Here is a 72,089-nt window from a genome sequence, read left to right as displayed (position 1 = left end):
ATAGTTTATCTAACCAGCTAGCTTTCACGGGCATTACTGTGATGAATAAAACAAGTTTTTGTTATATATCCAGCAAAACTATTTTACATAGATCTTGGACTCTCGTCGTAGTTTTATCAACAGCGCTTTGAGCAGTATATCTTGGGGTTTTGGCTGCCTTGGAGTCACACATGTCACAAAGCCTCCCCCTAGTGGACAAGAAAGACAATTACTCAGCAATTTACTCAGGTTGGAACTATTGGCAGCAGTGTTGATTTTCATCCCTGTGCAGCAGATGACGAGGTCTGCAGTGCTCTCTGTATCTTTGTTGGTCACGATCACCATGTTCTTGTGGGTTATATTGAGCTCCAGGTCAGAAACGTTCTGCCCTAGAGTCAGCTGGAAGGGTGAAGCCATAAGGTGACATTGTGAAATACACAAGTGAAATTACATTGCAGCAGGTGAAAAACACCGCAATTCTAATAAATATGTTTAGCATGTAACAGATGATCAAAAACTCAAAGCTTTACACTATTAGTGCAAGTCACAACAGACATCCTAATTCTATAGGATATCCAATAATGAGGAAGGATATCAAAAAGTTTATTGGTTGCGTAAACAGTTTAGGTGATGTTATAGCGGGTGCAACGAAATATGTGTTATTAGCGCCTAACAATGCTGTAAAAATGTCAAACAAGTACACAAATAATAATGAAAAACTAAAAAACAAGAACTCACGAATGCCAGTTAACAACCCAAATAACACAATCAGTAATCCAAATGCAATATATGTGTATATACACCGAAAATATATACTAAGAATGCTATATACAGCAGTAGATACAGTGGGGAGAACAAGTATTTGATACACTGCCGATTTTGCAGGTTTTCCTACTTACAAAGCATGTAGAGGTCTGTCATTTTAAATCATAGGTACACTTCAACTGTGAGAGGCGGAATCTAAAACAAAAATCCAGAAAATCACATTGTATGATTGTTAAGTAATTCATTTGCATTTTATTGCATGACATAAGTATTTGATCACCTACCAACCAGTAAGAATTCCGGCTCTCACAGACCTGTTAGTTTTTCTTTAAGAAGCCCTCCTGTTCTCCACTCATTACCTGTATTAACTGCACCTGTTTGAACTCGTTACCTGTATAAAAGACACCTGTCCACACACTCAATCAAACAGACTCCAACCTCTCCACAATGGCCAAGACCAGAGAGCTGTGTAAGGACATCAGGGAAAAATTGTAGACCTGCACAAGGCTGGGATGGGCTACAGGGCAATAGGCAAGCAGCTTGGTGAGAAGGCAACAACTGTTGGCGCAATTATTAGAAAATGGAAGAAGTTCAAGATGACGGTCAATCACCCTCGGTCTGGGGCTCCATGCAAGATCTCACCTCGTGGGGCATCAATGATCATGAGGAAGGTGAGGGATCAGCCCAGAACTACACGGCAGGACCTGGTCAATGACCTGAAGAGAGCTGGGACCACAGTCTCAAAGAAAACCATTAGTAACACACTACGCCGTCACGGATTAAAATCCTGCAGCGCACGCAAGGTCCCCCTGCTCAAGCCAGCGCATGTCCAGGCCCGTCTGAAGTTTGCCAATGACCATCTGGATGATCCAGAGGAGGAATGGGAGAAGGTCATGTGGTCTGAGGAGACAAAATAGAGCTTTTTGGTCTAAACTCCACTCGCCGTGTTTGGAAGAAGAAGAAGGATGAGTACAACCCCAAGAACACCATCCCAACCGTGAAGCATGGAGGTGGAAACATCATTCTTTGGGGATGCTTTTCTGCAAAGGGGACAGGACGACTGCACCGTATTGAGGGGAGGATGGATGGGGCCATGTATCGCGAGATCTTGGCCAACAACCTCCTTCCCTCAGTAAGAGCATTGAAGATGGGTCGTGGCTGGATCTTCCAGCATGACAACGACCCGAAACACACAGCCAGGGCAACTAAGGAGTGGCTCCGTAAGAAGCATCTCAAGGTCCTGGAGTGGCCTAGCCAGTCTCCAGACCTGAACCCAATAGAAAATCTTTGGAGGGAGCTGAAAGTCCGTATTGCCCAGCGACAGCCCTGAAACCTGAAGGATCTGGAGAAGGTCTGTATGGAGGAGTGGGCCAAAATCCCTGCTGCAGTGTGTGCAAACCTGGTCAAGAACTACAGGAAACGTATGATCTCTGTAATTGCAAACAAAGGTTTCTGTTACAAATATTAAGTTCTGCTTTTCTGATGTATCAAATACTTATGTCATGCAATAAAATGCTAATTAATTACTTAAAAATCATACAATGTGATTTTCTGGATTTTTGTTTTAGATTCCGTCTCTCACAGTTATAGTGTAACTATGATAAAAATTACAGACCTCTACATGCTTTGTAAGTAGGAAAACCTGCAAAATCGTCAGTGTATCAAATACTTGTTCTCCCCACTGTATAGTACAGTGAGTTATGTCAATAATCCAGTATATAAATACCGGAGAGGTATATAAACAGTAACAAAAATTGGTAACAATCCAGTGTATAATCCAGTATATTGGCAATCACCCTCTGTACACACATGGGCTCTCATGGACATTCTCTGGACTGCTGAGCAAGATATAATCATAAAACATTTACTCCGACTTGTGCTGTTTTGTCACTGACACAAGCTAGGTTTCCATCCAATTGGCTACAGATTTTCATGCGAATATTCTAAAATCCCCATAAACAGTATGTGCATTTTCCAACCAGTACTATCAGCACACTGTTGGCTGTTGGCATATAGCCTACAGTGTATTCGGAAAGTATTCAGACTCCTTGACGTTTTCCACATTTTGTTACGTTACAGCCTTATTCTAAAATTGATTCAACAGGTTTCTAGAAATGTTTGCAAATGTATTAAAAAAAACATGTATAAGTATTGAGACCCTTTACTGAGTACTTTGTTGAAGCACCATTGGCAGCGATTACAGCCTCGAGTCTTCTTGGGTATGACGCTACAAGCTTGGCACACCTGTATTTGGGGTGTTTCTCCCATTCTTCTCTGCAGATCCTCTCAAACTCTGTCCGGTTGGATGGAGAGCGTCACTGCACATGTATTTTCAAGTCTCTCCAGAGATGTTCGATCTGGTTTAAGTCCGGGCTCTGGCTGGGCCACTCAAGGACATTCAGAGACTTGTCCCGAAGCCACTCCTGCGCTGTCTTGGCTGTGTACTTACAGTAGGGTTGTTGTCCTGTTGGAAGGTGAACCCTCGCCCCAGTCTGAGGTCCTGAGCGCTCTGGAGCAGGTTTTCATTAAAGATCTCTGCACTTTGCTCCTTTCATCTTTCCCTCAATCCTGACTAGTCTCCCAGTCCCTGCCGCTGAAAAACATCCCCACAGCATGATGCTGCCACCACCATGCTTCACCGTAGGGATGGTGCCAGGTTTCCTCCAGACGTGATGCTTGGCGTTCATGCCAAAAAGTTCAATCTTGGTTTCATCAGACCAGAGAATCTTGTTTCTAATGGTCTGCAAGTCCTTTAGGTGCCTTTTGGCAAACTACAAGTGGGCTGTCGTGCCTTTTACTGACGAATGTCTTCCGAGGAGGAGTGGCTTCCACTCTACCATAAAGGCCTGATTGGTGGAGTTCTGCAGAGTTGGTTGTCCTTCTGCAAGGTTCTCCCATCTCCACAGAAGAACTCTGGAGCTCTGTCAGAGTGATGATCGGGTTCTTGGTCACCTCCCTGACCAAAGCCCTCCTCCCCCCGATTGCTCAGTTTCGGTGAACGGACAGCTCTAGGAAGAGTCTTGGTGGTTCCAAACTTCTTCCATTTAAGAATGATGGAGGCCACTGTGCTCTTGGGGATCTTCAAAATCTCGGAGCTCTACGGACAATTCCTTCAACCTCCAGGCTTGGTTTTTGCTCTGACATGCACTGTCAACAGTGGGACCTTATTTGGACAGGTGTGTGCCTTTCCAAATCATGTCCAGTCAATTGAATTTACCACAGGTGGACTCCAAGTTGTAGAAACATCTCAAAGATGATCAATGGAAACTCAATTTCGAGAAATTTCAGTGATCTTCAGGTCAGAAAGTCAGAAAGAGTTCCCGAGTTGGAATTCCGAGTTGCATGACTGTTCGAAACGATTTCAATGCTTTTTTTTTTTTTTTTTTTTTACTTGTTGTGGAAATGGTTTCATAAAAATGACAGTTGTACAGGAAAGTCCACACAGCCAGCTACAGTGCAAAAAGGTTCATAATAATCAACAAAAACATGAACTGTGGAAAACGAGCTCACATCTTCATTGAAAGATATAAATTACAATAAATTCAGAACAAAAATTAGCAGTTGAGGTGGAAAATAGCATATAACTCTAACCAATAATGATTAATTGTAACCAATTACTTTGACACATTTACATGTCCCATTTACCTATTCATGTTTATCTGATTGATCATAGCAATACAATAATTGTGTAAGTCTTTACAGGACAGCGTGTTACATCTAGTCTGAATACCAGTCTCTTTAGCTAACATTCCACTCCTTGCCACTCCTTGTCATTGCCAAAGAGACTGCTCATTGGTTGTTGGAAATAACATTAATATTTTCCATGTGGAGCCTCGAAAAAAGAATGAGAATTTATAACAAAGACAAAAACAAACATTTAGCTGTTGGCTAGGCAAGTTGTTTTAAAGCTATGGCGTTTTGTAGTTGGAATTGCAGTATAGTGTGGGTGTGGGCAAGCAACTTAACACTGGTTTGTCTGGACAAACAAAAACGGTTGCTTAGCAACCGGATACCAACGTGTTCTGTGGAGAAAATTGAGAGTTCCAATATTTGCATAATTGTTGTGATTGGAGGATAGCTGTGAGGGTGATCAAATCCTCTGTTCTCTGATAGAATGTTAATTTAATGATGGAAGAAAAGCCAGTCTCTTTGGTACATGACATGGAGCTCTGGATAAGAGCGTCTGCTAAATGACTTAAATGAGTACAGGGAGTGGATTAGCTAAATAGACTTGCATTAATACTGGTGTGTGGGTAAAATCACTGGGGAAGGCCTCCCGAGTAGTGCAGTGGTCTAAGGCACTGCATCGTAGTGTCAATGTAAATCTTATGGCTTGGGGGTAGAAGCTGTTAAGGAGCCTCTTGGACCTTTCTTACACCGTTTCATCTCCCATACACTCCAGACACAAACCATTCACATACTTGCCAACCAGATGTAATGATGAGAATAATGTACAATGTCCTAAATGCAATCACGCAAACACCACCTCTTCCTTCCTAATCTGACTTTTGAATCTTGGTCCACCAACATTTCTTTGGAGAGATTATAAATGCCGGCCCTTAGGCTCAGAGTCCCATCTCTTCTGCCACACATCTATCAAAATGGCTCTGATCTTACATTTGATCTGACCTCTACCCAGTGGAAAATGAATATCAATCATCTTGTTTCAATTTCATTCCCTTCCACACACAAATGTACTGGGACCCAGCAGAATCTCACTACTACACCCAGTCTCTCAATTCTCCATAATAATATGAATACCTCCAATAGTAGGTCACTCCTATTAGATTTACCAGATGATAAACTATTCAATACAGACAGAGAATCTGAGCATACTATAATTCTAACAGGTTGTAATTCCTCCACCCACTGGAAGCAACTACTATTGCCAACAGTTCAACGGAGTATACTGACAGTTCACCTGTAAGTCTTCTACATATCTCCATATCAAATTCAGGAATGTAAATGCCTGCTCCTGTGCGCCCACTATCTGGGTCCTTGGATCCATGTGTGAAAAGCGGTAAAAAAAAGCATCAAACTTCTACCAATGTAATTGTCAACCAGTTTCCCTATATCGCTGACTTCTGATCAATCTTTCCTTTTCTCTACCAAGGTTAAATCAACAACAGGATCTGGGAGTAACCATCGAGGAACATCCCTTATCACCACAGAAGAGCCAACCTCCAACTCCCTCATACCACTCTCATCAGCAAACTGTCCAACCAAAACCACTGCCTTGTCTACTAGTATATTCCCAACAATAATCTAGAAAAGTAGCAGTGAGATGCTCAAGAGCATCGCATCTTTTTCTTCTTTGGGTTTTATGGCTAACTACACTCAAAAGGAGAATTGTTGCCACCAACTGGACTGGGGTAAAACATGTACACAAGAATATTAAATTCCATTAGCGGAAGGCAAAATGTTCATTAATTAACATACACTGCCCAAAAAAATTACAAATATATATATATATATATATATATATATATACTGAACAAAATATAAACGCAACATGCAACAATTTCAAAGATTTTACTCAGTTACAGTTCACATAAGGAAATCATTCAAATTAAATAAATTCATTAGGCCCTAAACTATGGATTTCACATGACTGGGCAGGGGTGCAGCCATGGGTGGGCCTGGGAGGGCATAGGCTCACCCACTTGGGAGTCAGGCCCACCCACTTGTCAGCCAGGCCCCACAAAAGGGTTTTATTACAGACAAAAGACAAAAATACTGCTCAGTTTCATCAATTGTCTGGGTGGCTGGTCTCATGATCCCACAGGTGAAGAAGCTAGATGTGGAGGTCCTGGGCTGGTGTGGTTACACGTGGTCTGCGGTTGGACACACCAAGACAGTTGTGAAGAGGGCACGACAAAGCCTATTCCCCCTATGGAGACTGAAAAGATTTGGAATTGGTCCTCAGATCCTCAAAAAAGTTATACAGCTGCACCATCGAGAGCATCCTGACTGGTTGCATCACCGCCTGGTATTGCAACTGCTTGGCCTCCGACCACAAGGCACTACAGAGGGTAGTGCGTACAGCCCAGTACATCACTGGGGCCAAGCTTCCTGCCATCCAGGACATCTATACCAGGCAGTGTCAGAGGAAGGCCCTAAAAATTGTCAGACTCCAGCCACCCTAGTCATAGACTGTTCTCTCTGCTTTTGCACGGCAAGCAGTACCGGAGCGCCAAGTCTAAGTCCAAAAAACTTCTTAACAGCTTCTACCCCAAAGCCATAAGACTCCTGAACAGCTAATCAAATGGCTACCCAGACTATTTGCATTTTTGTGGTCATGAGACTACTTATGTGCTGTAATATATTATTATAGTTAAGCTACTGTTTGCAGGTATTTAAGCTACTGTTTGCAGGTATTTGTATACTGTTGTTTAGGGTAGCTCTCATTGTTTTGTTTTACTGCGGAGCCCCTAGTCCCGCTCTGCATGCCTCGGTTAGCTCCCTTGTCCCACCCCCCACACATGCGGAGACCGCACCTAGTTTAACTGGCGCTTCCAGAGATGCAGCCTCTCTCATAGTCACACAATGCCTAGGTTTACCTCCACTGTACTCGCACCCTACCATGCCCTTGTCTGTGCATTATGCCCTGAATCTAACCTACCACGCCCACGAGTCTGCTCCTTTTACGCTCTGTTCCGAACGCAGTAGACGACCAGTTCTTATAGCCTTTAGCCGTACCCTTATCCTACTCCTCTGTTCCTCTGGTGATGTAGAGGTTAACCCAGGCCCTGTGTGTCCCCAGGCGCTCTCATTTGTTGACTTCTGTAACCGGAAAAACCTTGGGTTCATGCATGTTAACATCAGAAGCCTCCTCCCTAAGTTTGCTTTATTCACTGCTTTAGCATACTCCGCCAACCCTGATGTCCTAGCTGCGTCTGAATCCTGGCTTAAGAAGGCCACCAAAAATTCCAAAATTAATTACAACATTTACCTTCAAGATAGAACTGCTAAAGGGGGCGGAGTTGCAATCTACTGTAGAGAGAGCCTGCAGAGTTCTGTCTTACTATCCAGGTCTATGCCCAAACAGTTCGAGCTACTACTTTTAAAAATCCATCTCTCCAGAAATAAGTCTCTCACTGTTGCCGCTTGTTATAGACCCCCCTCAGCTCCCAGCTGTGCCCTGGACACCATATGTGAATTGATTGCCCCCCCCCCCCCCCCATTTATCTTCAGAGTTCGTACTGTTAGGTGACCTAAACTGGGATATGCTTAACACCCCGGCCGTCCTACAATCTAAGCTAGATGCCCTCAATCTCACACAAATTATCAAGGAACCTACCAGGTACAACCACAAATCCGTAAACATGGGCACCCTCATAGATATCATCCTGACCAACTTGCCCTCTAAATACACCTCTGCTGTTTTCAACCAGGATCTCAGCGATCACTGCCTCATTGCCTGCGTCCGTTATGGGTCCGCGGCCAAACGACCACCCCTTATCACTGTCAAATGCTCCCTAAAACACTTCTGCAAGCAGGCCTTTCTAATCGACCTAGCCCAGGTATCCTGGAAGGATATTGACCTCATCCCGTCAGTAGAGGATGCCTGGTTGTTCTTCAAAAGTGCCTTCCTCACCATCTTAAATAAGCATGCCCCTTTCCAAAAATGTAGTTCTAAGAACAGATATAGCCCTTGGTTCACTCCAGACTTGACTGCCTTTGACCAGCACAAAAACATCCTGTGGCGCACTGCCCAAGCTTTGAATAGTCCCTGCGATATGCAACTTTTCAGGGAAGTCAGACACCAATATACACAGTCAGTTAGGAAAGCTAAGGCTAACTTTTTCAAATAGAAATGTGCATCCTGCAGCACTAACTCCAAAAAGTTTTGGGAGACTGTAAAGTCCATGGAGAATAAGAACACCTCCTCGCAGCTGCCCACTGCACTGAGGCTAGGAAACACTGTCACAACCGATAAATCCACGAAAATCGAGAATTTCAATAAGCATTTTTCTACGGCTGGCCACGCTTTCCACCTGGCTACCCCAACCTGGCTACCCCAACAGCTCTGCACCCCCCGCAGCTACTGGCCCAAGCCCCCCGCTTCTCCTTCACCCAAATCCAGACAGCTGATGTACTGAAAGAGCTACAGAATCTGGATCCCTACAAATCAGCTGGGCTAGACGATCTGGACCCTCTTTTCATAAAATTATCTGCCGCCATTGTCGCAACCCCTATTACTAGTCTGTTCAACCTCTCTTTCGTATCGTCTGAGATTCCTAAAGATTGGAAAGCGGCCGCGGTCATCCCCCTCTTCAAAGGGGGAGGCAATCTAGATGCAAACTGTTACAGACCTACAGTTGAAGTCGTAAGTTTACAATACACTTAGGTTGGAGTCATTAAAACTCATTTTTCAACCACTCCACAAATGTCTTGTTAACAAACTATAGATTTGGCAAGTCGGTTAGGTATCTGTATCACAATTCCAGTGGGTCAGAAGTTTACATACACCAAGATAACTGTGCCTATAAACAGCTTGGAAAATTCCAGAAATGATGTTTTCATGGCTTTGAAGCTTCTGCTAGGCTAATTGACATCATTTGAGTCAATTGGAGGTGTACCTGTTTCAAGGCCTACCTTCAAACTCAGTGCCTCTTTGCTTGACATCATGGGAAAATCAAAAGAAATCAGCCAATACCTCATAAAAAAATGTAGAACTCCACAAGTCTGGTTCATCCTTGGGACCAATTTCCAAACGCCTGAAGGTACCACGTTCATCTGTACAAACAATAGTATGCAAGTATAAACACCATGGGACCATGCAGCCGTCATACCGCTCAGGAAGGAGATGCGTTCAGTCTCCTAGAAATGAACATACTTTGGTGCAAAAAGTGCAAATCAAGCCTAGAACAACAGTAAAGGACCTTGTGAAGATGCTGGAGGAAACAGGTACAAAAGTATCTATATCCACAGTAAAACAAGTCCTATATCGACATAACCTGAAAGTCCGTTCAGCAAGGAAGAAGCCACTGCTCCAAAACCGCCATTAAAAATCAGACTATGGTTTGCAACTGCATTTGGGGACAAAGATCGTACTTTGTGGAGAAATGTCTTCTGGTCTGATGAAACAAAAATAGAACTGTTTGGTCATAATGACCATCGTTATGTTTGGAGGAAAAAGGGGGAGACTTGCAAGCCGAAGAACAGCATCGCAGCCGTGAAGCACGGGGGTAGCAGCATCATGTTGTCAGGGTGCTGTGCTGCAGGAGGGACTGGTGCACTTCACAAAATAGATGGTATCCTGAGGAAGTAAAATTATGTGGATATATTGAAGCAACATCTCAAGACATCAGTCAGGAAGTTAAAGCTTGGTGGCAAATGGGTCTTCCAAATGGACAATGACCCAAGCATACTTCCAAAGTTGTGGCAAAATGGCTTAAGGACAACAAAGTCAAGGTATTGGAGTGGCCATCACAAAGCCCTGACCTCAATCCAATAGAAAATTTGTGGGCAGAACTGAAAAAGCGTGTGCGAGCAAGGAGGCCCACAAACCTGACTCAGTTACACCAGCTCTGTCAGGAGGAATGGGACAAAATTCACCCAACTTATTGTGGGAAGCTTTTGGAAGGCTCCCTGAAACATTTGACCCAAGTTAAACAATTAAAAGGCAATGCTACCAAATACTATTTGAGTGTATGTAAACTTCTGACCCATTGGGAATTTGATGAAAGAAATCAAATCTGAAATAAATCATTCTCTCTACTATTATTCTGACATTTCACATTCTTAAAATAAAGTGGTGATCCTAACTGACCTAAGACAGGGAATTTTTACTAGGATTAAAAGTCAGAAATTGTGAAAAACTGGGTTCAAATGTATTTGGCTAAGGTGTATGTAAACTTCTGACTTCAACTGTATATCCATCCTGCCCTGCCTTTCTAAAGTCTTCGAAAGCCAAGTGAACAAACAGATCATCGACCATCTCGAATCCCACTGTACTTCCTCTGCTATGCAATCCGGTTTCCGAGCTGGTCAGGGGTTCACCTCAGCCACGCTCAAGGTCCTAAACGATATAACTACCATCGATAATAAACAGTACTGTGCAGCCGTCTTCATCGACCTGGCCAAGGCTTTCGATTCTGTCAATCACCGTATTCTTATCGGCAGACTCAAGAGCCTTGGTTTCTCTGACTGCCTCGTCTGGTTCACTAACTACTTATCAGACAGAGTTCAGTGTGTCAAATCGGAGGGCCTGTTGTCCGGACCTCTGGCAGTCTCTATGGGGGTGCCACAGGGTTCAATTCTCGGGCCGACCCTTTTCTCTGTATATATCAATAATGTCGCTCTTTACATTTACATTTACATTTAAGTCATTTAGCAGACGCTCTTATCCAGAGCGACTTACAAATTGGTGCATTCACCTTATGATATCCAGTGGAACAGCCACTTTACAATAGTGCATCTAAACTTTTAAGGGGGGAGGGGGGGGTTAGAAGGATTACTTTATCCTATCCTAGGTATTCCTTAAAGAGGTGGGGTTTCAGGTGTCTCCGGAAGGTGGTGATTGACTCCGCTGTCCTGGCGTCGTGAGGGAGTTTGTTCCACCATTGGGGTGCAAGAGCAGCGAACAGTTTTGACTGGGCTGAGCGGGAACTGTACTTCCTCAGAGGTAGGGAGGCGAGCAGGCCAGAGGTGGATGAACGCAGTGCCCTTGTTTGGGTGTAGGGCCTGATCAGAGCCTGAAGGTACGGAGGTGCCGTTCCCCTCACAGCTCCGTAGGCAAGCACCATGGTCTTGTAGCGGATGCGAGCTTCAACTGGAAGCCAGTGGAGAGAGCGGAGGAGCGGGGTGACGTGCGAGAACTTGGGAAGGTTGAACACCAGACGGGCTGCGGCGTTCTGGATGAGTTGTAGGGGTTTAATGGCACAGGCAGGGAGCCCAGCCAACAGCGAGTTGCAGTAATCCAGACGGGAGATGACACGTGCCTGGATTAGGACCTGCGCCGCTTCCTGTGTGAGGCAGGGTCGTACTCTGTGGATGTTGTAGAGCATGAACCTACAGGAACGGGTCACCGCCTTGATGTTAGTTGAGAACGACAGGGTGTTGTCCAGGATCACGCCAAGGTTCTTAGCGCTCTGGGAGGAGGACACAATGGAGTTGTCAACCGTGATGGCGAGATCATGGAACGGGCAGTCCTTCCCCGGGAGGAAGAGCAGCTCCGTCTTGCCGAGGTTCAGCTTGAGGTGGTGATCCGTCATCCACACTGATATGTCTGCCAGACATGCAGAGATGCGATTCGCCACCTGGTTATCAGAAGGGGGAAAGGAGAAGATTAATTGTGTGTCGTCTGCATAGCAATGATAGGAGAGACCATGTGAGGTTATGACAGAGCCAAGTGACTTGGTGTATAGCGAGAATAGGAGAGGGCCTAGAACAGAGCCCTGGGGGACACCAGTGGTGAGAGCACGTGGTGAGGAGACAGATTCTCGCCACGCCACCTGGTAGGAGCGACCTGTCAGGTAGGACGCAATCCAAGCGTGGGCCGCGCCGGAGATGCCCAACTCGGAGAGGGTGGAGAGGAGGATCTGATGGTTCACAGTATCAAAGGCAGCCGATAGGTCTAGAAGGATGAGAGCAGAGGAGAGAGAGTTAGCTTTAGCAGTGCGGAGCGCCTCCGTGACACAGAGAAGAGCAGTCTCAGTTGAATGACTAGTCTTGAAACCTGACTGATTTGGATCAAGAAGGTCATTCTGAGAGAGATAGCAGGAGAGCTGGCCAAGGACGGCACGTTCAAGAGTTTTGGAGAGAAAAGAAAGAAGGGATACTGGTCTGTAGTTGTTGACATCGGAGGGATCGAGTGTAGGTTTTTTCAGAAGGGGTGCAACTCTCGCTCTCTTGAAGACGGAAGGGACGTAGCCAGCGGTCAAGGATGAGTTGATGAGCGAGGTGAGGTAAGGGAGAAGGTCTCCGGAAATGGTCTGGAGAAGAGAGGAGGGGATAGGGTCAAGCGGGCAGGTTGTTGGGCGGCCGGCCGTCACAAGACGCGAGATTTCATCTGGGGAGAGAGGGGAGAAAGAGGTCAAAGCACAGGGTAGGGCAGTGTGAGCAGAACCAGCGGTGTCGTTTGACTTAGCAAACGAGGATCGGATGTCGTCAACCTTCTTTTCAAAATGGTTGACGAAGTCATCCGCAGAGAGGGAGGAGGGGGGGGGGGGGGGGGGATTCAGGAGGGAGGAGAAGGTGGCAAAGAGCTTCCTAGGGTTAGAGGCAGATGCTTGGAATTTAGAGCGGTAGAAAGTGGCTTTAGCAGCAGAGACAGAAGAGGAAAATGTAGAGAGGAGGGAGTGAAAGGATGCCAGGTCCGCAGGGAGGCGAGTTCTCCTCCATTTCCGCTCGGCTGCCCGGAGCCCTGTTCTGTGAGCTCGCAATGAGTCGTCGAGCCACGGAGCAGGAGGGGAGGACCGAGCCGGCCTGGAGGATAGGGGACATAGAGAGTCAAAGGATGCAGAAAGGGAGGAGAGGAGGGTTGAGGAGGCAGAATCAGGAGATAGGTTGGAGAAGGTTTGAGCAGAGGGAAGAGATGATAGGATGGAAGAGGAGAGAGTAGCGGGGGAGAGAGAGCGAAGGTTTGGACGGCGCAATACCATCCGAGTAGGGTCAGAGTGGGAAGTGTTGGATGAGAGCGAGAGGGAAAAGGATACAAGGTAGTGGTCGGAGACTTGGAGGGGAGTTGCAATGAGGTTAGTGGAAGAACAGCATCTAGTAAAGATGAGGTCAAGCGTATTGCCTGCCTTGTGAGTAGGGGGGGAAGGTGAGAGGGTGAGGTCAAAAGAGGAGAGGAGTGGAAAGAGGGAGGCAGAGAGGAATGAGTCAAAGGTAGACGTGGGGAGGTTAAATTCACCCAGAACTGTGAGAGGTGAGCCATCCTCAGGGAAGGAACTTATCAAGGCGTCAAGCTCATTGATGAACTCTCCAAGGGAACCTGGAGGGCGATAAATGATAAGGATGTTAAGCTTGAAAGGGCTGGTAACTCTTTCTGCAGGTGATTCTTTGATCCACCTCTACGCAGACGACACCATTCTGTATACATCTGGCCCTTCTTTGGACACTGTTAACAAACCTCCAAACAAGCTTCAATGCCATATAACACTCCTTCGTGGCCTCCAACTGCTCTTAAACGCTAGGAAAGCTAAATGCATGCTCTTTAACCGGTCGCTGCCTGCACCCGCCCGCCCGCCCAGCATCACTACTCTGGACGGTTCTGACTTAGAATATGTGGACAACTATAAATACCTAGGTGTCTGGCTAGACTGTAAACTCTCCTTCCAGACTCGCATTAAGCATCTCCAATCCAAAATTAAATCTAGAATCGGCTTCCTATTTCGCAACAAATCCTCCTTCACTCATGCTGCCAAACATACCCGATTATCCTGCCGATCCTTGACTTCGGCGATGTCATTTACAAAATAGCCTCCAACACTCTACTCAGCAAATTTGATGCAGTCTATCACAGTGCCATCTGTTTTGTCACCAAAGCCCCATATACTACCCACCATTGCGACCTGTATGTTTCGTTGGCTGGTCCTCGCTACATATTCGTCGCCAAACTCACTGGCTCCAGGTCATCTATAAGTCTTTGCTAGGTAAAGCTCCGCTTTATCTCAGCTCACTGGTTACCATAGCAACACCCACCCGTAGTACACACTCCAGCAGGTATATTTCACTGGTCATCCCCAAAGCCAATACCTACTTTGGCCGCCTTTCCTTCCAGTTCTCTGCTGCCAATGACTGGAACGAATAGCAAAAATCACTGAAGTTGGAGACATATCTCCCTCACTAACTTCAAGCATCGGCTGTCAGAGCAGCTTACCCATCGCTGCAGCTGTAAATGGCCCATCCAACCAACTACTTACCGCATCCCCATATTTTTATTTTCTGCTCTTTTGCACACCATGTATACTTGCACTTCCTCATCTGCACTTCTATCACACCAGTGTTTGTTGCTAAATTGTAATTACTTCGCCATTATGGCCTATGTATTGCCTTACCTCCTTCTTTTGCACACACTGTATACAGATTTTCTATTGTGTTATTGGCTGTACGTTCGTTTATCCCATGTGTAACTGTGTTGTTTTTGTCACACTGCTTTGCTTTGTCTTGGCCAGGTCACAGTTGTAAATGAGAACTTGTTCTCAACTGGCCTACCTGATTAAATAAAGGTGAAATAAAATAAATAAATAAACATATATTTAGCACAGAATGCTTTAGTATACCTAAGTGGGAAAGGTGTCTTTTGTAGCCAATTGTGCTGGCATACAGCTAATAGACTACTAATTTGGCACTACAGTCTGGAGCAGTCAGTCATGTAAACTAGGGCAGTGTTCGAGAGGATCAAAACCATGATGTATGATGGGTAAATTGTGAATGATTGACTGATCTGCAAATAATGAGTCGTTATTTATGATGCAAGCCAAGTTGATTTGTAGATCAGTCAGTCGGCAGTTGCCTGCACTCGTACAAGCCCCAGCTCTCTGATTCTAAATACAAATAGACAACTGTCTGACCAGCAGGGGGTGCGAGCTTGAGCCTCCAGCATGAAATGGTTGCGTTCCCCTGCTCAGACGTTGCATGCATCAACCAATGGTTTGCGTGCCACGTCATCGACCGCGCCATTGACCGACAGGTTGCTATAAGATATGATATGGTTAGCTGATACATAAAATACCTATCCATGTCTTGTAAGATCTGGCATGCGTCAGCCACGCCTGTGCAAAATAACGCGCACGTTTTATTCAAACGCCTCAAAGCTCGCGCTGAGCATCATAGCAAAGCACAGCCTAGCTTTCGGTACTTCTGAGTGCCAGTCTCCAGTGGACGCTAGGAGGATATTGAGATAGATCTTCCCTCTGTAGCCCACGTAAGAAGTGAGATTTCCACCCGCCACGCATATATCTACTTGTGGTCACTTCATAGACAAGAGCTATGCAAACATGGCCCATTTTCCATAAAATAACACCGAAACAGACGGAACCATCTTCATAAAGAAAAACATAATCCGATGCTCATGTTGGACCAGCTGTGACTATTCTTAGAGGCTTCGGTGTAGGCTACTGTTAAAACGGTAAGAACAATTTAATTATTATTAGGCTAGCCTACTCTGTCAGAAAATTGCAATAATTATTGTTTACAAATGGATAGGATAATGCTAACGTTACATAGTAACGGTTTTAGTTCATAGAGTGCGCGAAAAGTGGATAGTTTGGATAGGCCTTTTTTCCTTCTATTTTACCTTATCTTTGTTTCGTCATGGCTGGTTTTCCGTTCCCATGGTGAAGCATAGCCGACTCACGCTTGCTACTTCAAGCCAAGAAGCCTGCTGCCTAGTATTGATCAATCTATGATAGAATGAATTTAGCCCTTCATCACGCCTCTGTTCTATTACTCATTACACAAGTCATTGGATGGCGTCTTCTGGGGGAGTTTTGTTAATAAGAGCCGTGTGTTCTGCCTGAAAATTAAACATTACGGTTTTAGAAGCATAAGTAGGTTATTTTATATTGGCAAGAAATAATCTTGGTAAAAATGTGTTAAATTGATACACACCTAAGGGTTAAGGTTCCCACACGGTCTTATTTCCATGTTACAGCGCTTGTTTACGGAAAACGGATGGAAGACCGAGTGGACTACCTGTGTTAATGGGCTTTATGCATCTCTGAACACGTGTGTAAAGGGAAGACTGATGCCACAAATGTGTTGTCACTAAAAAAACACTGTAGGCCACAACTGTGTTAACCGATTAAAACAGCGTACGAGGCTACATATGGGAGTACTGCTCATAATAATGTCTGGAATGGAGTGTATGGAATGGTATCAAACACATGGAAAACATGTGTTCTTTACCATTCCATTTATATTGTTCCAGCCTTAAGGCCTACTATGAGCTCTTCCTCCCCAGTTAAGGTGCCATTGGCAACCTGTGGTGTAGTGTAAATGTGTTTTGCATTTGTGAAATTAGTTTTGTGTGATATGAAAGTAGAGGGATTTATGTTTCTAGGACCATACAGCATGATTCGTGTTTAGATGGAGTATTTGGCTGTTTTGTCTTCCAGAGCCAATTAGCCCTTTAAACAGAACATGTATCTTTTTTTATTTGATCTTTATTTAACTAGGCAAGTCAGCTAAGAACAAATTGTTATTTACAACCCGGACGACGCTGGGCCAATTTTGCACAGCCCTATGGGACTTCCAATCACGGCCGGTTGTGATACAGCCTGGAATCGAACCAGGGTCTGTAGTGACACCTCTAGCACTGAGATGCAGTGCCTTAGACCGCTGCGCAACCCGGGAGCCCATGTAAGGTCCTTGGACTAAGGTGTAACGTTAGGATCCTTTAGTCCAATGCTGGGTTAGAACAAACTATGACTAGTCTGTTAATGCATGACATTAGACAGGCTATATATTTCTTTGCACTGTGGGCAACTGCCTTATTCATTCAACGGGGTGATTGGAAAAAGACGCATCCATCAATAATGATTGATATTAATTTGTTTATTCCTACTTATAAAGCAAATCAAATAAAAACAAATTGTCACATGCCCTTAATACAACAGGTGTAGACTTGATCGTGAAATGCTTAGTTACGATCCCTTCCTAACAATGCAGAGATGAAATAAGAAAAATATATTTTAAAATACTGTTGTTTTTTTTCAATAGCTTTTGTGAAATTTTCACAAGTAGGCCTATGTGGTACATTTTCACAAGTAGGCCTATGTGGTACATTTTCACAACTCTTAGTACAAAACTTCAAAAGGGCAGAAGTTTCATGACTAAGCACATTTTCAATTAAATCAGTCACTTTTTCACTAAACTTAATCAGTGTTTCATCTTTCAGATTGTAATACATGTTCATATAAAGTAATTGCCTTTTACAATATAATACTTACATCATTTTTTATTTCTACCATGGCGTTGTTGAATAGTCCTTTCTGATTGTCTTGAAGGGTATTCTAGAGCATGCATTGTTTCCCTATAATGCACAGTTATTTGCGCGATAGAATTCAATGGCTGTAGTTCATTTTTACATGTTTTGTTTGAACCGCTTTTGGAAGCAGAAGTTGAATATAAAACAGTAGGCCTATTGGTTTTGTTGAATTCGATTTTCATGATAGCAAAGTAGGACTGATGGTTTGGATAGCTAAACTAGCAAGTCTGTTTGTTTGGTTACAAGTTACAACAGCAACTACTGTAGCTATGTAGTAAACTTGCTAGCTACTTCAGTGGATGTTGAAGACATTTCTACCTGCAAATCAACACATTTCTAGTGGAAAATGTGTTAAGTTGTAGCCTTAGTTTAAAAGGAATAATCAACGAGGGGCTCTATGCGTTCTCTGGAAAATAATGCAACTCAGTGGAAGGTTGATTATCCCTTAGATAATTCTCTTCTCTTTTGTTAAAATACAGTTTACTATTACTTAAAGCTGCAATATGTAACTTTTTGGGTGACCTGACCAAATTCGCATAGAAATGGGTGTTATAGATCTGTCACTCATTGAAAGCAAGTCTAAGAAGCAGTACATCTGTTCTATGCTTCCCGTTATTAATTTTTGCTTTTGTGTCTCTTACTTTCGGTTATGTACACCAGCTGAAAATTCTATATTTTTGGTTATGGAAAATATATTTAGAAGCGGTTTAGATGGCACAATGATTCTCTATACTATAATTGCTTGTTTTGCGCCACAAACTGAAATTAGACAAACTATTACATGCTGACTAGACCGGGCGCATGCTGATTTTGTCCATCCACACCAGACGCAATCATGACACGCAGGTTGAACTATCAAAAAGAACAATGAACCAACTATATTCATTTGGGGACAGGTTGAAACACTTGAAACATTCATGGACATTTAGCTAGTTATCTTGCTGTTGCTAGCTAATTTGTCCTGGAATATAAACACTTTGTTGTTATTTTACCTGAAATGCACAAGGTCCTCCACTCTGACAATTGAATCCACAGATAAAAGGGTCAAACTAGTTTGTTTCTAGTAATCTCTCCTCCTTCGGTCTTCTTCTTTGGACTTTATATGGCAGTTAGCAACCAACTTTAAGGTGCGTTACCACTACCGACTGGAGTGTGGACATCAGTTCATCTTTCAATCACCCACGTGGGTATATGCTCCTACAAACCAATAAGGAGATGGGAGAGGCGGGACTTGCAGCGCGTCAGGTGTCAAATAGAACTAAGTTCTATTTTAGTGCCTGGCTACGCAGATGTGTGCGAGCAGTTTGGATTAAATGATTGAATAACATGTATGTGTACATTTTGCAATGCTCGCGCACATAACGCAAGCGGTGTGGTCAGCATGTTGGAATTTTAGCGACCAGGAAATGGCGAAGTGATTTCTGTATAGTGCATCTTTAATCTGACTTTCTTAATTGATAATCACTTAACCGTTTGATAAACCTATAGATTTTAAACTGGTTTGTCTACTACAGATTTTGAGAACTACATAATAAAAATATATGTCTGTAAAGTAGGAACATATAAACTATGGTGTGTGTGTGTTTGTATATACTCTAATGTACAATTATGATAACGACTATCAAACTGCTCAAAACGGATAACTACTGAACCAAAATTATGTAATGCCTAGTTAACGTACTGTATATAGTTTGATAACTGCTGAGCACTGTACAATTCTATATTTTTACCTCTTAATTTGACATCAATTTATGTTGAAGGTAAAACCAAATCATATATGGATGTGGTTGTAAATACTAGCCTACATCAGGGGTAGGCATCCGTGTTCCTGGAGTGCCGCAGGTACAGCAGGATTTTATTCCAACAGACCCACTGGGCAAAACTGGTTGAATCAACGTTGTTTCCCTGTCATTTCAACCCCCCAAATCAAGGTGATGTTGAATCAACGTGGGAAACTAATTGGATTTGTGAAGAGATCAACATAAGGGCATTTCGTAATTTTTTTTCTCCCAACTTTGAACCTAAATCCACTGACATGGTGAAATGTCATTGGATTTGTCAATGTCAATGTTCACATTGAATTCACGTTAGTTGACAACTGAACCAAATGTAAATCTAAATCATTCCAGGACGAGGGCTGCCTACCCATGTACTGCATTCTCCATCAGCCAGTGTGCTTCAATAGGACAAAGTGGAAAGAGTCACTCTTATGTACTACCATTAGGAATTATAGTGGAGTGTGAAATGCACTGCTGAAATAGCTGGGTTGTATATAACAATATATTCCACTCATTATCTGAGTTCCGTTGAAACACTTTCAAAGAGAGACAGGCGATACTGTATCAGTTGACAAGTCACGTAGAAAATGTGATCTTGTACAATTTTGCATGGGGCAGAAACGGCATACAACACTGTGCTACATGTTAACATTAGCTAACTACTTTGCAATACCCCTATTTCTGATGATTTGTCCTATGTATGTACTGTATAAGGATAATGAAGCTGTATTTATCAACATGCTCACAACCTGCCATTGGATACAAATTATTTAAATAAAAATGTATGTGAAGTTATAGTCAAATACTGTATAGAAAATAATATTTACCATCTACTATGCTTTCTCTTCAGCACTTCAAAAAGAACAGTTTTGACATTTCTATCTTGTATTTTTTGCTATTGGATTGAAGATGCAATATGCAGAAATCACTCCGCCATTTCCAGGTTGCTAAAATTCTAATAGTTTGCCTAATTTCAGTTTGACAAAACAAGCATGTGGAGAATCATTGTACCATCTAAACCGCTGTGAAATATATCTTCCATAACCAATAATATTGTATTTTTAGCTGTTTGAAGTTGGTGTACAAAACTGAAAGTAAAACAACATTTTAAGAATGGAAAGCATAGAAATGGCGTGCACAGAACAGATCTACCGCTTCTTAAACTTGCTTTCAATGAGAACAACAGATCTGTAACTCACATTTCTGTCAATTTGGTCAGTTTGCCCAAAAAGTAACACATTTCAGCTTTAAATGCTATTTTAAATGACTTAATAGTGAATAAACAAAATGTTCTCATAGTATTTCATAATTTTTTGTTGTTGCTTGAATGACTTGGAGGTGAAAGATATGTGAAACCCCAATGAAAGCACAATCAAATGTTCTGAAAATAAGATAGGGAGCATGACAAGTGTTATCAGTTTAAAGTTTTGTACTTTTTGAAAATGTACCAATTACATTTGAAAAATGAGTAGCATCAGTATATAGTATAAGTGTGAAAGTTTGTGTGCGCATGACCGGCCGCTTGGTGTTTGCTAAATGGCACCTAAAGGACTCTCAGACCATGAGAAACAAGATTCTCTGGTCTGATGAAACCAAGATTGGCCTGAATGCCAAGGGTCACATCTGGAGGAAACCTGGCACCATCCCTGGAGAGACCTGAAAATAGCTGTGCAGCGACGCTCCCGTTCAACCTGACAGAGCTTGAGGGGATATGCAGAGAAGAATGGGAGAAACTCCCCAAATACAGCTGTGCCAAGCTTGTAGCGTCATACTCGAGGCTGTAATCTCTACCAAAGGTGCAATCTCTACCAAAGGTGCTTCAACAAAGTACTGAGTAAAGGGTCTGAATACTTATGTAAATGTGATATTTCATTTTTTTATATATACTTCTGTAAAAATAAATAAACAGTTTTTGCTGTGTCATTATGGGTGTGTGTGTGTGGATTGAGAGGGGGAAAAAAACGTTCATCAATTTTAGAATAAGGCTGTAATGTGGAATAAGTGAAGGGGTCTGAATACTTTCTCTCAGTGGTGCAGCTGTATAGCTTTTTGAGGATCTGAAGGCCTTTGACAAATCTTTTCAACCTCCTGAGGGGAAAGAGGTGCTGTCGTGCCCTTGTAAAGAGTGTGTGGACCATGTTAAGTCCTTAGTGATGTGGATGCTAAGGAACTTGAAGCTCTCGATTAGAGGTCGACCGATTTAATTAGGTAATCGGCATTTTTGGACGCCGATTATGGCCAAATACATTGCATTCCGCGAGGAAACTGCGTGGCAGGCTGACCACCTGTTAGCGAGTGCAGTGTCAAAAGGACCTTGTGGCTGCAAGGAGGTCAGTTGCTAGCTAGCATTAAACCCATCTTTTAAAAGCAATCAATCATCACATAATCGCTAGTTGACTACACATGGTTGATGATATTACTATGTTAACTAGCTTGTCCTGCATTGAATATAATAAATGCGGTGCCTGTTAATTTATCATCGAATCACAGCCTACTACGCCAAACAGTTAATGATTTAACAAAAGCACAATCGTTGCACAAATGTACAGTTGGAAGTCGGAAGTTTACATACACCTTAGCCAAATGCATTTAAACTCAGTTTTCCAAAAAATCCCTGTCTTAGGTTAGTTAGGATCACCACCTTATTTTAAGAATGTGAAATGTCAGAATAATAGTAGAGTGATTTATTTCAGCTTTTATTTCTTTCATCACATTCCCAGTGGGTCAGAAGTTTACATACACTCAATTAGTATTCGGTAGCATTGCCTTTAAATTGTTTAACGTGGGTCAAACATTTTGGGTAGTCTTCCACAAGCTTCCCACAATAAGTTGGGTAAATTTTGGCCAATTCCTTCTGACAGAGCTGGTGTAACTGAGTCAGGTTTGTAGGCCTCCTTGTTCCCACATGCTTATTCAGTTCTGCCCACAAATTTTCTATAGGATTAAGGTCAGGGCTTTGTGATGGCCACTCCAATACCTTGACTTTGTTGTTCTTAAGTCATTTTGCCACAACTGCTTGGGGTCGTTGTCCATTTGTAAGACCCATTTGCGACCAAGCTTTAACTATCTGACTGTTGTCTTGATGTTGCTTCAATATATCCACATAATTTTCTTTCCTCATGATGCCATCTATTTTGTGAACTGCACCAGTCCCTCCTGCAGCAAAGCACCCCCACAACATGATGCTGCCACCCCCGTGCTTCATGTTTGAGATGGTGTTCTTCGGCTTGCAAGCCTCCCCCTTTTTCCTCCAAACATAACGATGGTCATTATGGCCAAACAGTTCTATTTTGTTTCATCAGACCAGAGGACATTTCTCCAAAAAGTACGATCTTTGTCCCCATGTGCAGTTGCAAACAGTAGTCTGGCTTTTTTATGGCGGTTTTGGAGCAGTGGCTTCTTCCTTGCTGAGCGGCCTTTCAGGTTATGTCGATATTGGACTCGTTTTACTGTGGATATAGATACTTTTGTACCTGCTTCCTCCAGCATCTTCACAAAGTGCTTTGCTGCTGTTCTGGGATTGATTTGCACTTTTCACACCAAAGTACGTTCATCTCTAGGAGACAGAACGAGTCTCCTTCCTGAGCGGTATGACAGCTGCGTGGTCCCATGGTGTTTATACTTGCGTACTATTGTTTGTACAGATGGTGGTACTTCAGGCGTTTGGAAATTGCTCCCAAGGATGAACCAGACTTGTGGAGGTCTACAATTTATTTTCTGAGGTCTTGGCTGATTTCTTTTGATTTTCCCATGATGTCAAGCAAAGAGGCACTGAGTTTGAAGGTAGGCCTTGAAATACATCCACAGGTACACCTCCAATTGACTCAAATTATGTCAATTAGCCTATCAGAAGCTTCTAAAGCCATGACATCATTTTCTGGAATTTTCCAAGCTGTTTAAAGGCACAGTCAACTTAGTGTATGTACACTTCTGACCCACTGGAATTGTGATACAGTGAAATAATCTGTCTGTAAACAATTGTTGGAAAAATTACATGTCATGCACAAAGTAGATGTCCTAACCGACTTGCCAAAACTATAGTTTGTTAACTTGAAATTTGTGGAGTGGTTGAAAAACGAGTTTTAATGACTCCGACCTAAGTGTATGTAAACTTACGACTTCAACTGTACCTAACCATAAGCATCAACGCCTTTCTTAAAATCAATACACAGAAGTATATTTTTTTAAACCTGCATGTTTAGTTAAAATAAATGTATGTTAGCAGGGAATATCAACTAGGGAAATTGTCACTATTCTAGTACGCAAGTATAAACACCATGGGACCACGCAGCCGTCATACCGCTCAGGAAGGAGACTCGTTCTGTCTCCTAGATATGAACATACTTTGGTGCGAAAAGTGCAAATCAATCCCAGAACAACAGCAAAGGACCTTGTGAATAGTACAAAAGTATCTATATCCACAGTAAAACAAGTCCTATATCGACATAACCTGAAAGGCCGCTCAGCAAGGAAGAAGCCACTGCTCCAAAACCGCCATAAAAAAGCCAGACTACGGTTTGCAACTGCACATGGGGACAAAGATTGTACTTTGTGGAGAAATGTCCTCTGGTCTGATGAAACAAAATAGAACTGTTTGGCCGTAATGTTATGTTTGGAGGAAAAAGGGGGAGGCTTGCAACCTGAAGAACACCATCCCAACTGTGAAGCACGGGGGTGGCAGCATCATGTTGTGGGGGTGCTTTTCTGCAGGAGGAACTGGTGCACTTCACAAAATAGATGGCATCATGAAGCAGGAAAATGACGTGGATATATTGAAGCAATATCTCAAGACATCAGTCAGGAAGTTAAAGCTTGGTCGCAAATGGGTCTTCCAAATGGACAATGACCCCAAGCAAACTTCAACAGCCAAAATGGCTTAAGGACAACAAAGGAAAGGTATTGGAGTGTCCATCACAAAGCCCTGACCTCAATCCACCAAAAAATGTGTGGGCAGAACTGAAAAAGCGTGTGCGAGTAAGGAGGCCTATAAACCTGACCCAGTTACACCAGCTCTGTCAGGAGGAATGGGCCAAAATTCACCCAACTTATTGTGGGAAGCTTGTGGAAGGCTACCTGAAACGTTTGACTCAAGTTAAACAATTAAAAGGCAATGCTACCAAATACTATTTGAGTGTATGTAAAATATAGACCAACTGGGATGTGATGAAATAAATAATTCTTTCTACTATTATTCTGACATTTCACATTCTTAAAATAAAGTGGTGATCCTAACTGACCTAAGATAGGGCATTTTTACTAGGATTAAATGTCAGGAATTGTGAAAAACTGAGTTTAAATGTATTTGGCTAAGGTGTATGTAAAACTTCCGACTTCAACTGTGTGTGTATTTTTTTTTTGTCAGTATCGCCTTTTATTTGGTCCTCCAATAATCGGTATCGGCGTTGAAAAATCATAATCGGTCAGCCTCTACTCTCGACCCGTTCCAATACAGCCCCGTCGATGTGGAAGGGGGCGTGCTCTCCCCCATATTTCCTGTAGTCCACAATCAGCTCCTTGGTCTTACTGACATTGAGTGAGAGGTTGTTGTCCTGGCACCACACTGCCAGATCTCTTCCCTGTAGGCTGTCTCATCACCGTCGGTGATCAAGCCTACCAAAAAGGAAAGGGGATACCTAGTCAGTTGCACAACTGAATGCATTCAACCGAAATGTGTCTTCTGCATATAACTCAACCCTCTGAATCAAAGAGGTGCGGGGGGCTGCCTTAATCGACGTCCACGTCACCGGTGACTGGAGAGCAGTTGTTGTTGGGGGTTAACTGCCTTGCTCAAGGGCAGAATGGCAAAAAATGTTCCACCTTGCCGGCTCGGTGATTCGAACCAGTAGCCTTTCTGTTACGGGCCCAATGCTCTTAACCGCCGTTATGTTGTCAGTAAACTTAATGATTGAGTCGTGCGTGGTCGTGAGTGTACAGGAGGGGACTAAGTACACACCCCTGAGAGGCCCCCTGTGTTGAGGGTCAGTGTGGCGTAAGTGTTGTTGCCTAACCTCACCACCTGGGGGTGGCCCGTCAGGAAGTCCAGGATCCAGTTGCAGAGGGAGGTGTTCAGTCCCAGGGACCCGAGTTTGGAGGGGACTGTTGTTGAACGCTGAGCTGTAGTCTTTGAACAGCATTCTCTTCTAGCCTATTCATTGCCAAATGTTGACCCAACCTCAATCCTTTACAACTTGTGCCAGAGTTTATTCAAACTGACATAAATGGACATTCATTGCTGAATATGCTGATATTTATTAAACTGCTGTTACGTGTGCTACTAAACCCGAAGGCAAGGGTATGTATAGGGGCCAAACAAAATAATTAGCCTTAAAGGTCAGAACAACAATAATGACAACTCCCCCGCCTTACATAATTGATGCCAATCAGGACCAACTCCAGAAATCAGTGCAGGCCATTGCAACCACTGAGGCAGATGTTTTGGGCCTGTGCTGTAATCCAAGGGGGGGTAAAAAAAATCCAAGCCTAACATGGAACCCAAACCGGCTGCGCGCGTGCGCCATCGTGCATGAATGTATTTTGTCCTCCCTACACCAAACGCGATCACGACACATAGGTTAAAATATCAAAACAAACTCTGAACCAATTATATTAATTTGGGGACAGGTTGAAAAGCATTAAACATTTATGGCAATTTAGCTAGTTAGCTTGCACTTGCTAGCTAATTTGTCCTATTTAGCTAGCTTGCTGTTGCTAGCTAATTTGTCCTGGGATATTGTCACGCCCTGACCATAGTAAGCTGTTTTTTCTCTGTTGGTTGGGGCGTGATAGTGACTTGGGTGGGTCATCTAGGTGATATTGTATTTCTATGGTGGCCCGATATGGTTCCCAATCAGAGGCAGCTGTTTATCGTTGTATCTGATTGGGGATCATATTTAGGTAGCCATTTCCTCATTTGTGTTTGTGGGATTTTGTCTGTTTAGTTGCCTGTCAGCGCTAGTTGTATAGCTTCACGTTTTGTTGTTTTTGTTCGGTATTCATTTATTAAAGATGTACGCCTACCACGCTGCACCTTGGTCCATTCCTTACGACGATCGTGACAGATATAAACATTGAGTTGTGCATTTCAGGGTAAAATAACAAGGTCCTTTTACTCCGCAAATTAATTCACACACAAAATGTGCAACCTAATCGTTTCTAGTCATCTCTCTCCCTTCCAGGCTTTTTCATCTCTTGACTTTATATTGCGATTGGCAACTTTCATAAATTACGTGCATTACCGCCACTGACCTCGTTCGTCTTTCATTCACCCACATGGGTATAACCAATGAGGAGATGGCACGTGGGTACCTGCTTCTATAAACCAGTGAGGAGATGGGAGAGGCAGGACTTTCAGCGCGATCTGCGTCACAAATAGAACTGACTTCTATTTTAGCCCGTGGCAGCGCAGACGCTCGTTGGCGCGCGCAATAATTGAATAATATAGATTTCTAAATTTATTTTGCAACGCTCGTGCACGCGACGCGAGTGGTGTGGGCAGCAAATATATTTAGATGGTCCGTCTCACTAAAACATTTTACCACTGTACGTAGTTCAGGCCTAGTAGTCTATTGCAATGTATAGAGTAGCCTGGATGTAAGACTAATTGAAGTTGCTGTGTGTGTGTGTGTGTGTGTGTGTGTGTGTGTGTGTGTGTGTGTGTGTGTGTGTGTGTGTGTGTGGATGGTGCAAGAGTGCAGATGTAGACATATGTGATCGAACGTTTATTGTGCTTACCACTGTCTCTTCCTGTCCTCCATCCAACTTCACTGTAGGTGCAAGCCTTGCAATATGTACTGGGATGGATGAGGAAGAGCAGAACCGCTATGTGGTCCAGCTGAAGGAGGAGTTTCACAGCTGTGACACCACAGGCACTGGTTACCTGGACAAGGAAGAGTTGTCAGCCCTTTGCCACAAGCTATCCTTGGATGCTCACCTTCCCCTACTGTTGGACACCTTGCTAGGACCACACCACTATGCTCGGGTATGAGACCAGACCACTTTAGTAACTTCTCTCTCTGTTGTGGTTTTACCTTAAATTCCCATTACTTTAAAACATGTTAAGTTCTGACATGCATAGTTGTGTAATAGCGGTGTTATGACACTTTCCTACCTTTATTCAGTAGTCAAATCAAATTTTATTTGTCACATGCGCCAAATACAACAGGTTTAGACCTTACTGTGAAATGCTTACTTACAAGCCCTTAACCAACAATGCAGTTCAAGAAATAAAGCTTAGAAGATATTTACTAATTAATCTAAAGTAAAAAAATGTATAAAAAGTAACACAAGAAAATAACAATAACGAGGCTACAGTATATACAGGGGGTAACGGTACTGAGTCAATGTGTGGGGGTATAGGTAAATCGAGGTAATTTGCACATGCAGGTAGGGGTAAAGTAACTACGCATAGATGATATAAAGTGTAAATAGTCAGCAGTTTTATGGCTTGGGGGAAGAAGCTGTTAAGGAGCCTTTTAGACCTAGACTTGGTGCTCCAAGCCCGCTTGCCATGCGGTAACAGAGAACAGTCTATGACTTGGGTGACTGGAGTCTCTGACAATTTTGGCGTGACTGGAGTCTTTGACACCGGCTAGTATATACGCCCTGGATGTCAGGAAGCTTGGCCCCAGTGATGTACTGGGACGTATGCACTACCCTCTGTGGCGCCTTACGGTCGGATGTGGAGCAGTTGCCATTCCAGGCAGTGATGCAACCGGTCAGGATGCTCTCAATGGTGCAGCTGTAGAACTTTTTGAGGATCTAGAGACCCATGCCAAATTTTTTTCATTCTCCTGAGGGGAAATAGGTGGTGTTGTGCCCTCTTCATGACTCTCTTGGTGTGTTTGGACCATGATAGTTCGTTGGTGATGTGGACACCAAGGAACTTGAAACTCTAAACTCTTGACCCGCTCCACTGCAGCCCCGTCAGTGTGAATGAGGACGTGTTCGGCCCTCCTTTTCCTGTAGTCCATGATCAGCTCCTTTGTCTTGCTCACGTTGAGGGAGAGGTTGTTGTCCTGGCACCACACTGACAGGTTTCTGACCTGCTCCCTATAGGCGGCCTCATCGTTGTCGCTAATCAGGCTTAGCACTGTTGTCTCGTCTGAAAACTTAATGATGGTGTTGGAGCAGTTCTGGGTGAACAGGCAGTACAGGAGGGGACTAAGCATGCATCCCTGAGGGGGCCCGTGTGTTGAGGATCAGCGTGGAATGTGTGTTGTTGCCTACCCTTACCACCTGGGGGTGGCCTTTCGATTCGAGGCAAGCAACACTGGAGCATGCATGAGAGCACCAGCTGTTCCGGATGACTGTGTGATCACGCTCTCCGTAGCCGATGTGAGCAAGACCTTAAAACAGGTCACATTCACAGATTGCCAGGACGTGTACACAGAGCAGACGCAAACCAACTGGCAAGTGTCTTCACTGACATTTTCAACATCTCCCCGACTGAGTCTGTAATACCTACAGTTGAAGTCGGAAGTTTACATACACCTTAGCCAAATACATTTAAACTCAGTTATTCACAAAATGTTTCAATCCTAGTAAGAATTCCCTGTCTTAGGTCAGTTAGGATCACCACTTTATTTTAAGAATGTGAAATGTCAGAATAATAGTAGAGAGAATGATTTATTTCAGATTTTATGTCTTTCATCACATTCCCAGTGGGTCAGAAATTTACATACACTCAATTAGTATTCGGTAGCATTGCCTTTAAATTGTTTAACTTGGGTCAAATGTTTCGTGTAGCCTTCCACAAGCTTCCCACAATAAGTTGGGTGAATTTTGGCCCATTCCTCCTGACAGAGCTGGTGTAACTGAGTCAGGTTTGTAGGCCTCCTTGCTCGCACACGCTTTTTAAGTTCTGCCCACACATTTTCTATAGGATTGAGGTCAGGGCTTTGTGATGGCCACTCCAATACCTTGACTTTGTTGTCCTTAAGCCATTTTGCCACAACTTTGGAAGTATGCTTGGGGTCATTGTCCATTTGGAAGCCCCATTTGCAACCAATGTTTAACTTCCTGACTGATGTCTTGAGATGTTGCTTCAATATATCCACATAATTTTCATACCTCATGATGCCATCTATTTTGTGAAGTGCACCAGTCCCTCCTGCAGAAAAGCACCCCTACAACATGATGCTGCCACCCCCGTGCTTCACGGTTGGGATGGTGTTCCTTGGCTTTCAAGCCTCCCCCTTTTTCTTCCAAACATAACGATGGTCATTATGGCCAAACAGTTTTATTTTTGTTTCATCAGACCAGAGGACATTCCTCCAAAAAGTACGATCTTTGTCCCTTTGTGCAGTTGCAAACAGTAGTCTGGCTTTTTTATGGCGGTTTTGGAGCAGTGGCTTCTTCCTTGCGGAGCGGACTTTCAGGTTATGTCGATATAGGACTCGTTTTACTGTGGATATAGATACTTTTGTACCCATTTCCTCCAGCATCTTCACAAGATCCTTTGCTGTTGTTCTGGGATTGATTTGCACTTTTCGCAGAACGTGTCTCCTTCCTGAGCGGTATGACTGCTGCGTGGTCCCAGATTTCAAAACACAAGCCTGAAACTCTTTCTAAAGACTGTTGACATCTAGTGGAAGCCCTAGGAACTGCAATCTGGGAGGTATTCCTTTTATATTCCGATTCCCAGCCATTGTAATCAGTGGTGAGCTGGAGAAAAAAAGTCTGCATGGACTGTTGTCGGGTTTTTGCCTGCCATATCAGTTCTGTTATACTCACAGACATTATGTTAACAGTTTTTGAAACGTTAGTGTTTTCTATCCAATACTACCAATTATATGCATGTCCTAGCTTCTGAGCCTGATTAACAGGCAGTTTACTTTGGGCACCTCATTCATCCAAACTTCCGAATACTGCCCCCTAGCCCGAAGAAGTTAAGAATGGAGGCAACTGTATTCTTGGGGACCTTCAATGCTGCAGAAATGTTTTGGTACCCTTCCCCAGATCTGTGCCTCGACACAATCCTATATCGGAGCGCTACGGACAATTCCTTCGACCTCATGGCTTGGTTTTTGCTCTGAAATGCACTGTCAACTGTGGGACCTTCTATAGTCAGGTGTGTGCTTTTCCAAATCATGTCCAATCAATTGAATTTACCACAGGTGGACTCCAGTCAAGTTGTAGAAACATCTCATCTGAGCTCAATTTTGAGTCTCATAGCGATGGTTCTGAATACTTAGGTGAATAAGGTATTCCTGTTTTTTATATGTAATAAATGTGTCATTCATTTGTGTAGATAGATTTTTATTTTATTTAATACATTTTAGAATAAGGCTGTAACATAACAAAGTGGAACAAGTCAAGGGGTTTGAATAGTTTCCAAATGCATTGCATTGTTTGCGAGATCAGACCGGTCACTACAATCAGTGTTCATTTTCATAGGTTGCTTTAATTTCAGCGCATCTCATTTGTAAACATTTCAACTATTTTTCAATTGCACAAAAAAATCACTGATGAAGTGTTTTAGCATTCTTATAGATGCAACGTTAAGCCAATGTATTCAATTGAGCCCGTTTCAGCCATAACCAGAGTGTTTGACAGGTCATTACAAACATTTCCACTGTTTTTGTTAACGGAGAAAACGAATGGCACAAGCAAGATTGGGAAGAGCCGCCAGAGTATGAAAACAATCAGTCCTACGAGATTTAAGTGACAAGTGGATTTTGCACCCCTCAAACACAGGAAATAGATGGCTAAAAATAAACACATCCTCAGGTGGGCGGGGCATGCTAATAGTGTACACAATTAATTAACTTTCCCTTTTGTTATGCAGGTGAATTTTGAGGAGTTCAAAGAAGGCTTTGTAGCTGTGCTATCACGCTCTCTGGACTTCAGCACCTCTGAAGAGGAGAGCAGCTACCTGGAGCCAGGTAAAACACCCATGCTGGGGAGGTGGGGCTGTACGTTTAGATGTCTGCGCAAACACACTAATTGTTTATGTACCTAAGCAGTTCAGATTGCTGTTTGTCCATGTCCACTGGCCCCATGTGGTGAATAAGATGGGTTTATTGATCAGATTCGAGGTACGAATGCTAGGGGAGGGGGGCTCAGCTCTCCTTTTTAATGAGACGTTAGCTCCCCTAAATGCAACAAAAGTCAGACTTTGGAGCGTCTCTAAATAATATTCAAATTTAACCATTTGTCATATATTTACCACTACATGTTAAACAACTCAATATGAGAAAGGAGTTCCTTTTATGTTTTGTGTACTCAGTGCATTTAGCTTGAGTATTTTCTATCAATATTTGTTTTCTTTCCTGGATCAGCTGATGATGGCCAACAATTTCACTAGATATCTAGTCTTCAGCTAGACACTGATGCGCATCCAATCCATCCAGCAAGGTGACTCTTTCGGTTAGATGCGTTCGATTTTGCAATGGCATAGGCCTACATTATTTTGGATTCGTGTGCCCATGAGAATTGTTTTCACGGCGATACATAACGAAGTGTTAAGTAGACAATAGTTACACTTACAGTGCACTTTCTGTGATCTCCAAGATCCACTATTCGTACAGGATTTAAGGTAAATGTTCTAATTCAATTGTTAAATGCTTAATAGTGATAAATAACACTGTCATAAATGTCATTTCATGTAAAGAAAAATGTTTGATGTCAGACGAGCTGTGAAGACTCCAACCATTAACTCATGAATAATGGACAACTCATGAACTAGGGTATAAAACATGTTTTGATTCAACTCATGTGTTATATTGAATGTAGGCCACTGCATGTGTAAGATTGATTCAGCCGAGAGGATAGGCTACCGGCAGCGGTGTAGGCCTAGTGGAGGGTTAACAGTTTACCCACCCTTTTCAGAAAAAGGCATTGAAAGTATAGGGAACGATACTTTTTTATTTTACCGTGACCGGTGTGGGAGCTAAACTCATGACTATGATTACATTTCCATTATTAGCAGCATCTAGGCTGTCCACTTTGAAGAAGCTGAGACAGAATGGCTATATAAGGAATGGAACATATATGACCAGGGCCCCGCCACCATTGTAACCTATACAGCTGTCAGATGTGGGCGTTAACAAGCAAGAACTGAGATGGAAAGATGGTGGAGAAAGGTCAAGGGAAGCTATTTTCATATAGAGGGACGGGACTCTATACGTTATGAAAAGGCAGAATACTATAAAGGCAGGACTCTGTGATATGAGAATTTAGTCTTTTCCATGGAGGGGCGTTACGTTTGTAAAAAAGTATTTCCATGGAAGGGCTCGGCTTTGCTACTTTGTATTAAAGTCTATTTTGAATTCACAAGTTCTAGTAAGAGTGTTTATATTTCTGAGTCAATATTCCACCACACCGGCAATCAGAGTTTACCTACCTTTTAAAAAATATATATATATATTTTTTACCACTATTTCACTGGGCACCGTCATACCTATTCGAAGTTCATGGTAGTACACATTGTAGCTTAGTCTAGTATGTCGACCGTGTGTGTGTATGTTAGGATGACCATTCAGTTTCAGCCCCATTTACAGTTGTACCAGCTTTTCAGGCTACAAAAAAATTACAATTTGTCAGTAAGACGCATCAATTAATGTAGGCAATCACTGAATGTCATTGGGTACACTGTTTGGTGGTTTGTAACCGATGTCTATTTCCTTTCATAAAATGGCGTGAGTACACATGCAGTTTGGATGCTGGATTTATTTTGGAGTGGACCAAACATGCCCAGGTAGCCTACTTTTTGATATGATCTGTTTGACAATCAGATGGAAATATGAGTGGTTGTGTTCATACCACATTAAAAGGTCATTCATTTTTACCATTTTAAATGGCATCTTTATTATTAGGCCCATGAAATGAAATTGTGCTACGCAAGCGCAATTGCGTAGCACAATAGAGACCCACCCCCCCCACCTGAATGTCATGGTATAATTTGTACTCCGATAAGATTGTTTTAAGTTAACATTGTATCCTTGTGGATAAACGTCTGCTTTTATATAAGATAGTCTGCCTTAGTATGACCTCCATCGAAAGCGATCAAAATCATTTTTTAGACTCGTGGTACTTCATTTGGGATATTCTGGTTTGTTGCCCAGGGTGGATTGACCGTGAGATCACCTGAATGAGGACTCCTACAGTAAATGATGACAATACTCATGGAGACATCAAAGGGATAGGCTATATTTAGGATCTTCCCTCCCTACGGTGATGCAGTTGATCCAGTTAATAATCTCTGTCCTGATTTAGCTCCAGGATGGATTTTATTCTGAAACAAATACTGATTTAAACTGTTTTAAACTTCCTGTACCTTTTTTAACAAACCCAAACTCAGTTAAGATATCATATATTGTACAGCCATTCACTTTATATGATTTCTGAACTTTAGTTGACCGTACATTGGTATGTGTTCTTTTATTTTGAAATGTGTTTCTTGAGTTTAGGGTATTGCAGTAGGAGGATCTAGGAGGGCACCAGAGTTCCCTCCTCATTCCCAGAATGTTACAGTATGATTACGTTTATTGCCAAGTTAGTTTCTGGGAACTGATGACTACTGTCCTTTTTTGAAATGCCCTTTTTTTATTTGGCGACTACTAAGTCTACACTACAGTTTCTCCCTTGTTTCTTTGTAACTAAACATTAACAAGCTTTTGTGAGAATATGTTTATAGTAGTAATTGTGGGCAGACAAAATGCCCAGCGGTCTAAAATGTTTTTTCTTTAGTACTGATACAGTTGATACAAGAAGTGATACTACTTTAATTGATACAGTTACATATTGTGATATTATCTTTGGATGATATTTTATGTGGAAAATATTATATTGATACTTTGACTCCAAGTATATTGATTTGTAAAAAATGTATATACTTTTTTTTTTGCTAGGTAGTGCTAGTCTGCTGTTTTTTGTTTGTTTAGTTTATTAGGATCTCCCATTACTCTTCCTGGGGTCCACATAAAAACATACAAATAGTACAGAACAGTTATAGACAAGGACATAAAAAAAAATTGATATCTTAGAAAGACAAGGAGACAAACTATTTACACACTTTTTATACATATTCATATTCTTATATACAGTTAAATAAGATCTTTAGAAAGAGGAGAGGCTCTGTGATACAATGTTTTTTTTAATGTTCTTTCAAAGCTAAACTATTTTTTTTTTCTGAGTTACCTCTTGTGGCAGAGCATTCCACGAGGACATGGCTCTCTATACAAAACTGACGGACACATTAAATCTGTTTTTGGTTTGGGTACAGTGAAGAAACCCATAGTGGCGTGTCTGGTGGGTTATGTCTGTTTTGAAGTGTAGACAAATAGATTATAGAAGTGGTTGGGCATTTTCAACACACATGTTTAGTTAGGCTGTACTTGCTCCAAAACACCTGTATTTTTCATCCTATAGCTTGTTCTCCGTTTTCTTTTTAAATAGTGAGGCAACATGTTTGATAAAGGAAGGCCGGGAAAATTGTTTAAGACCAGCCACCCAAGCCATAGGCTGTTCTTTCTGCTTTACCACGGCAAGCGGTACCGACGCAACAAGTCTGACACCAACAGGTTCATGAACAACTTCTATCCCCAAGCCATAAGACTGCTAAAAATTCAAACAAAATGGCTTCATGGACTATCTGCATTGACCCTTTTTTTTTTTCTTCCCTGTATTACGTTTTTTTCAATCTTTGCACTGACTATGCACACTCAAAGGACTCTACACACTCACTCCCATACAGTACCATTCAAAAGTTTAGACACACCTGCTCATTCAAGGGTTTTTCTTTATTTTTACTATTTTCTACATTGTAGAATATTAGTGAAGACATCAAAACTATGAAATAACACATGGAATCATGTAGTAACCAAAAAAGTGTTAAACAAATCTAAATATATTTTATATTTGAGATTCTTCAAAGTAACCACCCTTTGCCTTGACAGATTTGCACACTCTTGGCATTCTCTCAACCAGCTTCACCTGGAATGCTTTTCCAACAGTCTTTAAGGAGTTCCCACATGTGCTGAGCACTTGTTGGCTGCTTTTCCTTCACGCTGCGGTCTAACTCATCCCAAACCATCTCAATTGGGTTGAGGTTGGGGGATTGTGGAGGCCAGGTCATCTGATGCAGCACTCCATCACTCTCTTTCTTGGTCAAATAGCCCGTACACAGCCTGGAGGTGTGTTGGGTCATTGTCTGTTGAAAAACAAATGATAGTCCCACTAAGCTCAAATCAGATGGGATGGCGTATCGCTGCAGAATGCTGTGGTAGCCATGCTGGTTAAGTGTGCCTTGAATTCTAAATAAATCAGACAGTGTCAACAGCAAAGCACCATCACACCTTCTCCATGATTCACGGTGGGAACCACACATGCAGATATCATCCGTTCAGCTACTCTGCATCTCACAAAGATGGCTGTTGGAACCCAAATTTGGACTCATCAGACCAATGGACAGATTTCCACCGGTCTAATGTCCATTGCTCGTGTTTCTTGGTCCAAGCAAGTCTTTCTTCTTATTGTTGTCCTTTTTAGTAGTGGTTTCTTTGCAGCAATTCGACCATGAAGGCCTGATTTCACGCAGTCTCCTCTGAACTGTTGATGTGTCTGTTACTTGAAATCTGTAAAGCATTTTTTTTAGATTGCAATCTGAGGTGCAGTTAACTAATGAAATGATCCTCTGCAGCAGAGGTAACTCTGGGTCTTCCTTTCCTGTGGCAGTCCTCATGAGAGCCAGTTTCATCATAACGCTTGATGGTATTTGCGACTGCACTTGAAGAAACGTTCAAAGTTCTTGAAATTTTGCTGATTGACTGACCTTCATGTCTTAAAGTAATGATGGACTGTCATTTCTCTTTGCTTATTTGAGCTGTTATTGCCATAATATGGACTTGGTCTTTTACTAAATAGTGCTATCTTCTGTATACCACCCCTACCTTGTCACAACACAACTGATTGCCTCAAACGCATTAAGAAGGAAAGAAATTCCACAATTTAACAAGGCACACCTGTTAATTGAAATGTATTCCAGGTGACTAACTCATGAAGCTGGTTGAGAGAATGCCAAGAGTGTGCAAAGCTGTCATCAAGGCAAAGGGTGACTACTTTGAAGAATCTGAAATATATAGTAGTTAGTTTAACACTTTTGGTTACTACATGATTCCATATGTGTTATTTCATAGTTTTGATGTCTTCGCTATTATTCTACAATGTAGAAAATGTAAAAAATAAAGAAAAAACCCTTTTGACTGGTACTGTACATGTAGCTTACTTATGTTATTCTTATTTATTTTTCTCTTGTTTTTGTTCTACTATATTTTATAGTACTACTGATATTGATTACTGCATCGTTGGGAAAGAGCTTTCAAGAAAGGCATTTCACTGTAATCTCTCTCTGTCCTTCCCAATCACCATCTCATTCCTCTCCTCCCGGCCTTCCCAGTTGTTCCTGAGGAAGTGAAGCCCAAGTTTGTGAAGGGAACGAAGCGCTATGGCCGGCGGTCCCAGCCGGACAGGCCCGACTCTGAGCTCACAGCTGACTCGGAGGGCTCTCGTCCTTTCAGGACGGAGCAGAAGGAGCCCTCTCCCGCTGGCGTGAGGAGGATAAAACTCAGACGCTCTACTTCTCTAGAGAGTGTGGAGGTAAGAGACGTGCTCCTCCTCCACCCCTCTCACCTTTTGTCTGCTGTGTTTTATTCTGTGGCTGTGCACTAATTTGAGAGTCGCTGACAAAGATGGCTGACTTTTGACTTCTCAAGCTTGGCGCAGGGCCTAATCTAGATCTGACTGTTTGGAGAGAGATTTCCATTTGTATTTATTTTTTAACTAGGCAAGTCAGTGCTTCACTTCAATTTCCTTCACATCCCTTGAATGGTGCGTTGTGCTGGGTGAGTTCTGAATCAAATATCTCTATGACCTGCAATTTGTTGGCAAGCACACGTTTTCTAGGATTCCACACCATACTTCTCTTCAGACCACTGTATAACTGAGTGAGAGAGTTGAGTCTCAGAAGTACTTGGGGTTTTGAGCAGACCGCTTCACTCCACACTCAGGAAGTGGGATTATATGGAATGTGCTACTGGCAGCGCTCATGGCTGGTCCCCGCTCCTGCCCCACACCATCCATTCCCCCAGTTTTAGCTTTGGCTCTCTCGCTCTCTCTCATTGCTTTATTGGCATGAAAAACATTGTGTAAATATTGCCAAAGCATCAATGTATGTGATATACATTGTAATAAAATAATAAGCTCTCTACTAGTCAGGACCTCTACCTTAGGGAGGAGATCTTTGGACCATCTGATTATACTATATATTGTATCTCTCTGCATTGTGTAATATTGTGATTTTTGTTTTTGACTCAGACTGATAATATTGGAATGAGTGAAATCCTCTGTTATGCTGCTGGCTTGGTGCATATGCCAGGTACTTAAGGGATCTGATCTTCCATGGCTTTGTCTTTCATTGGTCTCATTAGTCTCATTGCATTTTATTACATTGTTATTAGGTGTGAAATGACAGTAACGAGGCCCAGGAAAAGTCATGGTTGGGGGGGGGAAGGCTGTGTGCTTATCTCACATCATGTTTATAGAAGGCCCATTGTTTTGGGCTCTAAATTGTATAACAGTAGAAGACAACTAGTGAAGGAAAGGTCATGGTGGTGGCTGACGGGTATCTGTCAGTGTTAAAGACTCGGCGTGAAACACTGCTGTGAGTGAAAAGTTTGGCGCCCTTTGCAGTTGACCACCGTTTGCCTGTCTGGTGCGTGTGTGTTTTGAGTCTGGAATGAGTAGGTTAGTTGAAGTAAGAGTTGCATAAATGGTCTGGATAGAGATTTTGATAATGAGGCTATACACTTCTCACATTTTATCTATGAGTATGCATACATAAACCTAGCCGACATGATCATTGAAAAGCAATGGTTGACCTCTGTCGGCCGCTGCCTGTGAACAAAGTGCTCATTTTCGAAACCCATCCTGTTATCCCAGATTTTCTCTCTCTCTCTCTCTCTCTCTCTCTCTCTTTTCAGTTTGAAATATTTAGAGCTTTTATGTAACGCTGCACTGACTATCTCTGATAACTTGTGAGATTACGTCTTTCCAAAGCCCCTCTCTCCCTCGTCAAGCCATAGTGCCAGATAGATCCCTGTGCCATGTTTCTCATTAAGCTCTCCACCAATAATCTATTTTTAAATAGTTAAACATTTCCAGCAGTTAAGGCATTACGTAAGCAGCTTTAAGCCTTGGTGGATCCCTTTGCTCCTGGAGGATAGAGAGTTGAACTACTGTATAGCATCCCTGTCGTATTGTTGGTTACACAGGATAGGTCACAGCAGTTCACTCAGGTAGAACGTAGTAACAGTCAACTCCTTGGTAACAGGAACATAGTTATCTGGGTGAACTATGTGATTGGAATGGGGGAGGGTGGGATTCATGGGGCTGGGGAGTTGATAGGTCGTTTACCGCTTTTGGGCTGAAACACGGTTTCTTTGTGGAATTTTGGTGGTGGAATGTTGCCGTCAGCTACCCCTTGTTAAGTAAATAATTGAACTGGTCCTGTTAAATATTTCACACAAGCTTATCCTTCTTCACATCACTTCATATGACTTATTAAGTTATCATACGCAGCCTACATTTATGTCTACACATCCTTCTACAATGCAGCGTGTCGTCCGGGTTAAGTGCCCGAAGAAGCATTCTCAAGTACATGTTAATGTTGGTGTCCCATTTAGCTGGCATACTTAAGTTAGCATCCGTTTCCATTCACCTTTCTTTCAATAGCTATTTGTTGAGAATTCTGTAACATTCTCTCTGTTCAGACAGAGGATTCCTTTTGTCTGGTTACAGCGGGTAGTCAACCATCGTCAATCTATTGTTGACTTACGGACATTATGATTATGACATTATGATTTCATCATCCAGCTGAAATGATTGGTTTTGAATGTTTTTATCCTTTGATATGTTGAGAGGATTAGTCATGTCTTTTACCTTCTCAGCTGACTACATCACTGCCCACCATTTTGTGTTGGTACAGTGTTTGTTTACATTTCTTAAGCCTCGGGCCACTGTAGTAAGGAGCACAATGGTGTCCTGTGACCCTGAAGTGGTGCCTCTTGTTGTCCCATGATAAGTGACCTGTTTCTGATGTGGCTCTGCAGCTTGGGGCGGTGCCCAAATTGATTCCTTATAATGAAGCCATGAAATCAATAGACCAGTCTTCCACATGGGATTGATTTAAAATGATACATTTCAAAGATTTTGAGGGGGAAAGTGTGACCTTGGAACCAAGACGGTAGCAGCCAATCCTTCCACAAATATATTCTCTGTTTAAGATGTTGCCGGGATTCATTTGGTTAGATGATTAGGGAAGTTTGTATTACATAATAAACTGAAGTTATGCATTTAATTCTACAAAGTGCTTTGGAACTTGCCTCAGTATACAGTACTCAATAACTGACTTCCGTTACTAGCTTCAGTTAAACTTTGTTATGTAAGACCATAATTAGTGTGTCTGCGTGAGAGCCAACGGCCCCATATGCTGCTGGGGAGTCCAGTCTACTCTTGAGCCTGCGGGAATCACAATTTGCTGGTTGTTCTTGCGCAGTGTAGCAGAAGTAATGTTGAGAAGGGGTGGAATTCCTTATGGTCAGTTAATTGTTCTCTCTCTCTGGTGTCATTGCTCATCGCTAACAGGCTAGCACTCGCTTATAGATTTCTCTCTTTCACACTCAGCAGGCACACTTACACGAACACACACCTCATCTTCTATACACTCTCTCACAACACACTTAGTAGTAGGGTAAACTAGCTTTCACAGGGCAGACCTACACACAGACCTACACACTGACTAAACAACATAGACAGATTTATGATACTGTGTGTGGACAGGCATACGGGTCAGCATTTTAGGCAGTGTCATTTTTCAGTTGTGAACACTTGGTGACACTCATCAATGTCTTACTTCCAGAGTCTCAAGTCAGATGAGGACACCGGAAGCCATAAGGACGACGTCCATCAGACTTTTGAGGCACAAGGTACTTAAATATTTTCATTTAAAGGCGATTTAAACATGTTTTAAGTTTACTTCATTGTACATTCATTCTTCAAGACCGAAGTTTTTCCTGGTTAGGTCATGTGACCAGGAAAAACTCCTGGCCCTATTCATACAGTCTACTGCTATACCCTCTGAGGGACTTCCATCCTGACGTGTGTGTGTCTCAGGGCAGCAGAAGCGATGGAAGCGGGACAGTTCAGAGAGCACGCTCCACTCCCCTGGGCCGCGGGCCGAGGTGACAGACAGCCGGATAAGGGCGGTGTGGGAGGAGCTGGGGGTAGGAGTAGGTGGCTTTCTGAACAGGCAGGAGCTGTCCCTGGTCTGTGACCACCTTGGCCTGCAGGACCTGAATCCAGAGGTATGGCCAGCCCAACATTCCAGCCAGTGGTTGTGTTTTAATTCCCTAATTCCCGGAACTGTGCACTTGCTCACTCCCCCTCAAGGGATCATAAGTATTGGATTAGTGTAAACTTGGGCTAAGGGGAGTTTTCACCGTTTCTTCTATCAGTATGTACATCCGTCCATTCCTTTTTAATCCATGAGGGGGAGTAAGAGTGCACACCAAGGAGACGGGCAGGTAGTCTGACTGCAGTCAATGGTTACAAGCCAAGCATATCTGTGTGAATTTGACTTCGTGTTTTTAACCCCTGACTCTACGTGTTATCACACAGGAGTTGGACTCCCTCTTCAGAAAGTTGGACACTGACCTGGATGGGAGGGTCAGCCTCGGGGAGTTCCAGAAGGGTCTCTTCAGAGAGGGGGGTGTCCCAGCTCCCACCTCCTCCTCCACCCCCATACGCCCCAACCCCCATCGCTCACTCCAGCAGGTGAGCAGACAGACGGACACCCTTTTTAGGGCATGCGTACATGTTTTAACAGTAATTGATTTCTATGGAAACGTATGCGAGTGGGTCTGGGTCAGTAGAGTAAATGTATGTAATTAGGCCAGAACAATGATCCGTGGATAACACAAATGACAATATATTAGCACGTGGAACCTCCATCTGGCTCTAACTGAAGGGAGTTTGAGATTCATTCTATTTATAAGAAATACACTGTCACTTTACTTTAAATGGGTGGCTGATAGGGTGTTTTAAGGAGCCTATTGAGATATTCTCTGTGGCTCATAGTTTAGTATTAAGATAAAGGCGTAATAAAGTATTCCAAATTCTATGATCTATTGATTTATGCATTATCCCTTCAGTATCCGACATACAAAGCCTACTAATTATACTGGTACAGTTTCTGTGTATAAGTTTGCCATCTGTCACTCAGACCAATTTCCTGCTGGTCAATTAAGGAACTTTAGGCAGCTGCTGATCAAGTCATTGACTGTTGAGGGCGGAGCTTAGTCTGCCCTTCCTGCATTCCTTTGCAGAATGACCATATCCACACAAGGAGAAAGTCAGTCAGAAATCACGTATTGCATTTCAGGCCTGAAATCTGGCTGTGGTTTGTTAACATGGGCTATGAAAGACATCATCCGTTCTTTCAAAGCTGGGCATGTTGGTGCCTCTCAGGTATTAGGAACAACTTGCAAGTTGTTTTGATAGCTACGTGAACCAGCACCGAGACACCCAGTGTGTTTCTCAGCCTGAAAACTACTGCCACTCCTCCATGTCCTAAACTGGTGGGTGTAGTATGTCATGTGCAAATAGGGAATGGAAAATAGGCTAAGCCAGATTAAGTGTTACGACACCAAAAAAGCGTTTATTAGCGGCGTGTGAAACACATGTGTGTGTGGGACTGAGGCTCTTTTGTCTGTGGGAGCCTGGATTAAACAATGCACAGTGGGGGAGGTCAGGTTATTCTTGGAGAGAGCAGCATGACCGATGGAGGTGTTCCTGCGACAATGCCATGCCTCTCAAGGACTTCTTTGTGTTTCGATGGCATTGTGGGAACAGCAGTGAGGCTACACAAGCACGTCCGCACTGCACGGTGGTCTGCGGCGGTGAACTGAATTGGGCCATCCGCTAGCCTGTTCCTGTAGCTCTCATGTCTTCCTCTGTTTTCTCCCAGGCCTTCGAGGAGCGGACGGTGCGCTCCACCTCTCCCTCTCTCCTGTCTGCCACCGTGGGTCAGAGGCTGCTGACCAGGCTGGACGAAGGGTCGGGCTGCACCAGTCCAGAGAGGGTCATCGCCCTCTGGACCGGCGAGGGCATACGGAACAGCAGGGACATCCTACAGGTTAGTCCCAGACTAGTTTTGAACCAATGCACGTGTTCATCCAACTACAGTTTTTTTTTATTTGAACCTCCTGCTGTCACAGATACACATGCTCATTGCTTGTGCCAGTTATTTATCAGAAGTAGCCTTGAAATGTTGAGTACTCTGCCTTTTACGGCTGCTTGAATTGATATGTTGTTGAAGAGCCTTGGTGTTAGTTGGTTTGTACGGGATAAAGAAAGCTGCAGGGTTTCTAGGGGCATCTCCTTCCTGTGTGTGAAAAGTGTAATAGGAGTAGAATTTGAAATTGTCGTTTCCAGTTCCATGTAGCTGATGCTCTTTTACTTTCGATTAGATGCTTTAGTGTGCAACTATAATCTATGTAACGCAGCCTACAAAAGCCCCTAGCTAGACACGCTCTGATTTTTATATTAAGTGTTACCGAGATGATAATAATTGTGTAATCTGACACATTTTTAGTACAGTAGAGTGTAAACATGAGGACGAGCTGAATTTTGACCTGCATTTATATTTACCATACACCAGTTGTCAAAACACCTAGTCCACGAGAGCTACAGGGATGGAGGCTGGCACTAAAACACCAAATTGCACTCCAGGACCGGGGTTGTGGTGATTAAGTTACCACTGCCATGCGTTCATAAATTGACCTGTGCTGTTTGGTCCCCGCCAGACTCTGGACTTCCCCCTGGAAGAGCGGGTCAGTCTGGCGGAGCTCACCCTGGCCCTGGACAATGAGCTGCTGGTCAGCGGCAACGGCATCCACCAGGCCGCCCTCGTCTCCTACAAGAACGAGATCCAGTTCCTCCAGTGAGTCTTTGGTTTGATACTGTATACTTTGGTACTGCACCCTTCCATTGGATTCTAGAATGAAGGTCATGGCCAAAGAGAGTCCATAGAGAGCAATAGTAATGGTGTCCTTTTTGTAGGCACTAACTCCGCCCTGGCTCATTGGCTAAAGCATAATGGGGGAAATGAATGTGTTTTTGGATAAACGCCCGAAAATAAGGTCAGTGGTAAATGAAGGCTTAGGGGATCTTATACGTTTTGTTCAAAGCATTTTGAAGCATTTATGTAATCAAAACGAGCACATAAAGGCTTCATAATTCATAAAGGTCATGTAAACTGACTGCTATTATCTCGTAGAACAAACCGTGTAATATTTCCTAAGCCTGTGTTAACTTCAGAGCTTATTTTCTGCGCTCATCCCAAAACCCCATTCATTCCCCCCCCCCCCCCCCCCCCCATAGGAATGACTGAACGAACCATTGGTAACTAATTTCCGTTTTTTTTAGGACTACAAGCTGGCGAGCTCTGTTGCATCCCCTGGGTTAATTTCATGTATGAGCCAGTGACCCTTAATTCATTTACATCAACTGTTTATTGATTTCATGGTCAGGCATTGCTTTAAGGGGAATCATTGGTTCAACTTCACTAATGTGCAGAGAAACTGTAGCCTACATAATGGATTTTACTACGGCTCCGCCGAGAGATGTTGACGATGCTTTTGTATTGATGATTGTAAAAGTCGAGAGATGTTGACGATTGCTTTGTCAATTTAATGACTAACTTTGGAACCAAAATACAGCACTCCTTCATTTAAGTATTAATTTGCAAGTATTCAACTGCCGTGGTAAGACCATTTGGATTCTATATGCTTAATGTAGATATAATATCAACTCAGCAAAAAAATCATATCAACTCTTCTTTCAAAGATAATTCGTAAAAATCCAAATAACTTCACAGATATTCACTGTAAAGGGTTTAAACACTTTTCCCCATGTTTGTTCATTGAACCATAAACAATTAATGAACATGCACATGTGGAACGGTCGTTAAGACACTAACAGCTTACAGACGGTAGGCAATTAAGGTCACAGTTATGAAAACGTAGGACACTAAAGAGGCCTGTCTACTGACTCTGAAAAACACCAAAAGAAAGATGCCCAGGGTCCCTGCTCATCTGCGTGAACGTGCCTTCGGCATGCTGCAAGGAGGCATGAGGACTGCAGATGTGGCCCGGGCAATAAATTGAAATGTCCGTGCTGTGAGACGCCTAAGACAGCGCTACAGGGAGACAGGACGGACAGCTGATTGTCCTAATAGTGGCAGACTACATGTAACAACATCTGCACAGGATCGGTACAACCAAACATCACACCTGCGGGACAGGTACAGGATGGCAACAACAACTGCCCGCATTACACCAGGAAAGCACAATTCCTCCATCAGTGCTCAGACTGTCCGCAATAGGCTAAGAGCGGCTTGATTAAGGGCTTGTAGGCCTGTTGTAAGGCAGGTCCTCACCAGACATCACCGGCAACAACGCCGCCTATGGGCACAAACCCACCGTCGCTGGACCAGACAGGACTGGCAAAAAGTGCTCTTCACTGACGAGTCGAGGTTTTGTGTCATCAGGAGTGATGGTCGGATTCGCGTTTATCGTCGAAGGAATAAGCGTTACACCGAGGCCTGTACTCTGGAGCGGGATCGATTTTGAGGTGGAGGGTCCGTCATGGTCTGGGGCGGTGTGTCACAGCATCATCGGACTGAGCTTGTTGTCATTGCAGGCAATCTCAACGCTGTGCGTTACAGGGAAGACATCCTCCTCCCTCATGTGGTACCCTTCCTGCAGGCTCATCCTGACATAACCCTCCAGCATGACAATGCCACCAACCATCCTGCTCGTTCTGTGCGTGATTTCCTACAAGACAGGAATGTCAGTGTTCTGCCATGGCCAGCGAAGAGCCCGGATCTCAATCGCATTGAAGCACGCCTGGGACCTGTTGGATCGGAGGGTGAGGGCTAGGGCCATTCCCCCCCAGAAATGTCCGGGAACTTGCAGATGCCTTGGTGGAAGAGTGGGGTAACATCTCACAGCAAGAACTGGCAAATCTGGTGCAGTCCATGAGGAGGAGATGCACTGCAGTACTTAATGCAGCTGGTGGCCACACCAGATACTGACTGTTACTTTTGATTTTGACCCCTCCCCCCCTCCCTCCCTTTGTTCAGGGACACATTATTTCATTTCTGTTAGTCACATGTCTGTGGAACTTGTTGAGTTTGTTTCAGTTGAATAATCTTATGTTCATACAAATATTTACACATGTTAAGTTTGCTGAAAATCAACGCCGTTGACAGTGAGAGGACGTTTCTTTTATTGCTGAGTTTATATATATATATATATATATATATATATATATATTTGTGGCCTGCTGGAGGTCATTTTGCAGGGCTCTGGCAGTGCTACTCCTTGCACAAAGGCGGAGGTAGCGGTCCTGCTGCTGGGTTGTTGCCCTCCTACGGCCTCCTCCACATCTCCTGATGTACTGGCCTGTCTCCTGGTAGCGCCTCCATGCTCTGGACACTACGCTGACAGACACAGCAAACCTTCTTGCCACAGCTCGCATTGATGTGCCATCCTGGATGAGCTGCACTACCTGAGCCACTTGTGTGGGTTGTAGACTCTGTCTCATGCTACCACTAGAGTGAAAGCACCGCCAGCATTCAAAAGTGACCAAAACATCAGCCAGGAAGCATAGGAACTGAGAAGTGGTCTGTGGTTACCACCTGCAGAATCACTCCTTTATTGGGGGTGTCTTGCTAATTGCCTATAATTTCCACCTTTTGTCTATTCCATTTGCACAACAGCATGTGAAATTTATTGTCAATCAGTGTTGCTTCCTAAGTGGACAGTTTGATTTCACAGAAGTGTGATTGACTTGGAGTTACATTGTGTTGTTTAAGTGTTCCCTTTATTTTTTTGAGCAGTGTGTATATATATATATATATGTGTGTGTGCTGTTAAAGTTAGTCCTTCATGATGTACTGCGCTATTGGGTCATTCTGGTGAGTGATGTGGTAAGGTCCATGCTGAAATGTTTGTCCACTGGCTGTCCCTCAGGGTCCTAGCAGACCAGGCATGTCGGGAGAGGGACAAGGTAAAGGCCAACCTGGAGTGGGCCGACAGGAGGAACCTCCAGCTGGTCAGCGAGGTGGATGACAGACACGCCGCCATTGAGTCACTGAATGAAACCAAAATCAAGTAAGACCTGTTCTTCCTTCTCGTTATAGATTACAGACTGATCTGGTGGTTGGAAAATCTTGCTTGACTGGTTGTGAATTGTCATGATCTGAGTGTGACCTGTTGACCTTACTAGCATGTACTGTAAAGTAGCTCCTGTTGAATGGAGGAGAGGCAATGTAGTCAAACTTCTCTCTGATTGGCAGGAGTCTGGAGCAGGAGTTCCGGGATAGGCTTACGGCCCTGCGTTGTGAATCTGTGCAGGAGAGCGAGGTCCTGCTGCAGCAGGTGGAGCGTGAGCGGGCCAAGCTCAAAGAGGAAGTGGAGGTCCTACGGGCACATGATGCCAGTCTGCACGAGGAAGTCTGCAATGCCACCCAGGTGCCTGGCCCTATAGAGATGCCCCATGAGGTTTTGCAATGAGAAAAGCGTGCTAATAAGACAGGCAATTGTTTGACCACCCCTCCTACAAGATTCCTTGAGCTTAACCTCCTATTTTTGATTTCATTGCTTTAGGCTCCTTAAGCTTTTGAATACACTTTTGTGTGAGTATAAACTGGTTAACGTTCTGCAAGGAATTTTTCATCTCCCTCCCAGTCTCTTCTTTAGACTAGAGAACTCAAAGGAGAGGATTAGATTAGCCCATGTGATTTTTTTTGTTTGTTTTGTCTTGGCCTTCCTGCTTGCAGCATCCACCATCAGACACAGACACGCTCTATTCACACTCCAACTAGACCCACCCGCTCACAGACAACCAACCAATGGCAGACTGTTGCTTAGCTTCTTAACAATCCGCCCGTTGTTAGTACCCCTATTGTTCTCTATTGTGGGGTGATTATACTGTGTTGGATATCTTAAAGCGTTATTGTATCACTAAGTAACCCTCCCTCTGGGCTAACAGGAGAATGGCCGTTTGGAGGAGGAGGGCAGTGTTCTGAAGGGGAAGCTGTCAGAGACCGAGAGAACCATCTCTAAGCTGCAGAGAGACCTGGACCAGCTCCTACTAGACAAGGTGAGAGGGAGCTATGTGAGGATGGGCGTGATGATGTCATTCTGTGGTAACTCATCCTGGTAAAACTGCATAGCTCACTCCCTATGAATGATTGATGACGGTTTTCGTTTTGGTTGGCTGACGCAGTTTGGGAGCCTGGATCCAAACAACACAGAACTGCTTAACCAGGAGGAGCGCTTCTCTGAGATCATCAAGGAGTACGAGCTGCAGTGCCGGGTAAGCGAGAGAGGGAGCCAGAGAAAGTGTGCGTGTGTATGTGTGCTTGAGTCTGTGTTTTAAAGAATCATGCCTTGCGTGGAAGCCCCGAGGGGGCTTGACCTAGCCTGGTTACCAGACTTTTTAGCGAACATTCCACTAATTTGTCAAATGACAGGAGTGGCAAGGAGTGGATTGTAAGCTAAAAAGACTGTTACCAAGACTAGGCTTGACTTGGTTTACCTTTCACAATTTTCCAAAGCCTAGCAATTGGTTATACACGGCATGCATAACATTCATGATTCATGGCAAACATATTTTTTCTTCTTCTCACTTGCCTGTACAGAGTTGAGATCTGTTTTTGAGTGTATCATGACAAGCCTCTTGATTTATCCAAATGCCTCCCATTTTTGGGAACCTAGAAAGTGAAGGTGAGCGTGTTATTCTGGGTTCACAGAATGAGTGTTGCTGTGTGGCTTTACTAGCATGTGCACGTGGCAGTTGGTGAGGACATTGTTGACTGGTGCTGCTCTATCTCTATAGTAAGTCTGCTGTGTTTTGCTGGATGTGTTATTTATGTTTGTCTGAAGTGTCACCACTCTGCTAAATGACAAGTTTGTGTGTCACAGGCGCTGCGGGACCGGAATGACGAGTTGAACTCGGAGGTGGATTTTTTAAAGAGTCAGGGGATGGGGAGGAGATCCAGACAGGAAAGGGACACATCCACACACGCCTGGTCCAGCCGACGATCACTGACTACTGAGTCAGACTCTGGTAAATCCCTGTTTTCACCCGATTTTTGTCTTTAGAATCTATATTTGTGTTAAGAACATATTTAAATATTCTTTTCAGTTTTTACTTTGAAATGTATACTGAACAAAAATATAAACGCAACATGCAACAATTTCAGTTAGTTCATATAAGGAAATCAGTCAATTGAAATAAATTAATTAGGCCCTAATCTAGGGATTTCACGACTGGGCAGGGGTGCAGCCATGGGTGGTCCTTGGAGGGCCCCCCACACGAGGTGAAGGAGCCGGATTTGGAGGTCCTGAGCTGGCGTGGTTACTCCCTCAACTTGACATCTGTGGCATTATTGTGTGACACAACTGCACATTTTTAAAGTGGCCTTTTGAACATGCTGTTTAATCAGCTTCTTGATATGCCACACCTGTCAAGTAAATGGATTATCTTGGCAAAAGAGAAATGCTCACTAACCGGGATGTAAACACATTTGTGCACAAAATTTGAGAGAAATACGCTTTGTGCGTATGGAAAATGTCTGGAATTTTTTACATGTTGCGTTTATTTTTTGTTCAGTATATTTATTTAAACATACTGTATACTAAAGTTTTAACTGAACATTTTATAAAATGTTGTTCTCTAATGCACTTACACACACCTTCTCATTCCTCCACTCAGTCTCTCCAGTTACAGTTTAGCTTAAGTCACTTAACTACTCTTTACTGTAATCTTGTCCATTGTGCTTCAGATGACCCTGAGATGAAGAGAGGCATTTCTCCCATGGCGAGGAAAAAGCTTCAAGTGGCTGATAAGAATGGTAAGAATTGGAAACGGCAATATTTTTTCATTTTTTCCCCCTCTGTAAAAGCCTGTTGGGTGTGACTCGCACAACCTTGGTTATTTTGTTTCTGTTCCCTCAGGCCTGGGTTCTCTGGAGAGTCTGCCAGGTCTTGTTGTGAGCATTGAGACTGAGATGGCCATGGGACAGCTTAAGGAGAGGCACAGCCAAGAGGTGCAGGACCTGAAGATTGAGTTAGAGACCAAGGTAGAGAGGAGGCGTTGTGACACACAGGCTCACGCATTTTTGTATAGTTTTAATTATCGTCTCCTATTTTTTTGTCGTGAAAATAAGAGGTCCAATTGTAGGTAATTTGAGTGAAACGATGAGAAAAAAAAAAAAAAGAGGAAGTTCAGTACATGGGAAGAGCATTTTTCAAATTCTGGGATATCCCTGACCCCTCATCATTCTCGCCCCAAAGGTGAACTTCTACGAGCGCAGCCTGGAGCTGATGCGGCAGAACATGGAGGTGGAGAGGAAGGACATCTCTCAGGGCTTCAAGGTGGAGATCAGTGATCTGGAGGAGCAGAAGGCCCAGGTGGAGGAGCAGGTTAAGAGGCTCAGGGAGGAAGTGGAGAAGCTGCAGGCCCAGCTACAGCGCAGTTCCGGGGGCCTGGGAGGGCTAGGCTGGGGCACTGACCAGGAGAGAAGGGCCCAGCGCGAACAGGCAGAGCTGGAGCAGAACTATGCCCGGGAGATCAGTAACCTGGTCCAGAGGCTGACCTCAGAGAAAGACCAGCTGGAGGCTGAGCTGAAGCTCAGAATGGACCAGGAAGTGCTGCTCGTAAGGTGGGTGTGGCCATCTTATCTTACTCCCATGGCCTGTATTTTGTAATTCACCTCAATTCATTTCAAGTTTACATTGTTGTATAGGTTGGCTACCTGTTTCTCTTCTTTAAAAAAAAAAAAATGTTGGTGGCAACCGTAGTCCCTACAACTTCATCCCTTTAACTCGTAACACATACACTGAACTTACAAAACAATGGTGTGTATGTGAACTGGGAATGGTGTACAGTTTGTGTGCCTAAGTGAACAGTCTGTGCTATGTAATCAGGCAAGAGGCAGAGCAGCAGGTGTCTCAGATGAAGACACAGCAAGACCAGGCCCAGCACAGCCTCATGCACCAGCTACGCTGTGAGCGCCTGCGGCTGCAGGAACCAGAGCAGGAGAGGCACAGGGAGAGGCTCCACAGCACAGAGAGGGCGAGTGAGGAGCAGGCCAGGATCTGCAGCCGGGCCGCTGTGGAAAGGAAGAGGCTGGAGGAGGAGCACCAGGAGGAAGTTCAGCAGCTGAAGGAGCACATAGCCAGTCTGCAAAAGCAGGCTGATCTGGCCTCCGAGTCACACATAGAGCACAGTCAGTCAGAGGCTGAACTGGAAGAGACTTGCGGTCAGTGCAGTCAACTGCAGGTGGTTTGTGCCCAGCTAGAGGAAAGCACTGTGTCTCTGGCGTTTCATGAGGCTTTGACCGAGCGCCTGACCTCTGAACAGCAAGCTGTAGAGGAGCTGGGGTTGGTGAGGGATAGAGAGGGAGTGCTTTTCAGTGAGGTGTCTCAGCTAAGCGAGAAGCTGCGTATTCTACGGTCTGAATCTGAGACACTTCTTCAGGACAAAGAAATGGTGGCAGAGAATTGCAGCCGTCTGTCCTGTGCTTTCATGCAACAGCAAGTTCAACTGATGGCCAAAGAGGAAGACACGGAGACCCTGAGGGGAGGGTTGGAGACGGCACGGGAGGCCTTAATAAACGAAGTTGAGCGATGCTCAAGGCAGACTGCTGAGTTGGTCTCCCTGAAGACGGACCGAGCAAAGCTGATGGAGGAGCTGAGAAAACGCACGACTACCATTGACTGTCCGCAGTCAGATCTTGACTGTGTCACTGAGGAGTTAGACCAATGGAAGAGGGCAGAGGAGAATCTACAGGAAGCCTTGAGGCAGGAACGAACCAAGGTCACACAGATCCAATCCACCCTGGACCTGGAGAGGGAAGAGACGGGCAGTCTGAGCCAGGAGAACGCCCACTACATCCGCCTGGCAGACCAACTCTCCAACCAGATCGTAGAAATGGAAACTGAATCATCCAAACTCCGAGACCACATCCAAGAGCTGAAAGCCCAACTGAGTGAAACGTTCAACCTGGTTTCTAATCTAAGGACCCAGCTAGAGGCCAAATCCACAGAGGTACACCACCTTGTGTCAGATATGAAGCAGATGGCAGGTCTGTTAGAGATGGCGGAAGCCGTGTCTAATAAGCACTATAGGGAAGAGGAGCTGCGGAACTCCCAGCTGGAGATCAAGGAGAGTGAGCTGCGCTCCCTCAGAGGAAAAGCTGGCAGAACTGTCCAGCTCCAGCAGGCTCTGCTGTCCTCTCGGGCAGAGGTCCACGGGTTGGAGGAGGCCTTTGAGAAGGAGAAGGGCAGGATGAAGGAGCAGCTGGTGGAGATGGAGAAGCTGGTCATGGCTCTGGAGATGGTGATGGACCCTGCCAGTCCACACAGGTTTGTGACGTGCAGGCCGGTCACCAGAAATCAAACCTACCTTCGAATGACTAACCTTCACCTGCCTGATTGCAATGTTTTCTTCCCCAAATATGAGATTTGAATGACTAATTGCAACCGACCAGCTCTCATCTGAAAGAGATCCTCACCTTTTTCTCTTCAGAAACCTTCTGTCTTGGGCCTCCCGAGTGGCGCAGCGGTCTAAGGCATTACATCGCAGTGCTAGAGGCGTCACTACAGATCCGGGTTTGATCCTGGGCTGTGTCGCAGTCGGCCGCGACTGGGAGACCCCTGAGGCGGCGCACAATTGGCCCAGCATCGTCCGGGTTAGGGGAGGGTTTGGCCGGCTGAGATGTCCTTGTCCCATCGCGCTCTAGCGACTCCTTGTGGCGGCTGGGTGCATGCACGCTGACTTCAGGTTGCCAGCTGTACAGTGTTTCCTCCGACACATTGGTGCGGCTGGCTTCCGGGAGCAGTGTGTCAAGAAGCAGTGCGGCTTGGCGGGTCGTGTTTCGGAGGACGCATGGCTCTCGACCTTCGCCTCTCCCAAGTCCGTACAGGAGTTGCAGCGATGGGACAAGACCGTACCAATTGGATACCATAAAATTGGGGAGAAAAAAAGGGGTAAAATGTACATATTCAACAAAAAAAACTGTCTTCAACCATTTCTACACCTCCAACATCGAACTGTCTGGAATGCATTAACAATTTACTGTCTCTCTCTAATGGAATGTTTTTCACCTAGGTGTGCATGCTAGTAGATTTAATTTGTGTGAATAACATTTGTATTATTTGAATGTTTACCTGTCTAATCCCGTGTCCATTTTACTTCACCACAGAAGTCCATTGATTTCACCCAGTTTTATTTGGAACTCAAATGTTAGCGTCAAATTGTAAATTCTTCCCTGAAATTATTACCCAGAAAAATGCATTTGAGGAGAAACTCATATCTCAACTATTTCAACGCTAGATCTCAGCTAGACAAAGTCAACTGTGAGAACAGTGCACTGAAGGACAGATTGGCCATGTTACAGCAGGATGTCCAGAGACTTGAGGTGGAGATTATCCAGAAGAAGTAAGTTGATCCGTCAGTAATGTTGCTGTGAGAAAATGCTCAATTCAGATAGGGCTTACAAATGTCATATTTAAACTTTATCCTGTCTACACGGCAATGAATCATTCCTTTCCATCTTTGATTCCATCAGAAAGAAACTGGACAAAGTGGAGCAGGAACATGAGAAGAACAGGGAGGAGCAGGAGAGGCATTGCAAAGAGGTTTGTTTTCAAAAGTTTTTTTCCATTTTACCATAATCACCCTGCATAGTTCAACTGACCCTGTCAGCCTTATAGATTTTCATAGCCTACATTTGATCAATGGACACATGAACATTCTCAATGACCCAAGACCCAGTCTGATGAGCCCTTCCTCGATCCCCTCCCTCTCAGAACGCCAAATACCGTGAGGAGGTCCTGGTCATGAGCGCCCGGAACCTGCAGCTGAGCGACCAAAACGCTGAGTTGAGCTCCCGTCTCCGTGGCGACCAGGGGGCAGTCCAGATGCTGACAGAGCGGCTGGCGCAGGTGTCCCGGGAGCAGGAGGAGGGGGCGGCCGCAGCCAAGCAGCTCCAGGAGACCTCCACCCAGCAGGAGAGGGACAGGCTCCACCTGCAGGCAGCCTGGCAGCATGACAAGGAGCTGCTGGAGAGAGAGCTCAACACCACCAAGGACAAGGTATATATGGGGGACCTTTTGGACAGAATAATAATAATATAACAATATATATATATATATATATACACACACACAGTACCAGTCAAAAGTTTGGACACACCTACTCAGTCAAGGGTTTCTTCTTTATTTGTACTATTTTCTATGTTGTAGAATAATAGTGAAGACATCAAAAACTATGAAATAACACATATGGAATCATGTAAGGGGTCTGAAACTAGGCAAGTCAGTTATTTAACTAGGCAAGTAAGTTCTTAATGGTTGAATAAAAAATCAAGTGGCCTCCATCATAGAAATTAATTAAAATGTACATAAGTATTCAGACCCTTTACTCAGTACTTTGTTGAAGCGTCTTTGGCAGCGATTACAGCCTTGAGTCTTCTTGAATATGACACTACAAGCTTGGCACACCTGTATTTGGGGAGTTTCTCTTCAGATCCTCTCAAGCTCTGTCAAGTTGGATAGGGAGCGTCGCTGCACAGCTATTTTCAGGTCTCTCCAGAGATGTTCTATCGGGTTCAAGTCCGGGCTCTGTCTGGGCCACTCAAGGACATAGAGACTTGTCCCGAAGCCACTCCTGTGTTGTCCTGTTGGAAGGCGAACCTTCACCCCAGTCTGAGGTCCTGAGAGCTCTGGAGCAGATTTTCATCAAGGATCTCTCTGCACTTTGCTCAATTAATCTTTCCCTCGATCCTGACTAGTCTCCTAGTCCCTGCCGCTGAAAAACATCCCCACAGCATGATGCTGCCACCAGCATGTTTCACCGTCGGGATGGTGGCAGTTTTCCTACATATGTGATGCTTAGCATTCAGGCCAAAGAGTTCAGTCTTGGTTTCATCAGACCAGAGAATCTTGTTTCTCATGGTCTTTGGTGCCTTTTGGCAACTCCAAGCGGGATTTCATGTGCCTTTTACAGAGCAGTGGCTTCCGTCTGGCCACTTGACCATAAAGGCCTGATTGGTGGAGTACTGCAGAGATAGTTATCCTTCTGGAAGTTTCTTCCATCTCCACAGAGGAACTCTAGCACTCTTGTCAGAGTGACCGTCAGATTATTGGTCACCTCCCTGACTAAGACCCTCTCCCCCGATTGCTCAATTTGGCCGGGCGGCCAGTTCTAGGAAGAGTCTTGGTGGTTCCAAACTTCTTCCATTTACGAATGATGGACCTTCAATGCTGCAGACATTTTTTGGTACCCTTCCCCTTTGGTTATGCATCAGTAGTCACTCAATTAGACCATATCAGCAAAAATGGTTTAGATTGGTCTAGCGGCCAGCTATCTAAACTTGTAAGCATGGTCGAATTACTGTCCAGGGTGGGGCCGATTTTAATCATAAATTATCATATTTAAAACTGCAAACATTTGCCTCCACCCAATGACAAAATGTGTAGAATTGCATGAAATGTACTTAAATGTTCTCTTTGTTATCACAAAGGGGGCTAGCTGAAATGTTTTGCTCACGGGGGGGGGGGGTATGGATGTGGGTACGCAGACCCACGAGCCACTGCGGCCCCTCGTGATGTGTTCCGTTTGAGTTTCTCCCATCAAAGTTGCCCATCCCTGGTCTTGATACTAAGTTTGGTCTAAATTGTAAAGAATGTAAGACAATTTATTGTTCAGCTTTTAAAAATAAAATTATCGTCTATCTAACGGGTCTCATTAATGAACCTTGGTTCTTGAATGTTTTGTTTGTTCTTAGCTCCAACGTTTGTCGGAGGTGGAGTCCTCGCTGACCAGCTTGACCCTGAAACACCAGTGGCTGGAGCAGGATAAGGAGAGGCTGCTGAGGGAGGCAGAGGAGAGGACCCATAAAGTGAGAGAAGGATCTACTTGGCTATAGCATCTCTGTTGGGGTGGGGGCTTGTCATCTTCCAAGTACTAAATGCTAGGTTTCCTCTGACTATGTATGAATGTTTGTTTACAGGTTGAGATGCTCCAGGATTCTCTTCGCTACGTGGACTCCCAGACAGAGCTGCTTCGTTCCAAACTTCAGGCTGTGGGTCAGGAGAAGACTGATCAGGCCCAGGAAGTTGCCAACCACCAGAGGATGCTGCAGGAGGCCCAGGACAAGGTGGGTGACAAGGTGCTGCTCCTGAATTTGCGCTTTAATATAGAGTATTGATACAACAGCTCTTTGACTGACTTCATTGTTGTGTGCTGATCATCAGGTAAAGGAGCTGGAGGCCAGCATGGGCAGGCTGAGTAGGGAGAAGGAGCAGCTGCGTCTGGCCCAGAAACATCATGAGGAGGAGGCCACCATGGCCCTACAGGAGGAGTGCCAGAGCCTGCGCCTTCAAAACCAGGAGCTGTTCCACGAGGTAGGACTACGTCACTTGCTCCTGAAGCTATTGTTCTTCCTTGTTCAACAACATATAACACTGAGGCAGTTGATGTGATGGGCAGTAAGTTAGCATAGTAGCACAGATAGGAGACAGATGTCTCACAGGATGTATGAATCTGAAGCATCGGTTTAGCACTTCTTCTCGCCACCAAATATGGCGATTTGAGGGGAAGTCCAGTGGGAAAAGATGGAGCTAGATGGGACTTGGCCAACATTCTGCAAATGTTCTCATTGATGAAACATTCGATCTCAATGCATTTCTGCTCCAAAAACTAGAATCTGTTAATAAGAGTGCGGCAAGTTTTGTAGACTTTACCATTTCTAAAAGTAAAAAAAAAATGGCATTGTTTAGAAGGAGTGCAAGGGCGAATTGAGTTATTGCACATGCACACTTCATAGTAGGCATTCCCTAATGACAATATGCAAATGCCTGCTAGTACGCACCAATAAGATCTTGCTAGCTCGTGCTTCCACCTCCTTGCTTTTTCAGCCCACTATGCTTCATTTGCTCTTAATTGGAAACAACACCGGAGGTGTGTCTTGGGTTTGTTACCAGTAATGTTCCCTCGAAGCTGCGCGCGGCCACGCACCTCCTCCAGGACTGCTGTGCGGAAGAAATGCCAGGCCCCGCAAGAGCTTGAACTTCACTGAGTTTGCCCCATTCGTTTTCACTATATAGATAAAAACTAATTCTGTGATCGAATCAACATTATATCAGTCCCTTTTCAATGCAACAAACCAAAGCAAATGAGTCTGATTTTGTTGTTGGCAGAGGCAGAGCACAACGGGGTAGCCCACGAGCTGTCTTTCAATCTCCCGCGAGTGAATGCACGTTTCAGATCAGTTCAGATGTGGACATTTGTTGATATTCTTTGCTAGTTAGCGAGTTATTAGCTCAGTTATAGATGAGTATAGGTCAGCAATGGGGAGTTACTGCTTCCTACAAGAGCGCAAAACATGTAGGCTACATTTCAACTGTCTTTGAAAAGCCAGTCCGGTAAGAAGCATATGTCTTAATAAAAAGGGGCAATAAGCCAATATGGAGGCTAGCCCTCTGCATTCTCTAATTCTCTGTATAGTAATAATAATACTTTTTATTTTATTTTGTAAAGTGGTTTCTTGCATCATATAACACAATGCAATTGACAGTCACCTATTTGTCCCATGGTGTTAAAGACCAAGTAAAAACTCATGAATTAATGTCAAGTCCTTCGTAATGTACTTTTTTAAGTCTCATGCAATGTAGGCTTGCATTGAACACCACATTTAGGCTACTGACCTACAGTGGGGAGAACAAGTATTTGATACACTGCCGATTTTGCAGGTTTTCCTACTTACAAAGCATGTAGAGGTCTGTAATTTTTATCATAGGTACACTTCAACTATGAGAGACGGAATCTAAAACAAAAATCCAGAAAATCACATTGTATGATTTTTAAGTAATTCATTTGCATTTTATTGCATGGCATAAGTATTTGATCACCTACCAACCAGTAAGAATTCCGGCTCTCACAGACCTGTTAGTTTTTCTTTAAGAAGCCCTCCTGTTCTCCACTCATTACCTGTATTAACTGCACCTGTTTGAACTCGTTACCTGTATAAAAGACACCTGTCCACACACTCAATCAAACAGACTCCAACCTCTCCACAATGGCCAAGACCAGAGAGCTGTGTAAGGACATCAGGGAAAAAATTGTAGACCTGCACAAGGCTGGGATGGGCTACAGGACAAAAGGCAAACCGCTTGGTGAGAAGGCAACAACTGTTGGCGCAATTATTAGAAAATGGAAGAAGTTCAAGATGACGGTCAATCACCCTCGGTCTGGGGCTCCATGCAAGATCTCACCTCGTGGGGCATCAATGATCATGAGGAAGTGAGGGATCAGCCCAGAACTACACGGCAGGACCTGGTCAATGACCTGAAGAGAGCTGGGACCACAGTCTCAAAGAAAACCATTAGTAACACACTACGCCGTCATGGATTAAAATCCTGCAGCGCACGCAAGGTCCCCCTGCTCAAGCCAGCGCATGTCCAGGCCCGTCTGAAGTTTGCCAATGACCATCTGGATGATCCAGAGGAGGAATGGGAGAAGGTCATGTGGTCTGAAGAGACAAAAATAGAGCTTTTTGGTCTAAACTCCACTCGCCGTGTTTGGAGGAAGAAGGATGAGTACAACCCCAAGAACACCATCCCAACCGTGAAGCATGGAGGTGGAAACATCATTCTTTGGGGATGCTTTTCTGCAAAGGGGACAGGACGACTGCACCGTATTGAGGGGAGGATGGATGGGGCCATGTATCGCGAGATCTTGGCCAACAACCTCCTTCCCTCAGTAAGAGCATTAAAGATGGGTCGTGGCTGAGTCTTCCAGCATGACAACGACCCGAAACACACAGCCAGGGCAACTAAGGAGTGGCTCCGTAAGAAGCATCTCAAGGTCCTGGAGTGGCCTAGCCAGTCTCCAGACCTGAACGCAATAGAAAATCTTTGGAGGGAGCTGAAAGTCCGTATTGCCCAGCGACAGCCCCGAAACCTGAAGGATCTGGAGAAGGTCTGTATGGAGGAGTGGGCCAAAATCCCTGCTGCAGTGTGTGCAAACCTGGTCAAGAACTACAGGAAACGTATGATCTCTGTAATTGCAAACAAAGGTTTCTGTACCAAATATTAAGTTCTGCTTTTCTGATGTATCAAATACTTATGTCATGCAATAAAATGCTAATTAATTACTTAAAAATCATACAATGTGATTTTCTGGATTTTTGTTTTAGATTCTGTCTCTCACAGTTGAAGTGTACCTATGATAAAAAAATTACAGACCTCTACATGCTTTGTAAGTAGGAAAACCTGCAAAATCGTCAGTGTATCCAATACTTGTTCTCCCCACTGTATATCATAGAAATCAATCTATTTCTATGTGAAAATGTTATGGGATTTGCTCTTTTGTTTTGTTGGTAGGCCTACATTATGCCTATTGGCTACTGTCTAAAACTGTAAGGGTACAGCCTCAGTGTTCACTATAAATGCACGCTGGAAGTTGTACCAAATTCTCACAACGTTCAAGTTTCCTCTAACAAGACCTAAAAGTTTCTCAGTGCCCCAAAAAATGTGAGGGAACATTGGTTACCAGTGTCTTTGATAGTCTTTCTGAAATGTAGGTTGAAGTTCACGGTTGTGCTCTGTTTCCTTCAGGTGTGTCAGCTGCAGGGCCAAGACTTCGAGGTACAGAGTCTGACCCAGGAGTGCCTGACTATGAAGAGCAAACAGGCACAACTGGAGGCTGCTTGGGCGGAGGCACAGGACCAGGTGATTACGCCACACATTTTGGTCAAATAATTGATCAATTTACTTTTGCTGAGGCACCAAATCTCTAAACTGAAAGCAGGTTTGCCAATTTAAACTCAAATTAAGCAACTAACACCATGGTCCAAGTTTGTACTAATCCTCCCCCTAAGGCTTGTGAAAGTTTAGGCTAATTCCTTTCATGAAAATGTCCAAACTCCATTCTTATGTCCTATTGAGTCTATCAGCATGTTTGAGGGGATCAGTTTGAGCAAGAATAGTTTGGGATGCAAATCTGACTACAATGTAGTCGATGCTCAAGCACACTGTTTTTTTGTGCAGGCACTGCGGGCAGAGACAGCCTTGACCCTGGCCCAGGCCCAGCATGCCCAGCAGCTGCAGCAGTTCAGGGAGCAGGCAGGACTGGGGTCTAGGGAGCAGCTGGCACACCTCCAGGCCCAGCTGGCAGAGGAGCGGCGCAGGGGGCAGCAGCTGGAGGAGACGCTCCGCACACAGGCCCAGCAAGCCAGTGCCCAGATGGGCCTGCAGCAGGTACTTTACTGCACCACAGGAAATGTATATGATGTTGACATGGTCTAAATGCTCTCTTTCTGTTGGCGCTCAGGAGCAATATGAAAAGGTGATGGGGGACATGCAGGAGAGGATGGAGGAGGTGGAGACCAAGCTGAGGAGTGTGCGCATGATGCTGCAGGAGAAGGTCAACCAGCTGAAGGAGCAGGTCAGTTTACCGTTCATATGAGACAAACAGCAGAGTCAGAGAAATATGTCCTGAAAATCTGACTATTTAATTGTGTCCCTTTCCCTCCCACAGCTTGCGAAGAATGCCAAGTCGGACATCATGCTGAAGGACCTGTATGTGGAGAACTCCCAGCTGATGAAGGCACTTCAGGTCACTGAGCAGCGGCAGAAGAGTGCTGAGAAAAAGAACTTCATCTTAGAGGAGAAGATTACAGCCCTCAACAAGCTCCTTCGTAAGATCGCCCCTGCCTCCCTCTCGGCGTAGGAGTTCCCTACTACTCAGAACAATGCTACTCCCCAAAATACATTGACATTTGTGAAACAGTTTCCTTCCCTTAACCTTAGAATAGGGATGACAGTCCCAATGACATGTTTATGCTTAATGTGGCAAGTGGTCCACAATATGATTTTGTACAATCTATAACAAAATCACTGTGTTACACCTTCCTCTTGGGATGGCGGGTTTGACTGCACACAATTGGCACAGGTTGTGGGTAAGTGGAACAGAACGTTAAGTGTTTTCAGCTACCGGGGTAATATGCATGACTTTTGTGTATATAAAATATATTTTTTTATTTTAATTATATTGAGGTTAACGCGAGACCCATTTTTTTTTTGTGATGGTCGATCAGAAGTTTCTATGAAGTATTCTCTGTAGAGGCAGGTAGTCTGTTAGTCTGTTCGTTACCTTCTAATAACCTATCCTCCAGCATCATGCTGTGTTGGTAGGTCTGAGAGTCAATTAGATGTTTAATGTATAAATAACATTCCAGTTTGATCACCAAACACACTCTATTATTAAGGTACTTAACTTTACGTTTTGGTCTGTCTGTGATGAATGGTACTGTAAGCGAAAAGCTGAAACCTCTCTTAATCACACAAAATGAGTCAAAGAAATGGTTTAGCTACTTGTTTAATAAAGTTATTTATGGTATTTTAAAGTATCAACCAAAAGCGCAGTACAGTATTTACAAATGTAAAGTTTTGATACACATGCCCTTTTTTATCAAATCAGCACAATTTTCAACCCTGATGCACTGCTGTACAGAACCTTTTGAGTACTAAAAAAGGTTGTTGGGACAATGTATTGTCAGTCGAGCAATGTATTTAGGTCATTATTGAAAAAACACTAACATGCAAGCTGTGGATTTGTCATGCACTACACAATCAATGTAAAACAAAACTGACCAAGTAATAGATGTCCTCGAGCTAAGCATGAATTCATTCTTGTTTTTAAAGCACTTTTTCAAAACGGCATGACCTGAAGCATTGTATCACTCCAGTGGATAATCTTCTCTGCCGAAACAAAGGTATGGTATTTGATCTAAGACATGATATGCTCCAAGACCCCCTGGCGTATCAACTGCTCACACTTCCATTTTGGCAAAGTGCTGTTGAGTTTGAGTGTTAATCATGTTTATTGCCTTACAAAACACGTATACACAGAGCAAAAATATAAACGCAACATGGAAAGTGTTGGTTTCATGCGCTGAAAAAGCTTCATGCACAAAATGTGTATTTCTCTCCAATTTTGTGCACAAGTTTGTTTACATTCCTGTTAGTGAGCATTTCTCCTTTGCCAAGATAATCCATCCACCTAACGGATGGCATGTCAAGAAGCTGATTAAACAGCGTGATCATTACGTCTGAGACCGGACAGCTGATGAAATTGAGTTTGCATAACTGAAGAATTTCTACACTGTCAGAAACCATCTCAGGGAAGCTCATCATCGTGCATTTGTCCTCGTCAGGGTCTTGACCCGACTGCAGTTCGGCGTTGTAACCGACTTCAGTGGGCAAATACCTTCAATGGCCACTGGTATGGTGGAGAAGTGTGCTCTTCACAGATGAATCCCGATTTCAACTGTACTGGGCAGAAGACCCATGTCGTTGTGTGGGTTTGCTAATGTCATTGGTATAAAGTACTTTTAAGTATTTTTGGGGGGTGTCTGTACTTTACTATTTCTATTTTTGACAACTTTTACTTCACTACATTCATTAAAAAATGATGTACTTTTTACTGCATACATTTTCCCTTGCACCCAAAAGTACTCGTTACATTTTGAATGCAGGACAGGAAAATGGTCTAAATCACACACTTATCAAGAGAACATCCCTCGTCATCCCTACTGCCTCTGATCTGGCAGACTCACTGAACACATGCTTCGTTTGTAAATGTCTTGAGTGTTGGAGCATGCTCCTGGCTATCCGTAAATAAAAAATAAAATGGTGCCGTCTGGTTTGCTTAATATAATGAATTTGAAATTATTTATACTTTTACTTTTGATACTTGAGTATATTTTAGCAATTACATTTACTTTTGATACTTAAGTATATTCAAAACCAAATACTTTTAGACTTTTACTCAAGTAGGATTTTACTGGGCTACTTTCACTTTCTAAGGTATCTTTACTTTTACTCAGGTATGACAATTGGGTACAATTTCCACTACTGGCTAATGTCAATGTTGTGAACAGAGTGCCCAATGGTGGCAGTGGGGTTATGGTATGGACAGGCATAAACTATGGACAACAAACACAATTGCATTTATTATCGATGGCAATTTCATTGCACAGAAATACCGTGACGAGATCCTAAGGCCCATTGTCGTGCCATTCATCCGTCGCCATCACCTCATATTCGAGAATGATAATGACACAAGGATCTGTACACAATTCCTGGAAGCTGAAAATGTCCCAGTTCTTCCATGGCCTGTATACTCACCAGACATGTCACCCATTGAGCATGTTTGGGATGCTCTGCATCGACGTGTACGACAGCATGCTCCAGTTCCCGCCAATATCCAGAAACTTCGCACAGCCATTGAAGAGGAGTGGGACAACATTCCTTAGGCCACAATCAACAGCCTGATCAACTTATGCGAAGGAGATGTGTCGAGCTACATTAGGCAAATGGTGGTCACACCAGATACTGACTGGTTTTCTGATCCACGCCCCTACCTTTTTTAAGGCGTCTGTGACCAACAGATTCCCAGTCATGTGAAATCCATAGACTAGGGCCTAATGAATTTATTTCAATTCTGATTTCCTAATATGAAATGTAACTCTGAAATTGTTGCATTTATATTTTTGTTCAGTGTATATAGTGATGGTTTTCACATGTATAGTAAGGTTATGGGTTTTGAACATACCTGACTGTTTTTCTTCAAAAGAATGACAATCCCGTCATCTATTTCAAACTCGACCATGATCTTTTAAACAGCGCACCTATGGAGAGAAATACATTTGGTGATCAACAACCTAAATGGCAAGAGGGTAAAAACGATAGAACATTCCAATACCTACAACTAGCAAAATAAAGACCAAAGCAAGGAAAATCATCTATGTTGATCAAGAGTGTGTGTGTGTGCTATAGATTGATACAGTTGATGACTAAGGGCCCGATTCAGATTTAGGAAATGTACGCCTTTTCTAGGCACTTCTCAGTAGTTGGTATTCAGACTTACCTAATGCAGGCGCGTAATGCCTTGCAAGCACTGAATAAATGTATTTCAACCTCTGAAACCCTCCCACTAGCTGTCCAACAGATTTGTGGCGTTTTCATTCAATTGGGTTTTCAGTACATTTATTTTAAGCCGTCCCTTTAAATACGGTGTACCTTTAATTCGAATTTTGTCGACAGATTCACTAGAATATGTATAGAAAATGGGTTCAGAATATAGTGATCAATGAAAGAAATCCATTTAAATGTATGCATATTCGTCTCCGTTTCAGCACTAATTGGTAGATTACATTTTTTTAATCTTGTAGATTATTTAGGCAAATATTAGGGTTAGGAAAATATGTATGAATCATAAAAACAGGTTTGGAGAGCCTTTACACACAAAATATATTGAGGAATCAAAATAGTGGTTTGGTTCATCCTGAAAGTTGACATTCAAGTTCAATCCATGGGGGGGAAAAGTGTACAATAGGGGTTGAACAATAGTCCAATTAATCTATCCTAATCCTCATTAATCATGGAACTGTATGACAACGGTCCAGTCATTGTGAACCGTGCTCCAGGTTTAAACTGCTATGTGTGGACTGAGTTCCATAATGATTCAAATAGGCTACATGTCCCAAAATGTTAGCCTAATATGATCCACTAATGCTAGCTACCCTCAGGAACTACTACATGGATGTGACCGAGGAAAGAAAGGTAACCGGAATTGAATGGAATGATGCAAAATGTAGGCTACAAATTGAAGGAAACTAACACTAAAGGGACAGTTATAAAAGGTATGTGGGTTACTGACGGTTGTTCCCGATAGTGGCTAATGCTACACAAATTGTAAAATTAAACTGAGATTTAAACATTCTAAAGCGCATACATTAACTCAGCAGATTCGGACCTACATACAGTGCCTTCGGAAAGTATTCAGACCCCTTGACTTTTTCCAAATTTTCCTATGTTACAGCCTTATTCAAAAAATGGATTAACTTTAAAAAATGTCCTCTGCAATCTACACACAATACCCCACAATGACAAAGCAAAAACAGGTTTTTAGACATTTTAGCAAATGTATTAAAAATAAAAAACAGATACCTTATTTACGTAAGTATTCAGACCCCTTGTTACAGTATGCGACTCGAAATTGAGCTCAGGTGCATCCTGTTTCCATTGATCATCCTTGTTTCTACAACTTGATTGGAGTCCACCTGTGGTAAATTGAGTTGATTGGACATGATTTGGAAATTAAAAAGGCTTTTTTGTGTGTAATTTTTACACCTTTTTTCTCCCCAATTTCATGATACGATCTTGTCTCATCGCTGCAACTCCCGGAGGCGAAGGTTGAGCCATGCATTCTCCGAAACATGACCCGCCAAGCCACGCTTCTTTAAAAAAACAAAAAACATAATTTTATTTAAAAGGATTTTCTTTTGCAATTTAGTACAGAACAAAAGCACACAAAAAAATAACAAAAAAACAGCTGCCAGACATATGAAATTAAGTATTGCTTAAGCAAGACATGGGCCAAGAATAGAGCAACAATGACAGTTGCAACAATAAGCTTTGTGGAAAAAGTACCCAACTGTCATACTTGAGTAAAAGTAAAAATACCTTTAATCGAAAATGTCTCAAGTAAAAGTCACCCAGTAAAATTCTACTAGACTAAATGTCTAAAAGTATTTGGTTTAAAATCATTTCAAATTCCTTATATTAAGCAAACCAGATGGCACCATTTTCTAGTTTTTTTAATTTACGGAAAGCCACGGCACACTCCAACATTCAGACATCATTTACAAACGAAGCATGTGTGTTTAGTGAGTCTGCCAGATCAGAGGCAGTAGGGATGACCAGGGATGTTCAGTTGATAAGTGCTTGAATTTGACTGTTTTCCTGTCCTGCTAAGTATTCAAATTGTAATGAGTACTTTTGGGTGTCAAGGAAAATGTATGGAATAAAAAGTACAATATTTTCTTAAGGAATGTAGTAAAGTAAAAGTAGTCAAAAACATAAATAGTAGAGGACAGATACCTCAAAAAACAACTTAAGTAGTACTTTAAAGTATTTTTACTTAAGTAATTTACAACACTGCCAGAAACGGACCCCAAATCTTGAGAAATCTGCTGGAGCAGTTAGTCCTGAAAAAAATGAATATTTTCCAAATGAATGGTGTTAATAATTTCTGCGAGCCCTCTACAGAAGCAAGAGGGGTGAGTGACTTCCATTCTGTGAGGAATATTTTTTTTTGTTCCTCATAGGACAAGCCACACTTCTTAATACACCCGCTCATCCCACAAGAGCTTTATTACAGACATAAATATTCCTCAGTTTCATCAGCTGTCCGGGTGGCTGGTCTCAGACGATCCCGCAGGTGAAGAAGTCGGATGTGGAGGTCCTGGGCTGGCGTGGTTACACGTGGTCTGCGGTTGTGTGGCTGGTTGGACATACTGCCAAATTCTTTAAAATGACGTTGGAGGCGGCTTATGAACATTCACATCTCTGGCAACCGCTCTGGTGGACATTACTGCAGTCAGCATGCCAATTGCACGCTCCCTCAACTTGAGACATCGGGCGTCCCAAGTGGAGCAGCGGTCTAAGGCACTGCATCGCAGTTAGGGGAGGGTTTGGCCAGCTGGGATTTCCTTGTCCCATCGCGCTCTAGTGACTCCTTGTGGCGGGCCGGGCGCCTGCAAGCTGACTCCGGTCGCCAGCTGGACGGTGTTTCCTACGACACATTGGTGCGGCTGGCTTCCGAGTTAAGCAACCTGTGTGTCAAGAAGCAGTGCCGCTTGGCAGGGTCGTGTTTTGAAGGGTGCATGGCTCTCAACCTTTACCTCTCCCAAGTCCGTAGGGATGGAACAAGCCTGTAACTACCAATTGGATATTACGAAAAGGGGAAAAAAAAAAAAACTTGAGACATCTGTGGCATTGTTTTGTAACAAAAAAGTGGCCTTTTATTGTCCCCAGCACAAAGTGCACCTGTGTAATGATCATGAGCTGTTTAATCAGCTTCTTGATATGCTACACCTGCACGGTGGATGTATTATCTTGGTAAAGGACAAACGCTCACTAACAGGGATATAAACACATATGTGTACAAAATTTGAGAAATACATTTTTTGTGTATGGAAAATTTCAGTGATCTTTTATTTTAGCTCATGAAACATGGGACCAACACTTTACATGTTGCATTTATATTTCTGTTCTGTGTATGCTGGACAGATTTCAATAACTTTTTGGGGCCCTCAATTCTGCTTTCCATCTCTTTCCTTGTAACTTCATTCTTTATGGTGGGACGTTTGCCCAGGTTGAAGTTGAGGATCGACGGCACCTCACAGACAACTAAAAAGGACAACAAGTCAGTTAAGAACAAATTTTTATTTACAATGACGTCCTAGGAACAGTGGGTTAACTGCCTTGTTCAGAACGACACATTTTTACCTTGTCAGCTGGTTACTGGCCCAATGCTCCAACCACTAGGCTACCTGCCGCCCTATCATCCTCCAACAGTAACTAAACTTTGCAGCTTACTACATACTACCTGTGGTCTGAAATAAGCATTTTGAAGCTGAGCTCTGCTTATCACCAGGGGAATGGAGCCAGCTATTGGAGCTAGTGGACATTTTGGACCCTTTTGTCCAGGCCACCGCCCTTACTCAGGGGGAGAAAGTGGTGACTCAGTGCTGCCCTTCCTTGTGTACTGTCACTCAACTATCATCTGCAAAGTATACTGAGCACAAGTCGTCACCTAGTCAGTCTAGTAAAAGCACTGCAGCAGTCACTCAAACGCCGATTCCAGGGGTTGTTTGTGAATGTCAGAATGGAGCACTCGGATGAACAGACAACAACACTTCCATTTGGTGACAATGTATACATAATGGCTGCACTGCTGGACCCATCTTTCTGCCTGTTCTGGCTTGATCATGATGCCCTCCCCATACCATATGAAGATCAAGCTGAATTGAAGGAGAGTGTGATTGGTAGGTACAATGCATCACTGTTAGAGAGTAGTAGTGGAGAAGAACAACCACCACCACCTGCCAAAAGCTCCAGACTGTTCTCTGGCTACCGCAACAAGATCAGCAAGAAGAAAGGAGACAAAGTAATTGTCAGAGCAGAGATTTGCTAAATTCAAGTATCTTCTGATGAAAATTAAGCTGATTGCTTGGATTTTTGGAGTATACATGCAAAAGACTTTCCAAGGCTCAAGCAGATAGCAATGACAGTGTTGGCTGTGCCTGCCACCAGTGCCCCAGTGGAGGGAGTGTTTGGTCACGGAGGCCTCATCATGCACCCTCATTGTGCCAGGCTCCGTGCAAACTTGATCTTTCTGAAACGTAACCTGTCTTAGGGCGCAGGATGTAATTCGCTACTTGTTACAGGAAGTTGTATTTCTGTTCAGGGTCCAGGTCAGGAAGTATATTTTAGGGATAAAGGTCATTACGTTTGATATATAGGACACTTTAGTAGTGCAGTTATTGAACAGTTGTCAGTCATTTTGGTTTACATTCATACTTGTCATGTATCTTCCCTCACCTACAGATGTTCTGTTTGTGCGACAGAATTAAGTGAAATATAGACTGGTCTGCCACAAAATACCATGCACTTTAAAATGTTATGTTTGCTTTTTTTCATATCTGGTACAATTACTTTTATTAATGTAAACTGTCTACATTTTAAAAGGACATGTATTTTGTTATAAATAGTGCCTGATGTTCATTAGTCCTTACTTGTAGGAAAGAAAGCACAAGGGAGTCTCTTCAAATAATTTACAAGGTTTATAGACCTAACCCACAGCAGGCAGAAAGCCATTACAAAAAGGGACTTGAAACTTGACTTAGACTTGGCCCTAAAAGACTTGACTTCGACCTCAAAGACTTGTGAACATCTCTGCTAGTTATTTCAACATGTTTAGACCTACTGGAATATTAAGTGCAAGATTTAGGCCTATGGCTCATAGACACAACTAGATCTGTTATTAGGGTGAGTGAGGGTAGACAGACTAGTAGTCAAACAACTAGGTTATCATTGCACAGCTGTCTCTTGTAGAAATGTTGACCGCTTCTCAGGGGACTTTGTTGCTGAACCGATGGGTGATAAACTGCACTGACTCACTGTCGGGAATTGGAGACGTCTGAAAGATCCTGGAGGAGCAAGGTTTTGACAAAGTGAGTAAATTTGTTCCTTTTTACTAGCATACTGTGGATGACCCAGCGCTTCACATTCCATACATTCAAGACTAGATGGCTACATTTGCATTTTTTGTTTTCAGAAATGGGCAGCTCTCCCAAGTTTGCATTGAGTTTGCCTTGGCAAATGGGGACTTTTAGGCCCCATTTGTAAAAGGGCAAGTGTTTTCAGTTTATGGATGTCTCAATCCTGATCCTACATGCACATGTTTGTTCTATCCCTGTAGCACCAACACACCTGATTCAACTAATCAAGCCCCTAATTCGCTAATCAGGTGCTAGTGCTGGGCAAGAACAACAAAAAAGAGCACCACTGTGGGTGCCCAGGACCAGGATTGTTTTGATCTTCCACCTGCTATGCGGAACGACGGGGAGCTGTTCACTGAGTGGCTGAAGGTCACTAGCAGAGCCAACACCAGGAATGCTACATCCTGCTCCCAGTGCCTGAGCGAGTGGTGTGATGCATTCCTATGAGACTGGGAATATGCTGCTCCCCAATGTCATGTTGAAGATCAATTCTATTTTATAGTGACAAAATGTCAGTGGTATAGGCTATGGCTTGATGGTTTGTCTGAGCAGAATATGCTAATAAAAGGTGTTGAATCTGTAAATTGTTTCAATTTGTTTTATCATTCAAAATACATATGCCTTCAATATTTTAGTTCATGATTCTGAACTGTATACAATTGTACAGACATTTACATTTCAGCAACTTTATATTTAAAAATACCAAATATGTAATAGGTCATGCTCCTTCAAAATACACCAGTACCATGTGCTTGATTACTATACAACTAACATTCCTTTATAAGTACAAAACAATCACACCTGCCAAAAGATAAAACATCCAAAGGTGACTGGTAATATAAACTCACATTTTGATCAAACTTAAGAACAGGTACAATCACCGGGGGGCATTTTCCCAGAGCATACTTTGCAGCACAGAATCACTGGCACGTCATGGCAGTGGCGAGTGAGAGGAGAGACTGGCAGCTCACTGACTGCGGAGGGACTCGATGTAGTGGAAAGTAGCCCCCAGAGCCCAGCTAGTCTCCACTTCGTCAATCTTCCTCGCCAGCTGAAAACACACACACACAGTTCTGTCTTTGGCCGTCCGATGCAGACCCATGGAAATGCACAGCCTCAGTGCGACACCGTCACAGTTGATTTCGAATGAATGATAAATGGCTTTTATTTGCATTTGGTTCTTACCTTAAATACTTTATCTCTGGGAAAACCAAGCTCTTGCAGCATCCCAGAGATGTAGGTCAGATCCAGACAAAGGAAAGGATTCTCTCCTGAAGTAACCGGCATTCCGTTGCACACTGCGAGAAAGCAAGACATGCTTGTAAATCAGCATACTATATGCTGAGTTCTTGCAAGTATTCAATACATTCCAATAGAACTTGGGATGACTTATTCATTAAAATGTGTGAATGCTGAAACGTTGATGAATAGGGATAAGTCATGTTCTACTCAAAATTCAGTTTGGTGGCAGTGAACCACATACAGTACACAAAACTGCAGCATGAGGGCGCCGTCTTACCTCTCTTGGCAGCATCAATGTAGTCGCTGACTTTTATAGTCCCTCCTGTTTTCTCATCTGAGTTAGTGGGGTGATTAGAATAGAACTACATTCAGTTACTAAATTAAGATATCATTATAGAAAACTGGGCAGCATATTCATTTGTGGCAAAAGGCAGGTAGGGTTCCTACCAATAGCACCCAGATCCACAGCTCTGTCATAGTAGTAGGAAAAGGCATAGAATTCCATATCTTTGGCTTCCCCTGCCTTCGTCACCTTTCTGTACAGCATCTTCTCCACTTTCCTAAGGCATGACTCATAAATGGGCTCTCCTGAAACAGAAACAAAACTGTTTATACACAAAAATTGGTCAGATCAGTCACGATCTGACAGGCAATTAATTGTTCATCAACTGACGTAACAATTGGTACTTAGCGTTAGTAATATTCATTTTAAGTTAGTTATTAATCTCTTTTTACCGTACCTGCCTTCTGGCCCTTCACAGTATACAGAACTTCTGCATGTTCCCATTGGCCAGAGTATTCCGGGGCTAAGCAGGGGCTTACTAGCTCGGTGCTGGCGCCCTCTACTGTTGAAAATAGAACAGAGAGAATGCACATTGAATTTTGGCCTGACCAGCATAACTCATGTTTTGGTACACAGGCGGGATATATTTGAAAGCTATGGCTGGAGAAGGCTACATTTTACAAAAAAATAAACAACGAACTAAAGTGGGGTTGTCATTGTGGAAATTGTTGGCCGAACAAGTATAAAGCTGTAAGGGGACACAGCATCTGAAATTGCTGTGCTCCAACAGGTTTTATGACTATTGGCCGACATCTGGTGGCACACTAAAGCAACCCTATAACCAAAAATAAATTGAGGGAACATTGAGAATAAATAGATTATACAACAAACAAATGTATCAAAGAAATCTGATTAAAATTCAAGTGTATAAAATGAAAATCCCCATGGAGAACTGCATCCGGGGCATTCGACTGATGGCAGTTCTTAAAGCCAGGCATCAACTAAATCACAGCAACAGCTGGCATGCAAGGAATTAATCTTGGTCCATGTTATTAAAAGATTAGATAATGGCTTATTTATCAGGACGGGGAGGGTCTTTAAAAGTCAACGATGAAAGCAAATTGAAAAACCACATACAAGGCTGTCCCTCGATTCCTCCCAAGATAGCTAGTCTTGCCGACATCAAGCCTAGACCAAGGTAGCTGTGGAAAAAAAGAAAGCAGAATCAGTCGCTGATACACAGAAATAAGAGCGTGAGAGAGGTGTGTCAGAGTGTGTGTAGTCATACAGTTTGTGCAACATGCCAAAAAACGTAGCAGGGTCATACACTAACCTGAGGACAGAAAGAATAAACCTGTTTCACTCTCTGAACAACAGCACAGAAAGGGCTGCATTTCAGAAAAGCAGGTAGGGCCCTCCACAGTGCCAAATACTAAACTACAGTATGTACCATAAGTATTCACCCCATTGGAGTTTTTCACATTTTGTGGTTGGGATTGAAATAGATTTAATTGTCATTGATCTACACATAACTATTAATGTCAAAGTAAGAAAAAAATTCTACAAATTAATAAAAATAGTAAGTTCACCCCTTTGTTTAGACAAGTCAAAATTAGTTCAGGAGTAAAATATGGTATAAAAAAATTGTTATAAAAAACCCCACATAAGTTACATGGACTCACTCTGTGAAATAATATGAGTTGACATAACTTTATGACTACCCCTTCCTTTGTCTCCCATACATATAACACCCGTGACGTCCCTCGGTCAAGTATTGAAATTCAAGTACAGAACTACAAAGACCAGGGAGCTGTTCAAAAGCCTCAAAGAAGGGCA

At 43.4% G+C, this 72,089-nt stretch overlaps 2 protein-coding genes across 4 annotated transcripts in view; one reads left to right on the top strand and one right to left on the bottom strand.

Annotated features, from left to right (window-relative positions):
• Positions 1-15,527: 15,527 nt before the first annotated feature.
• Positions 15,528-61,006, top strand: LOC120046524 (ninein-like protein). The gene is made up of 28 exons (XM_038991831.1): positions 15,528-15,826; positions 27,234-27,442; positions 31,250-31,346; positions 36,860-37,059; positions 40,379-40,445; positions 40,633-40,823; positions 41,137-41,292; positions 42,485-42,652; positions 43,323-43,459; positions 46,554-46,694; positions 46,880-47,054; positions 47,575-47,685; positions 47,812-47,901; positions 48,510-48,654; positions 49,373-49,441; positions 49,545-49,669; positions 49,884-50,251; positions 50,517-51,956; positions 52,927-53,031; positions 53,162-53,231; positions 53,403-53,687; positions 55,382-55,495; positions 55,607-55,753; positions 55,851-56,000; positions 59,214-59,327; positions 59,646-59,855; positions 59,929-60,042; positions 60,136-61,006. The coding sequence occupies exons 2-28, from the start codon at positions 27,260-27,262 to the stop codon at positions 60,325-60,327; spliced, it is 5,364 nt and encodes a 1,787-aa protein (XP_038847759.1). The 5' UTR covers positions 15,528-15,826; positions 27,234-27,259; the 3' UTR covers positions 60,328-61,006.
• A 7,269-nt stretch (positions 61,007-68,275) lies between these two features.
• Positions 68,276-72,089, bottom strand: part of LOC120046523 (ectonucleoside triphosphate diphosphohydrolase 6-like) — a 10,906-nt gene continuing 7,092 nt past the window's right edge. For 2 of the 3 annotated variants that reach the window (XM_038991828.1, XM_038991830.1), the window contains exons 9-14: positions 71,391-71,455; positions 70,711-70,815; positions 70,418-70,558; positions 70,248-70,304; positions 69,914-70,026; positions 69,309-69,779 (exon numbers count right to left, since the gene is read on the bottom strand). In XM_038991828.1, coding sequence (XP_038847756.1) covers positions 69,696-69,779; positions 69,914-70,026; positions 70,248-70,304; positions 70,418-70,558; positions 70,711-70,815; positions 71,391-71,455 — 565 coding nt within the window. In that variant the 3' untranslated portion in view covers positions 69,309-69,695. Of the gene's footprint in view, positions 68,657-69,308; positions 69,780-69,913; positions 70,027-70,247; positions 70,305-70,417; positions 70,559-70,710; positions 70,816-71,390; positions 71,456-72,089 lie in introns of those variants that run through there. The other variant, XR_005476819.1, reaches the window with a different exon arrangement.

The sequence above is a fragment of the Salvelinus namaycush genome, chromosome 4 (assembly GCF_016432855.1).
Source record: "Salvelinus namaycush isolate Seneca chromosome 4, SaNama_1.0, whole genome shotgun sequence".
Taxonomy (NCBI): domain Eukaryota; kingdom Metazoa; phylum Chordata; class Actinopteri; order Salmoniformes; family Salmonidae; genus Salvelinus; species Salvelinus namaycush.
The sequence above is the reverse complement of the archived record's forward strand: the minus strand, read 5'-3'. Positions and strand labels throughout refer to the sequence as shown.

Bases quoted from the DNA above. Each gene is read 5' to 3' on its own strand.
- LOC120046524 (XM_038991831.1), top strand. From the start codon at position 27,260: ATGGATGAGGAAGAGCAGAACCGCTATGTGGTCCAGCTGAAGGAGGAG. The intron at 37,060-40,378 runs GTAAGAGACGTG...TCTTACTTCCAG, and splicing joins CTTCTCTAGAGAGTGTGGAG to AGTCTCAAGTCAGATGAGGA. The intron at 53,032-53,161 runs GTAAGTTGATCC...TGATTCCATCAG, and splicing joins GTGGAGATTATCCAGAAGAA to AAAGAAACTGGACAAAGTGG.